Here is a 60,948-nt window from a genome sequence, read left to right as displayed (position 1 = left end):
TGAGATCCACACCTGACTTAAGATCAAGACTCTGACGCTCAACCAATCATGTCACCCAGGTGCCCTTACATTTATTTTTAAAGTAATTTAAATTTGTGTTTAGTTATCAAATGCATGTTCATTGTAGGAAAACATTTCATGGAAAATGTAGAGGAATAGAAGGGAAAACCACCAAAACACCGTCACATGGATAGAGCTGCTGTAATTCCCATAATTTTATACACACACATTGTTCAACATTACAGATCATACATGTCAGCCCATATTTCATATTTCCCTAACGTCAGGTTTAGTGGCTGCCTACATTTCAGTTTAAAGGAAACTATCATATTAATATTAATGTCATCTGTGAGCTTCTGATATTCAGGTCTTTTCTTCTTTAAAAATTTTTTTTAAAAGATTTTATTTATTTATTCATGAGAGACACAGAGAGAGGCAGAGACACAGGCTGAAGGAGAAGCAGGCTCTCTGCAGGGAACCCAATGCGGGAACTCAATCCCAGGACTCCAGGATCACAACCTGAGCCAAAGGCAGACACTCAACTGCTGAGCCACTCAGGTGTCCCTGTCTTTTTTTTTTTTTAATTTTTAAAAAGTGATCTCTATACCCAGTGTGGGGCTCGAACTCATGACCATGAGATCAAGCTTTGTGTGTTCTGCTGTCTTTTCTTAATTCTTGCTTCTGTTGGTTCCACTCTGGTCTTCAGATCCAAGGACATTGAGGTCACACGATTCTAGAGTTGAGGGACATGTGTGTCCCCTGCGCATGTGGGGACCGTCCTGTGTCGCGTGTGGGAGTGCTGTCAGCAGCAGCGGTTGAGGCAGCTGTGCGCTGGGGCCAGACCTCATGGTTTGGCAGCACCCTGGCTGGCTCCATCAATCCCTCACTGTCCATGAAGCCCAGGAATCTGCTGTGTCAAAGCCAAGAAAGTCAGGTAAGGATGGAGACAAGAGAGCAAACAGCAAGTCAGAGCCTGGGTGGACGGGTGGGGGGTGAGGAGGAGCCAAGCATGAGAGAGGAAGGACCCATGGAAACAGTCCTGCCTATGAGCTTGGTCCTGCTGAGCGGTGACATCCTGACAACACATGGCCCTGCCCAGATGAGGTGCCTTAGGGACCAGGTGGTGTCTGGAGGGCTACGCTGCTGCCCGGCTCCCCAACCAGGTGGTCTTCAGTTGTGTTCTCAGAGCTTCAGGTTGGGAAGTTTGGGGCCTCGCATAGCCAGCGTGGCTAACCCTGTGCCCTCTCCTCCCCTGTCCTAGGTCAGTGACCCATGAGGCCTGGCCCTTGTGCTCCTGCTGTTCTTAGCCACCTGCCCCAGCCCGACTGAGCCTGCTTCCAGGAGGGCAGCTCACCAGGTGCAGGACAGACAGCATTACTTGCTTCTGGTGCGACATGTTGCAGACTTTTCCAAAGCGAGTTTTCCAAAACGGTGGTGTCAGGACAGCAGGATACTGCTTCTTGGAGGGTAGCTCTGGGCCCAGCACAGGACCCAGAGAGTCAGAATGTTTGGTTGTAAACTGACATTCCCCGTAAGCTGGGCAGGTGTTTCCTGCACACATCAGGGTTGGAGCATCACAGGAGGGGTGGTCCCCGCCCCAGCCTCCCCCAGGAATTCGGGGGACTATGCTTCACCATGGTGTGAATTTCTGTCTGCTTCCCTTTTATCACTATTCTTTCCCTCTGAAAGGGAAAGAATACACATGTGTCCTACACATAATAAACCCACAACAGCTGCTGAATGAATGAATGAATTGATTAATTAATGAGTGAATGAATATAATGTAAAGTTAACAGATTACAATATAAAATTGCACCTGCAGGAGCTCCTGGCCAGCTCTGTCCATGGAGCCTGTGACTCTTGATCTCCTGGATGTAAGTTCAAGCCCTGTGTAGGGTGCAGAGATCCCTTAAAAATAAAATCATTAAAAAATAAAAATAAATAAAAGCAAAATAGCCCCTGTAATATAATTGCAGTTTTATAAAAAAATGCATGTAAAATATTCATAGTTTTTTCCCTAAAAGCTGTTACAAGACAGGCATTTGCATGTATTATTTTTCCTCCCTTGCATGTGAAGGAGTCTTCTGCTTCCCCCCCCCCGACCTCTAGGGGAAGGAAGGAGTCCACATGCCTGGACTCTCCCCAGGGAACTGAGCATCAGTTCCAACATCAAGAGAAAGGAGAAGCTACAGGGTGTGAAGCAAGGCCACCTAATCTAATGTTGAGAAGGGATCAGAGGCTCTCAGATGAGAAAGAGAGCCTTGGGGCACCTTCTATCGGGGTTGACAGGCCACTGGCAGTGGCTTGCAGAGGGACCAAGAGCACTTTGGGGCAGCCACAGGTGTGCAGGTGCACAGGTGTGCAGGTGGGCAGGTGCGTAGGTATGCAGGCACGCACGCAGGTGTGCAGGTAAGTAGGTGTGCAAGTGTGCAAGTGTGCAGGTGCGCAGGTGTGTCGGTGTGCAGGTATGTAGGTGTGCAGGTGAACAGGTGTGCAGGTGTGTAGGTGTCCAGAGGCTGGAATGGGAAGGAATGTTTAAGAAGTGCATCTGTGGATTATGAATTGGATTCCCTTTGATTTTCTTTGAAGATCTCCAGTGAAGATCCCAGTTGCTTTTGATTGCTCTTAGGAAGTGGTTTTTCAACACACATAACCGGGCTGGGGCTGGACTGCGTGGACTCCTGGCTTTTGCAGGAAGGAAACACATGGCAATATTACAGATGGTTTGTTCAAGGCAGTGGCGTCACGTGGGGGTTTAACTTTATTCTTTATCTGCTTCGGTGCCTTTCACATTTCCTCACCATAAATGTATTCCCTTTATAATAAAGAAAAACAAGCTTTCATAGTTTTCTTTCCCTTGATCCCTTAGGGAGTGTCTGTGTAGCAGCGAGGAGCTGCCTGGGACATCGGCCCCCTGCCTGCCTGTGCCGCAGCCCTGGGTAGGTGTCCCCGTGGCCCTCGCTAGGTCCCTCTTCTGACTCCCAAGCGACTCCCTCTCTGGCTGGCTCTGCTTGGGCTGTAACCCAGGGGTCCAAGTAGCCGACGGCTCTAGGGGGGGGCCTTGCATCTTTACCCCGGGATCTACTGTGTCTCTCCCCAAAATGAGGGTTTTGTTAATGGCTGTACCAGTCTGACTCATGTACATGAAACTCTGTTTGTTTATCTGTTTTAATTTCAAGTTTTATAAAATTCCATCATGATACTCAGCAGAGGCTACTTTTCCAGATCATAGGAGAGGTGGCTTTGGGCTGCCACCCAGGGTGACCAGTAGTTCTGCTTTGCCCATGACCGAAAGGGGTTTTGGGACACGGACCTTTTCGGTGTGGAAACAGAAACTCCCTGACACATCAGGACGAGCCAGACACTGCTGCCACCATCAGGCACCCACCTGGACTTCAATGCTACCTTAGTCCTCGGCTGCTTCTGGTGGTGTCAGGGACACTTGTCCCCCTGGAACGACAGATGTGAAAAATGCCCCTTCTTCTCCTGGATCACTGCAGGAATCAGATTAAAATGAAGGAACTTCCCTCTGTATATGTTGGCCTAAAGGAAGTGACCAACTGTTGGAGCCAGACAAGGGGTCTTGGAAGAAAGGGGGACATCACACCTGCCCACCGCACCAGCAGAGACACCGCCCAAAGGAAACATCTCCGAGAAGTTCCAGCATCTTCTGCTCAGGGGCTGCCCCTGCTGCAAGCCCATACGCTGCTCCCATGGGCTCTGCAAACAGGGGCTGTGTCCCCACGACAGGTGGGCCACGGGCCCCTGTCCTGGATCCTGGAACCCTGCACATGGTGAAGCTCCTCCGGGGGATGAGAAGCGTTTGGAGACGAAGAATCACAAGACACTCACAGGACCCAAAGCACAAGCTGACAGCTTCTAACTAGGTTAGCTAAACAAGGCTGCTCCTCGGAGGGAAGTGCCAGCACGGACTCTATTTTGGGCATTTCAGAGGAACATTGGTGATCATGACTTACACTGGATAGAGTGCCTATTTAGGGACATTCGTTTCACTGAAATATTTGCTGAGTATTTTTATAAAGCACTTCAAATCCGAAAAGATAAAAACAATCTCCGCAGGAGCCCTCAGAAGAGGGTGGTGAGGACACCGGCGATCACAATGCTGTAGCGTTTATGGTGCAACGACACTTTGAATACCACCTCTTCAGAGCCAAGTGAGAAAGAGCAGAGCAGAGGTGGCAGCAGAAATTGGGCATCAAACGAGTGTTGTGAGCTCAGTACCTCTGCTGATTTTCCCATAGCTCCCACTTTCCCCAGAGGATGGGAGAGTGCTAGGAAGTTCCAAGGGGTCCTCACTCCTTCCCTTGGCAGAAGGAGGGTGAGCTTGGGGAACTGTGGATGTGCTCACTTCCAGCCACCCGCAGGTGTAGACAGCTTCACCTTCACCCTGCTTCCAGAAAGACTCGGTGTCAGCAGCCTCGGGTGTCCACAGTGACATTCTGGCAAGGACAGTGTACCTGAAATTCTTAACCCCGGGCATTAAATCACCTGGAGTTTATTTTCCTGAGTCAGCAAGTCTGGAAGAGGCCTGAGATTTTGTGTCTTGAACATGCTCCCAAGTAATTCTGCTGCTGCTGGCACCACACTTGGAGAGCAGGATGCAGAGCCAAACATGCTGGCCCAGTTGCTGGGAAACGGAGAGTTTCTTTGATGGTCACTAGCTCTGGTCTCGGGTAACCCTAAGACTGCTGCTTCTCCAACCACATAGGATGTGCGTGGACAGTGTGTCATGGCTAACACCTTTCCAGCCCAGCCGTTCCACGATCACAGGGGTGTGGGGCAGCAGAGCTGGAGTCAGCTCACGAGAACTGGTAGTTGCAGTTCCTGGAATTTTTTGAGCCTTTGTCAAACATAAACATTATTAAAAATTAATATATAAACTTACAATTAAATTCCATTAAGAAACAAAGGGGATAAATACTCAAAATTTATCCCTTCCTAATTATTTAATACCTCTTACTATATTATCTGTGCTCTTGAGGTTCTTTAGCTTTGCTGTGTCGGTATGCTGGGAATACTATATAGAGGTTTGTCTCTCTTCCCAACTCTGCATTCGGTGATAGCCCAATGGCAGCTTGGAATAGGCCACATGGAAGAATTGGCACAACCCAACTGGCAGGTGCGACAAACCTTATTTATTGATTTATTGCTTGACTGATTGTCTACACCAAAGAAAGTACCTAACAGGAAAAACTTATAATAATGCAGATCAAACATAAAGTTAGTGTGGAAACTGAAGCAGATTTCCGTTTCACGAATGTAATTTGTATGCGGTGAGAAACAGTTGAAGAGTAGATCCCATGTCTGACGGGATGACAGTACATTTTGGGGGGAAGGAGTAGGTGGGCTGGGATGCAGCTCCATTTGTGAAATTGTAGTTGGCTTGCATTCATAAACTGGGGATATAAAAGTTTGTTAAAAATCGATGAACCTGTTCTATGAAAAACAATTGATTGTATGGAATTTACAAAAAATAGATTGTATATTTTACTATTATTTGTAAATACCATGCTACATGCCACTTATATTAATCAGGTTTATTTATTTATTTTTTTTGACAAGCTTTTGTAAAGATTTTTTTTTGAGAGAAAACACAAGTGGGGGAGGGGCAAAAGGAGAGGGAGAAGAAGACTCCCCACTGAGCAGGGAGCCCAACACAGGCTCTATCCCAGGACCCTGAGATCATGAATGACCTGAGCCGAAAGCAGACACTCAATGGACCGAGCCACCCAGGTACCCCATTAATCAGGTTAGGAATAAACTTTTATATGTATGTCTGTGTATATGTACATATATACATATATATACATACATTTATACAGATGTATATATTTACAGATATGTACATCCATTTTCCCAGCAGAAAACCAGCTTCCTTTGCCAGCACACAACTACATGCAAAGATGCCAGTGTTCCAAAATATCTTCCCAAGTTGCTTCCCAGGTGACAATAACTTGGAAGTCACAATTAGAGATAAGTTTTGGAAAAAAAAAAAAAAAAGTTTTGAGAGGCACAAGTTCCTTAGAGTCTTGTCCCAAATTTCCACTGAGGTGTTTAGAGTTGATGCCAGAGCCTTTGTGACGATATACACTATACATAGATGTGTGACACATATATAGATTGAGTGTATATATATATATGCACATGTACACATATACACATGTACATACACTTAGACATATATAAATCTATGAGTCCTCATTGAGTACTAACTTACATCAATATTAGTGCTTTACATAGGCTGGTGCCCAAAGTTTTGAGGGGTTTTGGGAGGGTCTCACTGCCTAGGAAGTCCATGCCCTGATGCTACCCCATGATGGTTGCTTTGAAGTATAATGTCCCTTAGGAGGCGTATTGCCATCACCAGAGTGCGTAATCCAACCAATCTTGCTAAATGTTTCTATGCTTATAACACAGACTTGAAGAAATAAGAACATGTCTGGGAGTTACAGTCAGAAAATACCTCTGGTTTTTCTAGGAATCTTATCCAAAGAAATAAACTATGAGTCTTGTGGGGAGAGAATCATCAATGAACAGACTCAGATGATTGAACTCAGCATATGGCCAAATTCATGTAGATTCTCTTGTTCTTGGGCTGCCATAACAAGATACCATAGATGGTGTGGCTCAAATCACAAACATTTATTTCTCACAGTTCTGGAGTCTGGGAGGTCCATGACCAAGGCGCTGGCTGTTTCAGTTCCTAGTGAGGGCCCCTTATCTTCCTGCTGTGTCCTGATATGGTGGAAAGAGAGGAAGCAAGGTCTCTGTCACTTCTTATAAGGGCTTTAAGCCCATCATAAAGGCTTCATCCTCATGGCCTCATCTTACCCTAACTACCTCCCAAAGGCCCACCTCCAAATACCATCACACTGGGGGTTAGGCATCAACCTATGAATACTGGGGAGAGGGGAGACACAATTCAGTCCATTGCATATAGCAGCCTGGAGGCTTTTGGGCTTCTCTGTGGAGGTCTTCAGGGCAGTTCTACACGAGACTGTGGCTGAGGACCCCAAGAAAAAATGTGAGCTTTTCCCCTGGAAATATGGAGCTCATGCTTATTTTCAGCAATAAGAAGATGGTTCAGTAGTGTCATAATGATTAGAAAAAAGACACTATTTGATCAAAAATGTATTTTTTAGAATCTAAGATGATTCCAAAATTAATCTGAAAGGGTAAATCTGTGGTAAAAATCAGGAAGTTTGGGAGAAGTAGTTTAAAGAGAAATCTACACCATTACATCCAACACTGTAACATAAGCTTATAATAACCAGAAAGAAGGGGCATAAATAGAGGAAGAGGTACATCAATTAACTAGAATGGGAAGTTCACAAATAAATTCAAGTTTTTATAGCAATGTAGCCTGTGATAAAAACACCATTCAAGAGCAGAGGGGGGAAAGAAAGATTCTTCAAAAATTTCACTGGGGTAATTAGTTTGTCATTGGAAACACAATTAATCTCAATGCACATCAAGTTAACTGCATGAACTACAGATGAGGAGAAGCAAACATCTGACTGTGAAATATCAAACCCGAAGAGCATCAGTAGGAAGCTGGTTTTTTGTGTGTTTTTGTTTTTTTAATTTTTTTGTTTTTAATTTAATTTATTTATTTGAGAGAGAGAGCAAGAGCACGAGTGGGGGGGGGCAGGAGAAGCAGACCCCCCACTGAGCAGGGAGCCCCATGCAGGACTTGATCCCAGGATCCTGAGATCATGATCTGAGCTGATGGCAGACGTGTCACCAACTGAGCCACCTGGGTGCACCAAGGCAGGGTTTGCATCTTCTAAACATGATGCCTTAAAGGCAAGAAATTTAAAGGAAAATAAAGATAGATTTAGACAATTTAGAAGTTAAAGACTCATTTATGACACAAACAACACAATAAAACTAAGATGCAAATAAAACACTGGAAAATATTTGTAATATGTGTGACAGAGTAAGAACATAAACATAATATATAGAGAAAGTTTCAAAAATTAATAAGACAAGTCAAATAGAAGAATGGGAAAGGATGCCAGCAATCAACTCACACACATGCACATGCACAAAACATAACATAACATGCACAACACAACATAACAAGTGAATCAAGGTGATTAGTAGCTAAAGAAATGCAAAAAGAAGTTTTGTTTTGTTTTTTTTTTTTGCTTATTAGATTGTAGGGATTAAGATGATTGATGCTATCCAGAACCCATGAGGGTGTAAGACAATGGTTAGTCTCATACTCTGTTTAGGGAGTGTAAATTTTTATAATCTTTCTGGAAGATTGTCTAGAAATATTTATTAAAACTTTTAATATTTTCTCCATATCATATATATATATATATATATATCCATCTCAGCGATTTATTTTGTAGGTATTTAAGAGGATGGCTGGGCAAATATACTAAGGTATGATAGTTATTTATCACAGTGAAAAATTAGAAAGACTTATGATGTGCATCTCCTATAGGTTGGTTAGATAAATGACAATGTATTTTTTTAAAGATTTATTTGTATTTATTTGTGGTGGGGGCAGAGGCAGAGGGAGAGAGAATCCCAAGCAGACTCCCTGCTGAGCACAGAGTAAGAACAGGGGCTCAGTCTCACAACACGGAGATCATGAACTGAGTCGAAATCAAGAGTCAGATGCTCAACTACTGAACCAAGCAGGTACCCCAATAATATCTGTATACAGTGGACTCATTGAAAGTTATTGTGTGTGTTGCATTCACTAAGAGAAAAACATTTTCATTATACAGTATATTGTTAAAAGAATGGTAAGACACCATTTGCACAAAATTTGTATGTACATTTATAAGACAAAATTCTGGAAAGATGTTCCCTGAAATGTTAACAATAGTTAACTCAAAGTTGTGGACTTTCAAACGATTTTCTGGTTTTTGTGTGAGTGTGTGCTTTTCTGTCTTCTTTAAAATTTCTGATATTACTAAAGTGTCATTTTTTTTCAAAAAGTTATTTTCAGTTTGAAGACAACAAAAGAGAAAGGGATTGGCAAAATTGTGCCCTGAGGATAATTTATATCCTTAAAGGAATTCAATTGAGTGCAAAGGAGAGTAAGAATTAACCATGAATTCAACTCAAAAAAACAAAATCAGGAAAACAAGAGTAAGGAATTAATAGGAATTAAAGGAAAACAGTAGTAAATTAGAAAAATACTACAATTAGCAAATGTCAAAGATTTGTGTGTGGAAGACAAATGAAGAAGTAGATCAGGTCTGATCGGGTCTTAGGAAGGAAGAAGAGAAAAGAGGCCCCAAATAGCCAACCCTGGGAATACCAAAGAAAGCTAGAATCACAGAAAAGACTTACAATCTTGCCTCTCCAGTGGCACGTATTTTTTAAAAATAACATTATTGTAGGTAGGGCCCATGAGGGTGTATCATGAATTTGATATATTATTACCACATTTCAGAGAACAATTTGACAATTATTCGAAGCCTAAACATTTTTGCTATCTATGGACTCAGAAATCTGACTTTTGGCCATTTATTCAAAGGAAATAATCATAAGATATTTAAGTAGATAGATGTGAGACGTGAGAGAGACAGAGACAGACAGAGATAGAAACAGAGAGATACAGAGACAGAGAGAGACAGAGACAAAGAGACAGAGAGATAGAGACAGAAACCGAAAAAGAGAAACAGAAACAGAGAGAGAAGAATATATAACCCACATGAACCTGCATGAGCAATGAGTAATAGTGATCATCTCTGGGAAATAATGAACAATCTTCTTTGCTTTATTCCATTTTCTATTCAAGTGTGAATCACGAACACCAAGACAAAATTTAGAAGATATAAATGAGCAATTTACAGAAAAATCAGCAATAAACATTTTTTAAAAATTCAACCTGACTGGTAATAAAAGAAATACAACTGAAAACAATGACCTGATACATTTTTAATTATCACATCAGCAAATTTCCTTAATGATAAGATCTCACGTGGTTGAGGATGCACTTAAATATGACCAAGGGGTGATGAAAAATGGTGCAATCTTCATGGAGGATGCATTTGAAATATGTATAAAAATGATAAAATTTTGCATACCTTTTAGTCAAAAACCTCAGGTATTTTGCTCTAAGGAAATAATTCTGAAATTTGAAGATTAACTAGAGGCTCTTCACTGCAGTGTGATTTACAACAGAGAGAAACCATGTGAAACCTTTACATCTTCAACAGAGAATTGGCTCATGCATGTACTTCAATATACTGTAGCCATTAACAACGAAGCAGAAGAGTTGCATGCAACCATGTGGAAATAAGTCATAGAGCAAAAAATTATCTGACTTGATAGCTTTATAGCAGATTTCTTAAGGAAAAAAGAAGAGATACAAGATTAATACAATGTACTTTATTGTTTAATTCTAGTTTTATAAATTATACCTATATATTATGAATATTATTGATTGCCTCTTTTTCTTGCTCCTCTGCATTTCCCAAGGGCTTAATAACAAGCACTGTGACACTCACATCATTCACTTCCTATTTGTTTTCTTGCTAAAAGAATTCTATTTCATTTGGACTGCCATTAGACCAGACCAAGGAAAGGACTGGTTGTGGTCTGAACCAATCACAGCACTCTGGCTTTCCATTTTCCTAGTATCCCTCACATGTGCCCCATTTTGAATAACAAGATTCGAGGAGAACCTGGCTGTGTGGTGTATTTACTGCTGGGGCAGGTTTACTCCCCCAATAAGAGGGACCCATGTGATTGGCTGTACTCCTTCCTCAACATTTGTCTGGGATGTGATGTTATGGCTTGAGCTGATGGCAGCCTTCTGGTAAACTCCAGGGAGATGCCACAAGCACCACTGCTGGCCCTGGAAGTCTGGAGCCTCTGATCCATCATCATTCTGTTATGTAAGAAGAGAAGTCCTTCTTTGTCCATTTAAGATGGATTTTATGATACTTGCAGCAAAAACTTCTCTGATTTAATTGTGGAGTTTATAAAAGCATTTGAAAGAAACCATTACTTAATATTAAAAGCCAGAATGTCCATATCTTATCCATGTTTTCTAGGTGATACCTATAACATACTTGTAATAACAATCTAGTAAAAGTTATTTAAACATTTATAACAGTCTGGAACACATCCAGTCCCACGAAGCTGATCCCAAGAGGCCAGGTAGCCTAGAACTAATGTGCTGTGTGATCTCAGGAAAGCACCTCATGGCTCTTGAACATAGCTTCCCAGAGTGTGGAAAGACTGTGACTCAAATGACTTTCGGCTTCTTGCTAAGAGCACTAGCTAAGCCACTCAGTAGTGACCTCTGAGTCTGTCTTCCCTAAGGACAATGACTGGCTGGAAATATGCTCTGTGCAGGGAAACTGCTCAGGAACAAGAGACAAGCACTATCCCTCCCCTGGCTTAGAGCAGGGTGTGTATTGGGTGGGCACTGAGAAGAGATGGGTGGTTACCGGAGGCGGATGGAGAGGCAGGCAAGACGGAAGAAGGGTAAGTAAATAAGCCATGGGAATGTAAGGTATAGCATGATGACTATGGTTAAGAATAGGTACTATATTGTATATTTGAAAGTTGCAAAGAGAGTAGATCTTAAAGGTTGTCATCACAAGAACAAAATTCTAACCTGACGGTGATGGATGTTAACCAGACTTACCATGGTGATCATTTTACAATATATACATACAAATACTGAATCATTATGTTGTATATCTGAAACTAATAGGTTATATGCCAACTGCCTCTAAAAAAATAGAAAAACAAAAACAGAGTGCACGAGAAGCAGGGCACCAAGGGTCACTTCATAATTTTCTTCGTGGTGTTAGAATACCATCTGATGTGATTCTCCTCTGTTACGAGTGGAGCGAACCCTTCCCCAAATCTCCCAACCAGAGCCTTAACTCTAACACATTCTAACACCTTCTTACTGAGGTGCCTACTATTTCCCATGGTGTGCATTCTCCCTTGCTGCAACAAGTAATAATAATAATAATGATAATATAATAATTGGTGTGTTCCTCGAGGTCTATGGCTAGAAGGTATTGACAACAGTAAGGATTTAAAACTCCTTATTGCTACTATTAGTCATGATTATTTTTGAAAAATATAGTTGTTATTAATCAAATGGGTCTAGCATATGGGTCCATCTCTGGGGAAGGGACTGAGATTCTACTGGAAGGCAGATTTGGAAGAGGCTGTAAAATATTTACCCATGTTCTCTTGCATGAAACAGGTAGGATGCAACAGCAGAACACTGATTCACACGTACGCTAACACACCCAAAGAGATGCTGACAAATATAGATGTTCAGAAGGTCCCACCATGAAAGCAGAGAACTTGTCTTTCTTGTTCACAGCTGAATCTCCAGCACATCCCCCAAAAATGCAGATCTGGTCACACAGCCCAAACTCAATAAATTTTTCTTGAATAAATGAATCCGAGCATCCTGAAACACTTTAACAGCTTACTTTGGATATTAATGGACCAGATAGATGCACATAGCTAAGACTTATACAGTGCTTGCCCTGACCAGGCAGTGGCACTAACACTGCACATGTGTTAACCCAGTTCCCTTCTCTCTGGTCCCAGGAAACAGATCCTACCTGACACGCAATGTTACATTAGCTTCAAGTGTATGACACGATTCAACAAGTTTATAGTTACCTTATGCTATGCTCACCGTAAATGTAGCTACTATCTGCAATAGATGCTATTATTCATTCCATTTTATGGAGGTGGAAACTGAGGTACCGGCCAGTTTAGTGACTCACCAGAAATCTGTGGCTGGTAAGTGGCTGATTAGAATTTAAATGCATGCAGACTCTGCTCTTAACCAATACACTAGTGAAGATACAGATGGTAACAACATGCAACTAACTTTACAGGTGTATTTGTATGTTTATACCCCAAAACACAGAATGTTCATTTTTTTCTTTCATTGAGTAAGAGGAAAAATGGTTTTTGAGTTTAAATTGGTCATTTAACAGGCAACAAAATAGAAATTACATAGATCATATAATTTGATGATGGCAAAGTAACGTTACACATAAACACCAAAAATAAGAGGAGGGAAATGCAACAATATCAGGAATGAAAAGGGAATGTAAGAACAGATTAGAGGAGATGAAAAATTAAAAGCTAATGCTCATTGTAATCTTGTGCCTGTGAATTCGAAATTCTAAATGAGATGGACAATTTTGTAGGAAAACCTAAATAATTAAAATTGATCTTAGAAGTAGGAGTCAATTCTTTCTTAGGAAAAAGGACCCCGTGTGCATGTTTACCTGGACGGGCTATACAGCAGGGCAGTGGTTGGTATATGCTGGGCTCCCCGGGGTGGGGGGCTGGAAGGTTCCCCCCACCTGGAGGGTCTGTACAGTAGGACAGTGGTTTGTACATGCAGGGCCCCGGGTGGGGGGCGGCTGGAAGGTCTCCTGCCCTGCCCTCCTCCACCCTTCCTCTCCCTTCCACGCTGTGGACGAACATTCTGGATTGGGGGAGTTTGGCGGAGGAGGAAACCCGAGCAAGGCAGGGCCACGTGGACAGCAGAGGAGACGCAAGTTCGAATCCTGAGTTGCGTCCGCACGTGTGGCGTAGACTGGGGGGGCAGGGGGGGGCGCCGGCCCTGCTCCTGCCCCGGGGCGCCGCGCCCACCCTTGGCCCCCCACCCTCACCGCCAGCTCAGGCTGGGTTGTGTGGCCAGGCTGACCCTGCTCTGGGGTGCGGGTGCGGGTGCGGGCGGGGCGCGGACGCCTCTCCCCGCCCCCGCTGCCCCCGCGGTGCTCGCTCCTCCCAGGCACACACCCCACGCAGCCTGCCAGCCAGTGCCGCGGCTGGAGACCTGGAGCCGCCAGTCAGCCCTCGGCCCGGCCCGGGACCGAGCAGAGCGCGGAGCGCGGGGCGCAGGAGACCTGCAAGACTGAACTGCGCGCAGCTCTCCTCTTCCACGCCTCCTTGTTTCCCTTAAAAAAAAAGAGAGAGAGAACTCTCTTGTTCTCACTCGAACTTGGCGGAGCCAGGGAGGGATCAGAAAGGCACTGACGCAGAGGTTTTATTTGACCAAGTTCTGGGCAAGTCACAGGACCCACGAGGCCGGAGTCATCCCAGCTCCCGGCGCTTTCAGCCTGGCAGTGCCCTTGGGGAACCAGCTTGAAGCCGAGGGCGGGAATGCCAGGTGACCCTGGACTTTGCTTTTGGAGTAATGACCCTACCGGTGGTCTGCGCTCAGGTGGCCTGGTTCGGTGAGCGTCTCCGCCAGGTAAGAGCACCCCAAGGGTCTCCCCCCCGCTGCAGCCGGTGGGAGGGATCTTGAGCTCCCGAGAAGTAAGTCCACGATGTTTAGCCCAGGCAGGAGTGGGAGGCTGGGAGAGGCTGCTTTTATCACAGGAAATTGTGGGTGAAGGGTGTGGAAGATAGATTTACATTTTTTCTCATTTTTGCACTGACGCGTGGGGGTGAGATGCGTAGGGGCCTGGGTTTTTGTAGGAAATGGTTGCGGAGTGGTGCTGGGTGATAGGCGTCTGAATTCCTGCAAGGACTGAAGGGGGAGCAAAGCCTACATTTTTGCAGAAACCTGTGAGGATCGGGTTATGAGAGGTTATGATCCGGAACACGTTTGAGAAATCGTAAAGAGTTTGAATGTGAGCGTTTCAAAGCAGTGATGGAGAAGCACTTACCGCGCTGCTTGCACCTGACGCCACGCTTGGCCTTCGCGGAGATGCCCGCGGACAGCGGCGGCCCCGGAGCGCTCACCGCCGGCGTCCAGCACCTCGGACAGCGCCAGCATCGCGCTGAGCCCCGGGCTCCCCGCGCCCCGCGCCCTGCGCCCCGCTCCCCGCCGCCGGGACCCGCTGCGCATCGCCGCCCGAAGGCCCCGGAGAAGGGACTCCTCCTGAATCGCTAACGCTAACGTGGAGCTCAGCTTCTGATCCGCCTCTGACTGCTTCCCGTGGCTGCGGAAGGAAGAGGCGGAGTATAAAACATCCCCACGCTTCCGCGAATGCTACTCCGGAACGGTGTGGCCTCCTGCATTTTGAAAGGCGTACCCAAACTCCTCCAAAATCTAGTATTTTTTGAGCGCTCCTCTGCGCCAGGGCCCTGTGCTAAGCGCTCTCCATGCGTTCTGCTCTTGTTACGCACAGCCCGCGGCGAGCTTGGGTGCTATTATCTTCCATCGATCGATCGATGGAAAACCGCAGCAAGAGAGGCTCAGTAGCCCTTCCCATTCTATACAACCGGCTAGTGCTGTCCCGCACCTGTAAACCCCACCAGGGGCTGCGGTCCTGGGGAGGTGTGCCTGAGTGGGTGAAATTCCCTCCTGAAAGCTCCGGGCTTGGGTTCAGAGGAGCAGAGTTTGAACCAAAGCTGTACCACTTACGAACGTGTGCTCTTGGGCAAAATCACCCAACCTGTCTGAACTTCAGGCTCAGTGCCTGTAAAATTAGGATAATAATGCTTCCTTTGCAAGAGTGCTGAGGAAGATGATCGAAGAGATCATGGATGTGGGAAAACTCTGCAAACTGCAGACTGTGGTTGGGAAGTGGAGGCCAGAAAGGGAGGAGCAGGTGATTGGAAGAGGAAGAGGGTGGGTGATGAATGGCAGTGGCACTGGGGTGGGTGCTGGGCACCCCAGTGGGAGGGTTCAGAGGGAGGATCCTGGATGAGTTTAATTCAACATAATAATTCCTTATTTACAGGACTTTGTAGGGAGTGTTCACATATTGCCTACATTTGACCCTCATAACAATCTTATAAGGCAAAACTGAAGTTCTTTGGCAAAATGATGCTTGCCAGCAGCTCCACAGCTACCTAGTAGCTGGGGGCTGAGATTAGAATCCAGGTCACCTGCCTCTCTACTCTGGAATCTTTCTGCCACAGTTGTCCATCCTTGGGAGCTCAGACTGTGGAACAATTACAGAACTAGGGTCCATTTAGAGAAACACATAAATATCAGGACAAACCATGTGAAAGAAAAGTGATTTTTAAACCACTGTTTGACCTACAGAAACAGCAAATTCATATAGATTAACCGAATGCATGCTCATTGAGTCCATTTTATTTTGTTCCACAAAGACTTGTTTTAAAGATTTTATTTATTTATTTGAGAGAGAGAGAGAGAGAGAGCAAGTGACCACAAGCAGGGGGAACAGCAGACAGAGGCAGAAGGAGAAACAAACTCCCCGCCGAGCAGGGAACCCAATGTAGGGCTCCATCCCAGGACCCTGGGACCATGACCCCAGCCGAAGGCAGATGCTTAACTGACTGAGCTACCCAAATGCCCCTCTACAAAGACTTTAAAGCAATTTATAAAGATCCACAAGGTGTTAGGTTGACACATATCAGAAGTAGTTGAGATTCATTAAGATTTAATTGTGTGCAAACTTATGTGTGCAAACATAAGAACAGCCATATGCTTATCTCCCTGAGACTACCACTGCATTGAACTCGTCCTTCAGCAACAACAGAAGAGGAAGAAGAGGGGGGGAAGGATAAAGGGGAGAAGGAGGAGGGGGAGGGAGAGGAAGAGGAGGAAAGGAGGAGGAGGAAGTTGAGAAAGTAGGCAAGCAACAAGATTAAGGCCATAACCAGAAGTAAGATGAATACAAAGCATGTGCATTAGAAAGTCCTAGAGACTTGCTCTGGGGCACTGAGTACAGTTCTGTGTATTTCCAGTCCCTTTCTTGGGAACATGAGGCACTATGTAGACGTTTGCAGGACTCAGTTGGCCTTCCTCCTTTTGCATCATTTTTCCACTGGGGTCAAACACAAATGAATGCAATGCCTCAAGCCTCTGATTTATCTTGGTGCCAAACAGGGAGTTTAACTGGAAATCTGATGCCCCATGACTCAAGGAAGAAGAGATTAAGCAGATGGTATTTTATTTGCACTGAAGTAATTTTTTTTAAAGATTTTATTTATTTATTCATGAGAGACACAGAGAGAGCGAGAGGCAGAGACACAGGCAGAGGGAGAAGCAGGCTCCATGCAGGGAGCCTGATGTGGGACTCAGTCTCGGGTCTCCAGAATCATGCCCTGGGCCGAAGGCAGGCGCTGAACCTCTGAGCCACCCAGGGATCCCCGCACTGAAGTAATTGTTGATTACCTAGTTTATAATGGCTCACAGAAGCAAACCATACTTTAAAGTTTATGAAAAGGGCTTTTGCATCTATTAGCTCACTGGATCCTCCTAACAAACCTCTAGACAGAAGAATCTAGGAAGTGATGGGAAAAATGAAGCATCATGACTTGTATTCCAAGTATTTTACTTAAAAAAAAAAACTATTTTATTTATTTATTTGAGAGAGGGGGTGGGTGGAGAGAGCACAAGCAGGGGGAGCTGCAGACTCCCCGCAGAGCAGGGAGCCCGATGTAGGACTCTATCCCAAGACCTTGGAATCATGACCTGAGCCAAAGGCAGACACTTCACAGACGGAGCCCCCCAGGCACCCTCAAGTATTTGACTTTATATCTAGTGTCATAAAACCACATCTCTGCAGAGGTAAATGGCCTGAATGTGTGAATCAGGCCAGTGGTAAGACTACAGAGAATGGCAGGGCCTTTGCCAAACTGAACAATGAATGATGCATCTTAAAACCTTCAAATTAAAAAAATTAAAACATGGTGCCAGTCAAGCAAGATGTCCCTGGGGGCCACACTTGGCCCCCAGCCCTTTATTGTACAGCCTTGATCTACGCTGCTCAGGCTAAAGATGTGCAGAGGCGCAAGAGCTTGCATTCAGCAAGATAAAAGACTCTGTCTTTAAATTCCCTATTTCTAAACTGGGAACAATTGAACAAGATGGCTCCTCGCAGCTTCAAAAGTCTTAGACTTTCACAATTTTGTGGACAGTAAAATAATGCAAGGGTATCTGGACAAAACAGGCAACTGCTTCCACCCACCCACTTCATCAGGGAAAGCATTGATTTGTTTTTTTTTGGTGTTGGTGATGTTTTAGTTTTCAGTGTTTCTCTTACAGTCCCTGGGCTTCTGGGAGGTGTGTTCGGTCCATTGTGCTGTGGTTGAGGGAGGGAGGAAACTACCCTGAGCGGAGGGGTGGCGGGGGGGCAGGGAGCAGGGAAGGAACCCAGAAAGTTTTGCTCACTTTTTTAAGATTGTACTTATTTATTCATGGGAGACACACAAGAGAGGCAGAGACACAGGCAGAGGGAGAAGCAGGCTCCCTGTGGGGAGCCCTATGCAGGACTTGATCTTAGGACCCCAGGATCATGCCCTGAGCCAAAGGCAGACGCTCAACCACTGAGCCACCCAGGCGCCCCAAATTTTGCTTACTTCTCACTTAACTCTGTTTCTGAAACATGTGAAAAAAACCCACTTTGGGGTTGCTAATTTTAAAACATGATGCCTAGCAGTTGAAACGCTTGGGGTTTCAAAATTCTGGGCACATGTCAGCTCTGTCCAGTCAGAATTGCTTCCTTCCGCCGGTGATCTGAGGAACCATGAAGGCATCTGATCTTTCCTGTGTCCGGTGCTCCTCACATTCTTTCTCTACTGTGCACAATGGGAGATAAATTCCCAAATCAACATACATTTGATCTTGGTTGACCCACCATCCAGCGGCTCACTATTCAAATCTACCTTTAGAATTCCTCTCCCGCGCGATGCTTCCTTGACCTCCTTGAACTGGTGCCTCTGACCCTCTTCATCCCTCAGAGGCTCCTAGTGACCTCCAGCCTCTGGCCAGACTCTTCCAAATCTGACTTCTACACATTCCTTTGTCCTTAATGTTGAGCATGTATACTGACACCCAGTATATATTTGATGGTGAATGGATGAATGGATGGATGGATGGATGAGCAAGTAATGCCAGGGTGTCAGTCATGGTTTGCTTTATTATAAGTGATAGAAATTAATTCAAGTTTCCTAAATAAAAACATGCCAGTTTATCAGCTCTTTATGGGGATATCAAACCCTGGGGAGTAGGAGTGAGGAGAATGAAAAGTAGAGTGAAGAGGGAGGAGGAGCCAATAGAAGGGGGACATGGAGCCAGCCGCGCCCGACAACAAGCTCACTGAGAGCTCAGTCTTGTGGAAATCAGATCCTCTACCACATCCCGCCCAAATCCTTGAAACCCACTGCCCACAGGCTCTGGGGGGAAGAAAGGGAGAGGAGACTGCCTGACATCTCCTTCCTACCCTGCCCCCTACTAGTCAATGTCTGCTCTAGAAAAGGTTAACTTGCCCCCACTTCTGTGCCCAGTGGCCTCACTGGGGAAACCATGGCTCCTGATCAGTTGAAACCAGGGGCTCGGGCCACCTGCCCCCTGTAGCACTGATCTGAGGCCATGACGATGGGAAAGCCAGGTGAGTGGCCACCACTCTGAGATGGATAGGTCAACGTGACCTTGTCGGTCTGGGGGAGGCAGAAAAGTGAATGGCAGGACTCCAGTCAGCTGGCCTCGGATCAGTGCTGCAAGGGTCAGCTCAGGGTCCAACTCTGTCCTCACTCAAAGCTCTTGCATTTTTGTCATTCAGGAATGCCAGTTGCAAGGCTCACAGTGGAAAAATGGTTGTGGACAAAGAGAAAAATCCTCCCTGCACACAGAGGGTGTTGTGCCCATGGATGGGCTGGGAAACAACCCAATGCTTTGTCTGCATTCTGTTATCTCCTTAGGAGCTAGGATTTGGGACGAGGCCCTAGCTCAGGACAGCAGGTGACCCCTCATTCCAAGTGAAGGAAGAGCTAGATATCCCGTCCTGTTCCCTCTCGCCCTTCCTCCTTCCTTCCCTACCCTGGACTTTGGAGTACTCTGGAAGGTTGGGATTGCCCCGAGCATGTGCCACAGAGGGATCACTCGACTCCATCCTCATGTCCTCTCCACCCTCCGTTTCCTGTCTCTTCCTCCTTCCCTTTGACTTTTCCTTTATTCTTCTTTCAACTGTGGCACAACTGATGAGGGAGAGAAGACCTCATTTCTCCCTTGGGGGCTCGGAGGGGGCAAGGGGCTCAGTGCTCTGGGGAGGACATTGCCCAGGAGATTAACAAGCCAATGCTCAGCAAAGAAGCTTGCGAAGTATCTAGGAGCCCATGCAGCATCCAGCTTTTCTTGTGTTGTGTTGTGAGTGTGGGCTGTGTGTCTCTGTTGTGTGTGTGGGTAAGAGTCTGCGTGCTGTGTGTGAGTGTGAGAAAGAGCGAGAATGCAAAGATGTAGTAAAGCACTCCAGCGTGTGAATATACTACCGTTTCTTCATTTTCTTCTTGGGGGGCTGTTTCTAGGTTTTATTTTTTATGAATAGCGCTGCTGGGAACATTTTCATATATGTGTGGCTATACAGATTTATTGGTAATTTGCTGATATGAACAAACCTTCCCAAAATGAAAGGCTTAAAACAATAACCATTTATTCATGCATATTTCTGCAGTTTGGACTAGGTTCTGGAAACTTCTACTGCCCCCACCTGGGTTCCCTCCCGCAGCTGTAACTAGCTGGGGGCTGGCTGGTGGGTCACAGGGTGGTGGTCAGCCGGGGTGGTCAGCTGGGGCTCCCTGTGTCCTTTCTGCAGGACAGCTGACACATCTGTCTGAGGCAGCTTGGCTCCAGACAGCACACTGGAAGCTGTCAGATCCACAGAGGCCTTGCCTGAAAGTCACTCTGGCTGCATTTTATTGGTCGAAGCAGGTCACACGCCGACTCCTCCTCTTGACGGGAGGAGGGCCAGTATCTCCTTGCACACGGGGTACAGGCAGGGGTGGGGGGACTCTGTGGCCAAGCTTTTCAATCTACCAGAAGTGGAAGTGCAGGCAGGGAATTACAGGGGTTGGAGGGCTGGTCTGTGCCCCGGCTGCGGGCTCCTGTTGCCTTCTACCCTCGTCCATCCCTGGTCTGGTTTTCGGCCCCGCTGAGTTAGACACCAGGTGTGGTGCTATCTCATTGTGCTTTAATTTGATTTTCTTTGACTACTAATGAGGCTGAGCACCTTTTTATGTGCTTACTGGCCATTTGTGCATCCTCTTTTGGAGGAAGTGATTTGTGGGAGTTGTTTCCATAGCCTGGGTGTGAGTCAGTGGTAATCTCATGCCGCCCTCCCGCTTCCATCTCCACCTAGTCTCCTCCTGATTAAAAAGGAAGTAACATTTGAGCTGAGGTTTGCAGGCTGATGAATAATTAAAGGTCAGGGAGGCCTTACATTTAGAAACATGAAGAGGGCTACAAGGGACAAAGTCGGGCATGTGAGAAGCAGCCAGATTTGAGGTCCACAGTGTGTGTGTTGGGGGGGCAGGAGCCGCAGTGGGTGGTGCCAGGGAGGCTGGGCCACAGACAGGGGGCAGGAGACAGAGCAGAGGCGACCTGCTCCTGGCTGCTTCCGCTCCTTCGCCTACGTGTGGAAACCCTGCTTCAGGTGTCCAGAGTGCAGGGAGGGCACCCCTAACACGGAAGACCTCAGGAAAGTGATCTGTTTGTGTGGGACCAGAGAGGAATGGTGATGGTGGAAACAGAAGAGAGGCCATGCCTCATGGGCACACACACCCACGCTCATACCCTCCATATCCACACGTGCGCACACACCCACATGAACACACTCCCACACCCACATGTGCACACACATCCACATGTGAGCACACATGCACACATGAGCACACACACCCATACCCACATGTGTGCACACTCATGTGCACACACCCTCAGAATCCACACATGAGCACATATCCACATGTGTGCATACCCCCACATCCATTTACACTCACACACGCGTGCACCCCCACATGATACCCACATCCACATGTGCACACACACTCCCACACACATGCACCCCACGTGTGCACATACATGTACACACTCACATGTGCACACACATCCACACCCCCCACATGCATGCACATCCACATGCACACCCCTCACATCCATGTGTGTGCATACCCACATGAACGCACACTGCATATCCACACACACCCCACATTTGTGCACACACACACACGGGAGCACATGCACAACCACTCACATATGTGCACACCCAAATGCGTGTACACACCCATGTAATCCACATGAGAGCACACATGCATGTATACACATGCACACACCCACATGTGTGCAGACACCCACACTCACATGTGCACATACCCCACATGCACACGCACACACATACATGTGTACACACACACATGTGCACACACTCACATACGCACATATGTGTGCACACTCACACTGCACACACATCCACAGGTCAGCAGGAACCTTTAGAAGGAGGAAGCAGAGAGATAGGAAGACATAGACTTGCACACATAATTAACAGCATGTGGTCCCTGGGTGGAAACATTTCCAGAAAAGATCTCCTGGGAACACAAACAGAACTGCAACAAGATCCTGCTGAGATGTAGCTCTTAGAACAATGCTTCCTTAGACCTTTAGACATAGTCGCTTCTGAAGACAGTGGCTTCAAGGAGGCAAGTGTGTGTGTGTGTGTGTGTGTGTGTGTGGCATGTGTGTGTGTGTTCACACGCAAGCATAAGGAGAGCTCTTCTTCACATAATTATTATTTTTTAAATGTTTTATTTATTTATTCATGAGAGACGAGGAGAGTAAGAGAGGCAGAGACACAGGCAGAGGGAGAAGCGGGCTCCATGCAGGGAGCCTGACAGACTCGATCCCGGGTCTCCAGGATCACGCCCTGGACCAAAGGCAGGTGTTAAACCACTGAACCACCCAGGGATCTCCATTCTTCACATAATTAAATGTGGTTTGGGCTTTTAAAAAATAGCAAGTATCTATTAATGCATTACAAATGTATAAAGGCTATGTATCCATCTCTCAGCTTCAGCCAGGAAAGGCTCCTGACTTCCAATTTAATAGAGGATCATAAACTGATCAGTAATGCTTGGGGTGGTAAGGTGGGGGGCAGAGCTGTGGCTGTTTGCTCAGCAGGACCCAGGGGGCACAGGGTCCACGGGGAGGGGCTGTGATGGCACAGGTAGGGGCCAGGGAGGGACCCATGGGCTGGCAGGGGTGCCAGTGCCCGGGCCCCCACCTCTACTTATCTGTGGGAGTCCTCTCGAGTAACACCCAGTTTGGAGGCTCCAGGTGCAGGAAGTGGGTGATGGACATGGGGACAGCCAGACCAGAAAACCTAGCTTTGACAGGCTAGGTTGAGGAAGTTCCTGTGCAGGCAGGCGTGCAATCCATTGGTCCTCTGCTCTATACCTGTTTATGGGAAGGATGTGGTGTGGCATCATTCTGGAAGACTGGGAGGAGGATGAGGAGGATTCTGACATCTGCTGGAAGAGCAGAGACTACTACCCAGATAGGGGTAGCTCTGTAATGATTTTTTTTTTCTGATTTTGCCTTATAATGATTTTTTTTTCCTGATTTCTCCCCTGTTACAGTGGTAATGCACACTTATTTTAGGAAGTACAGCAAAAAGAAGATGAAGGCTGCCCATAATTCCATTACCATTCTGGTGTGTTTCCTGCTGGAAGAACAATGCAGTAGACAATCATTTACGAGGTGACATGATGTGCAAATCGCTGCTAGATGTTGGGGCTGCAGAGCAAACAAGGGAGACACACACCTTTCCTTGTGGGACTTGATGCCAGTGGTGCCTACGGGCACGAAGCAAAGTTTCCTATACGACAACTGAGGTAAGTATGGAGTAGATAGCCCAGTGACGGCAGCTTGTCCTGGTTACTAGGTGTAGCATTGTGTCAGCTGCTTTACTGTGCTTAAGGGTTTTCTGTGTGTGCTCTCATTTGATATCCATGCTGGCTCTATAGCACCTGCCACCCTTCCAGCCCTCACGCAGTACAGATGAAGAAAAGGATGCAGACAAGCCAGGTCACCTGGCCAAGGTAGCATCACTCAGGATCAGCTGGGGTTTGACCGCATCCAGCCCTGTAATAGCCGCACCACTCAGATCACCTCCAGAACACACGACACTCTTTCTCTCTTCTTCCCTCGCTAGGTCTGATCGCCACGGTGGCCCCAAGGCGCTGGCGCCAGTAGGATGGATGACGACACAGAGCTGAGGACTGATGGAAACTCGCTTCTAAAGGCTGTGTGGCTGGGGAGGCTCAGGCTGACCAGGCTCCTCCTGGAGGGGGGCGCTTATATCAACGAAAGCAATGACAAAGGGGAGACGGCTCTCATGGTGGCCTGCATCACCAAACATGTGGACCAGCAGAGCATCAGCAAGTCCAAGATGGTGAAGTACCTGCTGGACCAGAGGGCTGACCCCAATATCCAGGATAAGTCTGGCAAGACAGCTCTTATCCATGCCTGCATCAGGGGGGCTGGCGGAGAAGTGGTCTCCTTGCTCCTGGAGAACGGAGCTGATCCCAGCCTTGAGGACCGCACTGGGGCTTCAGCGCTGGTCTACGCCATAAATGCAGATGACAAAGACGCCCTGAAACACCTGCTCGACGCCTGCAAAGCCAAAGGGAAGGAGGTGATTATTATAACGACAGATAAATCATCATCAGGCACGAAAACCACCAAACAGTATCTCAATGTCCCTCCTTCACCCAAAGTGGAAGACCGACAGCCACCTCCACTGTGCATGTCGCCCTCGGATATTGAACTGAAAGCCCCAGGCCTGGGCTCTCCACCCAGTGAGAGGGAAGATGATTTCTTCAGCCTCCAAACAGGGCATCTGAGTAGTTGCAACACTGCCAAGGCTCTGAATGAGCCTGGGTCACCCACCAGGAAAGCAGGGAACCCCAAGAGGGCCCGCCTGCCCCAACTGAAGAGGCTCCAGTCTGAACCCTGGGGTCTGATCGCGCCGTCCGTGCTGGCTGCCAACACGCGTCAGGATGAGACCTACGGTGCTAGCGCAGATGGTGAGGTCATCAAGAGCATTAGTGATATGTCCTTCCCCAAAAGGGGGCCGCTCTCCAGAACCAACAGTATCGATGGCAAAGACCCCACCCTCTTTCCCACAGTCACAGAGCAGGTTCTCAAGATCCCAGCCTCCCCGGCACCAGCATCCTGGAAGGCAGTCTATGAGAAGGGCCAGGCTTCCCACCCTCGCCTGGCCCGAAGAGGAACTCTCCCCATCGACCAGGAGAAGGCTGGTGTCAGTGCCACAGGGTCCCCCGCTCTCAAAGATTCAGTGTCCCTCAAATGGCTAGAGAATGACCTGCATGACTTAGATTTACAGGCAGCAGCGGAGCAGCTCAGCTCTGTGTCCCTAGAGCCAAGCAAAGGACCCTTGGACAGGAAGAGGCTCAACGGCTCCCACCTGGCCCTCTTCCATGGCTCAAGGGAGTCCCTGGACGCTGCACCCAGCACGTCCCCCAGCTCAGCACGCCGCAGACCACCGCATCTTCTGGAGAGGCGAGGTTCTGGAACTCTGCTGCTGGATCGAATTTCGCACACCAGGCCCGGCTTCCTCCCGCCTTTAAATGTAAATCTGAACCCACCCATCCCAGATATCAGATCTAGCAGCAAACCTCCTTCTCCACTTGCTGGCGGCTTAAAATCCATGGTTCCTGTTGCGCCAAGTTCACCAAAGAGAGTTGACTTGAGAAGTAAAAAGAAGCTCCTCAGGAGGCACTCTATGCAAGTGGAGCAGATGAAGCAGCTATCTGACTTTGAAGAAATCATGACCTAGAAGCTTTCAGAGGGGTTTTGAAAAAAGACTGTAGTTAATGAAAGGCTCTGTAATCTTGGCCAACAGAGCCATGCAGACCCTGTGCATCCCGTTCATCCCTTAGGGCTGGTGGAAGATGTGGAACAAAGTGCTGTTTCCTTTCTGAAATGGTCTCTGGGTTTTTACGGGCTTACTTGAAGAGAGCTTGGAATAATTGGGTTCTAGACAGGAAATCATCACAAAAAAAAAAAAAAAAATTCTCCAAAGGAAGAAAGCCTCCGGGGTTTGGAAGGAGCACAGCAAGCACAATGATCTAGGCTCAGTTCTCCTCTGCCAGACAGACAAGAACTTAGAGCCTACAACAATATTCAAAGTATGCCCTTTGTAATAAATCTATAAAGTGCCTACAAAGAAGATGAGGCTTTCACATTTGTCGGGATGTGCGAAAGCTCCAAACCAACCCTGAAGCCAGGAAATCTGGTAGCTGTGCTCTGTTGGAAGGAGAAGTGAGCTCCCCTGTCAGGGGGCTCTAGCAGGTAGGGCACCATCCAGCACGGCACACTTGAGATCTTTCCAAACCCCAGTTACACACTGTGTTCGCACGCATATCTGGATGTGCTTCCCCAACTATCATAACATGTCCCCCAAATTCTGATGTGCCACACTCGTTGATGCCTCCGAGAGACAGTCCTGCCTCCCTCCCGCCCCGAAGCAAGCTCTGCGTTGAAAGCTTGTGAAAAAACAGTCAGGGTCTGTTCATTAATTTGGAATGTGTTGAATGTGATACAATTTCCAGAATAGACCTGTTTCATGCTTGTTCTTAAGAAAACTTGATGAGAGATCCCCAAAGCCAGAGCGGTAACTAATGATGGGGTATATACAGATGAAAAGCACAAGTGGGTGGTTCTCAGGCCAGAAGCAGTGGGGACTGGACTGAATTATATAGCCTGAAAATGCTAAGGGGTGCAGACTGTCATTTCAGCTACTCTTGTAGAGGTAATTCAAGAAAAATCCAGTTTCTGCTTTGCCTGAATTTTCCACGTGATAGGGGATTTGTAAAAATAACCTCCCTGAATGACCCTCTCCAGCCACGTTGCACTCACCCCAGGAGGGAAGCAGAGACTTGGTACATTTGGAGGATTGTAGCTGTGTTTCAGATGAAGGTGTTCCTGGTTATCTCCCATCTACTTTTCTTTTCCTGCTGCCCAGACACATTTGCTCTAGGGTTAGAAGAATTTGGTGATCCCTGGGCATCTCATCCCAGGAGGAATGAGTAAAGGCTCTGAGATTTGGGTTTGTATCCTTGTTTCATCATTCACCAGCTTTGTGATTTTCCTAAGCCTCCACTTCCTCATCACAAAAGGGGGTTGACAGTGTTTCACCTTGAAAGGGCAAGGGAGAGTGAAGTGCAGTGTGCCCGAGAGAGCCTGCTGCCGTGCCTGGCACGGATAAGTAAGTGGATGGGAGGTAGCTAATTCTGATTCACATCTTCAGACCTCTGAGGCTTCCCCATCTCACATGATGCATGATATCCTACACAAAATGGACTAAAGTCCAGCTGAAAAATTCAAGTGTCTCCTTGAGACTCCCAGTGATTCCATAATACTGAGCTCTCAGTATGTTGGCAAAGTAGAATATATTTGGCCACATCTGCCAGACATTTATCCCAAACAAAAATGCTGATGATGTTTACAAATAAATCAAATATTTATTTTTTAATCATTCCGTTGGGGCAGGCCCATACTCAACCTTGGCACTACTGAAATTTTAGGCTGGATAATCCTTTGTTATGGGAGACTGTCCTGTGCATTGTAGGAGGTTCTGCAGCAGCCCTGGCCTGACACCCACCAGACACGGGTAGCATCTTCCTCCTACATGTGACAACCAAATACGTCTCCAGACATGATCAGACATGTCCTGGGGGCACCATCACCTCGGCTGATCACCACTGCTCTGGGAGGCTGACAGTGCATCTGGCAGAAATATGTGGAGACCAACAAAGCTGCATGGAGGTGTGGGTCTGGCTGGGTCAGCCCTCGCATGGACTTGAAGCCAATTGAATTGTGCTTTTGTAGGATGATTAATCGATTCATAACTTGGGCCCTTAGGATTCTTGGCAAAATACAAATGGGTTGCTAGTGGCCTCTTGTACTTTGCAGGGGGGAAGAAAAGCATGTAAACTAGTGAAAACAGAGCTCAGGAACCTGGTTTAGCGTGGACAATCCATATGCTTCTCGGGACCACTGAGTCACGAAAAGTCCTTACCAAATGGACATGATTACAGGCAAAGAAACAACTCTCCAATGCATTAGAGAGAATCACACAGACAACCATTGTTCTCAGCAGCTCATTAAATACCCATACACACTCATGTGCACACACATGCTACACACATACACTCCAATTGTCGTTAGTGCCAGGGAAAACTAACGTCTGCTAGTAGATCTAGTCGTGGGGATCTCATAGACCTACTAGATCTCTGCTAGTAGATCTACCACTGCACATGTCCATTTCCCCAAACCTTTAGCTAAGACTTGAAAGCCTAATTTATCCTAAATAGTGAGTGAGGCACATTCATAACAATTAGCTTACATGAGACATGAAACGTGATAGCTATTTATCCAGAATAACCTGTCTGTCCCACGAATGCCTACAGCAGGTGCTCTCAGGGCACTCACAGCCTGCCTCCATCAGTTATGACCTGTCCATTGGCCTTTCTCTGGACAGTCTCCAGGAGAGAACCTTCTTTCATCCCTGTTTAATGATGCATTAGCTGGATTAGACTGTTCCAAACCAGTGCGACCAAAACTCTTTATCACGGTTAGTGCGTAAGTAGGTGATTTTGTCCACGTTGACAGACCTCACAAGGATGCTTCTTAAAAGTGTACTTTAGATTCAACTATGTTTTCTAGACCAGAGATTAGCTTTTCTTTTGGAAAACTACTATCACTACAGAAGTTAGCTGCAAACTGTAGTTGTAATTACCCATCCACTTAACTTTCTGGAATATTTATCAAAATATATTATAGAACAGGAGCCTAAAGTTTCAAAGTCTGGAAATTCAGTTTAGTTTCTAGACACTCCAAAGCCAGTTTTTGTTTGTTTGTTCAAACCCATTGTCAATTATTCTAGAATTTCATCAGGTAAACAGTATCTTGCAAAATGCAGGCTGTGTCTGACCTTCCTCCTTTGTGTGTGTTGGTGCTTTGGACATATCGTGTGTTGCTTGAATCGGTTCTCTGTGGCATTATACTCTAGTCTCAAGCTGACAATGTGCTCAAAGATATTTCAAAATGCAAGTAATGGAGCTTTTTAGGTACCTCTAACATGTCAATAAAAGATATATTGCAATCCTTCCATAGCCTGCCCCATTTTTTGTAGTGAAATCTCAAGGACAGATATTAACTTTTCCTTACAATGGGGTTGACATGACTGCTTAGGAACATTAACCTCAGCAGACACCCAGTATTTTATGCATGCATAACTTTATTTTATTTTTTATTTTAAAGATTTTATTTATTTATTTATTTATTTATTTATTTATTTATTTATTCATGAGAGACAAAGAGAGAGAAGCAGAGACATAGACAGAGGGAGAAGCAGGCTCCCGGTGGGGAGCCCAATGTGGGACTGGATTCCAGACCCTGGTTTCACAGCCTGAGCCGAAGGCATATGCTCAACCACTGAGCCACCCAGGTGCTCTGCACGCATAATTTTAAAAATTAATTTTTTTTTACTTACCCAAGTATTATAGTTTCTCTCTTGGTTAAACAAAAGGCAAAGGACAAGAAGGTGCACTTCATGGTGAGAGCTGGTGTCTGCTCTGCCCCCACTGCTTGGGTTTCCTGGGGCTGCACCTGTCACCCAATGCAGCCACTGGCTCTCCCTCCTTGAGGCCTGTGTCTAATGTCAACCAGTGTTAACATAAACTCCCACTTGAGGGCAGAGCATCAAGAGGACAAGCCCTCGTCTCTTAAAGTACAGGGCTCTGTGATTCACGTTGCACCCACAATCCCTGATTCTCTGAACATTTCAAACCTTTCCTTAGGTTCTCCCCTAGACTACTGAAATGAATTATGTCAACACAAAGGGAAAGAAAGGGGGCAAAAGACATGAACAGAAATCTCACAGAGGAAGACATAAACATGGCCAACATGCACATGAGAAAATGCTCTGCATCACTTGCCATCAGGGAAATACAAATCAAAACCACAATGAGTTGCCACCTCACACCAATGAGAATGGGGAAAATTAACAAGGCAGGAAACCACAAATGTTGGAGAGGATGTGGAGAAAAGGGAACCCTCTTACACTGTTGGTGGGAATGTGAAATGGTGCAGCCACTCTGGAAAACTGTGTGGAGGTTCCTCAAAGAGTTAAAAATAGACCTGCCCTACGACCCAGCAATTGCACTGTTGGGGATTTACCCCAAAGATACGGATGCAATGAAACACTAGGACACCTGCACCCCGATGTTTCTAGCAGCAATGGCCACAATAGCCAAACTGTGGAAGGAGCCTCGGTGTCCATCGAAAGATGAGTGGATAAAGAAGATGTGGTCTATGTATACAATGGAATATTACTCAGCCATTAGAAACGACAAATACCCACCATTTGCTTCAACGTGGATGGAACTGGAGGGTATTATGCTGAGTGAAATGAGTCAATCGGAGAAGGACAAACATTATATGTTCTCATTCATTTGGGGAATATAAATAATAGTGAAAGGGAATATAAGGGAAGGGAGGAGAAATGTGTGGGAAATATCAGAAAGGGAGACAGAACATGAAGACTCCTAACTCTTTGAACTAGGGGTGGTGGAAGGGGAGGAGGGCGGGGGGGTGGGGGTGAATGGGTGACCAGCACTGAGGGGGCACTTGACGGGATGAGCACTGGGTGTTATTCTGTATTTGGCAAATTGAACACCAATAAAAAACAAATTTATTATAAAAAAAAAGGGAAAGAAAGGAATAGGTTCTGTATATCTGTTCCCCACTTCTATCTTCGGGAAAGGCGGGCCCAGGTCATCTCCAAATCCCTGAGGGAGCCTACAGGGGTAAGGGAGAGAAACTGATGGGAGTGATGGGGGAAAGGTGATGAGGGGCAAGGCCACAGTGGCCCACCAGAGGGAGAGGATGCATTCCCAAGATTGATAGAAGGCTTAGAAGTTTGGGGTCCCTTGAGTAGAACTTGTTCCCTTCCAGAGCAAAACCGTAGAGGGGAGAGGCTACGTGGTGCATCCTGGGAGGCGGGTGGGGGTCAGGCTGGGCAGGAAGGACTCTAAGCCACTTGCCCTGACGGAACATTCCAGCTTGGACAGTGTATACCTCAGCATGGCTGGTGAGCAGGAGGAGGAAAGGCACCCAGAGCCTGAATGCTGTGCACTGTTGAAGACTGCCACGGAATGGGGCCAGGGGGCACCTGGGAGTATCTGGTGGGCTCAGCCCGTGAAGCATCTGCCTTCGGCTCAGGTCATGATCCCGGGGTCCTGGGATGGAGCTGTGTCAGGCTCCCTGCTCAGTGGGGAGTCTGCTTCTCCCTCTCCTTCTGCCCCTCCCCCCACTTGTGCTTTCTCTCCCTCCCTTCAAAATAAATAAATAAATTCTTAAAAAAAAAAAAAAAAAAGGAATGAGGCCAGGAGAGCTCTTCCATGATTGAGATGAACATTCTTATCGTCTTTGTTAAGGTCGGGGGTGGGGGACCAGATCCATTTTAATTTGATTTAAGAAAGTGAAGAAGTGTGATGTTTCTTATATCCAAAGGTCATGAAATTTGTAGCAATCCTTGCTCTATAGCACAGTGTCAGAAGGAAGACACCTACATCACACCTGGAACTTGCCTGGGGGAGGTGGTCAAAGGCGAGGAAAACCTCAGGCAAGACAAGGGAGGTGGCTACTGTCCAGCTGTAAGGATGCCAGGTAGGGTCCCAGGGAGGAGGGTTCCGAAAGTTCTCCGTGGGAATCCTCCGCTGACAGTGCTTCCCTGATCTGACGCTAGTCGCTAACGATGGATGTGGGGTTTGAAATCATACAGTAAAAATGTAGCGCCACCCGCTGGAGAAAAGAAAGGGTCAGCATTGTGAGGAAGGACAAGGAAGGAAGAGGAACAGAGGGGATGAGAAGGAAAGGGCAGAGAGGTCGAGGTCCTGCAGGTGGGTGGGAGCCGACATGGAGAAACATCTCCTGGATCTCCATCCGGGAGTCCTCAGCCTCCCTTGGGGTGATGGACCCAGGAAGCACAGACACCCTTGATCTACAGCAAAAAGGATTTCTCATATGGGGAGAGCTAAGGGAGCTGAATTGATTTTGTAATTATCCCATTAGAATTTAATAAGTATTTAACCCCCCCCCCCCCACCGCCCCGGCCTCCACCTTTTGCAACTGTATGCACTGTTGGTTGCCTGTCTGGTTCGATTTCTCCCTTCTTGTTTTAACAAACCTTATTGTGTTCGTGTAGTTGCTGTATATCCCTGCCTCTCTTTTGACTGAAGCAAATTTGCTCCACCCCTAGTCACCCCTAGGGAAGGCCTGATTGGTCACAGTTAATCAGAACAAGTCCATTCTCCTTATCAGTCCTTGGCTAAAGGATCCAATCTAAACCAATCTCCATGGGGCTTCCCTCGCGTCAGTGCCTTAGGTCCAGAGACAGATAGGTTGCCTAATTGGACCAGTTGGGCTGAAGGTAAGGACATATGTCCCATGGTTGAAAGATTTGCTGTTCCTTCCATTAGACATGACCAAATAAACATGTTGTTTCAAAGCTTATTTGTTCAGTTTGATGACTCTCTTTTGAGCATAGAGTCTAAAGATGAAGCCAACATGCAGAGGAGGGTAGCACTGGGAGGAAAGTGGAGCCTTGATCCACTTTGATCATGCTATGTCTGCAGCCACTCACCTCTGAATTTTCTGCTACATGAAAGAAGATATCCTTGTATCCTTTAATCTAATTAAAGTTGGTTTTTCATTTCCTTTGGACACTATGTGAATTGCTTGCTTATCTAGTCTCTACTTGAATATTTTAATGATGAAAAAAACCAGTATCCCTGTTCATTAAGCTTTGGAAAGCCCTACTTGTCAGAAGTCCTTTCTTATATTGAGTTAAAGTGCACCTCACTGTCAGACTCATGCTTTGTTCCAGGTTACACAAGATGGAACACGCAGGATAGAAATGTCCTGAGGTACAGGTGGACACAGTGTGTTTGGGAGGCATGTTGCCTTTAGAATCAGGCGCATCGAGTTCAATTGCTGGCTTAGCCATGAATAAGCTGAGTGAGTTTGGGTGCTATGGCCGCTTGTTCAGTGGCCACAAATTCCTGCCGTTCCAGTATGCTCCTCCTCTGAATGGGACTTAGAGCTGCTCCCATCCAGAGATGGAGTCTAATTCTTCACCTTGAATCTGGGCTGGACTTGGGACTTGCTTTGGCAAAAGAGACACTGGGGTGTTGTTTTTTTTTTTTTTTTTTGAGGGGGGGCTTGCTGTTTCTGCCCTGGCCTCTGGGATGCTACCCTGAGCCTGCTATATAAGGAAGTCATGTAATTGCAAGAGGTGACAGGATGCATGAGGGCTGAGCCTTCTATATAGGAAGTCACATAATTGCAAGAGGTGACAGGATGCATGAGGGCTGAACTGCTGTAGCCAACAGTCCACATCAGCTGGTGCACACGTGAGTGGGACCATCTTGGACTTCCAGCTCAGAGGTCCTCCAGCTGAAGGCAGGTGCATGAATAAGTCCAAGCCAGCCAGCTGAAGAACCATCCAGCCAACTGATGCTGTCTCGGAGAAATTGTAAATCATTGTTGGCTTCAGCCATGGGTAGTGTGTTACACAGCAAAGGCCGACAGAAGCAGAAATGTGATTTCTTTACACATCCTGAGCTGCTGTTTCTTAATCATCAAAGGGGGAAGATAATATTTTTTGCACGATTGCTAGTGAGGATTAATTAATGCAAAATATGCAAAGTGCATACGTAGCTAGCACTGCAGGAAGTGCACTGTATTTGCTAAGTAAATGGTAGCTGTTATGCAAACTTATTTTTTTTTAAAGATTTTATTTATTTATTCATGAGATACAGAGAGAGAGAGAGAGAGAGAGAGAGAGAGAGGCAGAGACACAGGCTGAGGGAGAAGCAAGCTCCATGCAGAGAGCCTGACATGGGACTTGATCCTGGGTCTCCAGGATCAGGCCCTGGGCTGAAGGCGGTGCTAAACTGCTGAGCCACCGGGGCTACCCCTGTTATGCAAACTTTTAAAGTTATCACTTTCCTCATTCTTAGATTTTATTCTCTGAGGTTAAATCCTGTTTCCTCGGACTTCATCTGGTTTGAGAAGCGTTCCTGGCAATTTACTATATATACTAGCCCCCTCCTAAAGTAGTATGACACATGTACTCTGATCATTGCCTGGGACCAGGCAACAGTGGCCTCCAGGAATAGCTGCTTGCTCGCTGCAGGTGCTGAAACAGCTCTGCTCTTGATTCACAGGCGCAAGTCAAGGCTCCTTTTCCAGTTCATCCATTTCTGCTGACTGACGTTCTGCTACCTGTTGATGATCAGTCTCCCAGTGCTCTGACTTGAGCGGCTGCCAAGTCAGGCATTCCGTCTCTGATCCTATGCAGGTGTTTTCTTGGAACTTACACCTGGACTTCACATTAAACCCGGTGAAATTCCATTTTGTTAGCCCGCCAGCTGGCCAAGCTCATCTTGCTCTTACACCTGTCATTTGTTTCTTCCCTGGCTGTGTCCATATGAAATGGTTATTTCTTACATTTTTTAAAAAAATGGGTAACAAAAAAATAATGTTCAGCAGTACAGAGCCAGGGCAAGAGTCCCATGGCACAGTCCTCCATAACTTCTCTGAGTCTGGTACAGAGTCAGTAAATATTAACAACAGCATTATGCGTGATTGCTTTCACATCTGTCTGCGTGTTAATGCACCGCCCAGCGAGCCTGGTGGCAGTTCTTCCGTCATCTGAGTAGACATCTATATGGGCAGCTAAAATCTTTGCTGAAATCAAGATGCACATCTGATAATGCTGGCCTGAAAAAAACCCTTTACTGAGTAGCCAGACCACAATCAGTGTCTTTTTCTCTTTGTTTTATCTGATCATAGACTATAAAACCTGTAGTAATGATTATACAAAATATCTTTTGGAGCCAATGGTAGTGGATAAGGCAGTAAATCAACTGATCAGCTTCGGGGCATTTGAGACGTCAAAGGGAAAGAGGGAGGGTGTGATGCCAGGACAACCTTCACCTTGTGATGGCCGGGACTTCTGCGTTGCCCAGCCAGAGAGACCCGAGTTCCGCCTCCGTGTGAGCGCAGGTGTGCAAGCGCAGGTCGCCTCCCCGCGTCGCTGCAGCCTCTCCACCGGGAGGCGGAGGTGGCGTCCTCTGTGTTCCCAGGCCTTGTTTCTGCAGCCCCCCAGCTGCGGTGCGGGCGGGGGCGCCTACTGCTGCACCCGGAGGCTGGTCCTCCAGGGAGGGGCGGTGTGGGCCACCGTGCTTCGTGCAGCCGCTGCGACGGGTGGGGGGTGGGGGGTGGGGGGAGGCGTGCGGGCCTGGGCCGACCCGGGTGGACCGTGCACCCCGCCGCGTCTGGAGGTGCAGACAGCACCTGCGGGGCCCGCACCGTGCCTCGTGCAGCCTCCGTGGCTGGGTGCGGACCTGGGGCGCCCCGGGGGCGCGCGGCAGCCGGCGGGCCAGAGCCGGGAGCGCCCGGCCGCCCAGGGCAGGGCGTGGCAGGGGCGTGGCAGGGGCGTGGCAGGGGCGTGGCCCGCCCGCGGAGCCGGCGCGCACGCGCAGCGGGGAAGGCTCGGCGCCCCGCCGGAGCGCTCGGGTCTGCGCCTGCGCACCCGGCCGTCCGCCCCCGGAAGCGCCGCCGCGCCACGTCCGCGCCCCGCTCGCAGCACAGCGCAGCCGCCGCGGGTCCGGGACCCGGCGGAGCCCCCGAGCAGCATGGGCCGCGGGGCCGCGCCGTCCGCCTCCGCCTCCGCCTCCGCCTCCACCTCCGCCTCGGCCGCGCTGCTGCTGCTGCTGCTGCTGCTCCGGGCCGGGCGGCCGCGGGGCGCCGAGCTGACCTTCGAGCTGCCCGACAGCGCCCGCCAGTGTTTCCACGAGGACGTGGACCGGGGCGTCCGGTTCTCCCTGGACTACCAGGTGGGGCGGCCCGGGGAGCCCCCCGCTGCCGGGATGGGGGGCCGCGCGGCAGGTGCGCTGGGGCCGGGCTGCGTGGGGCGGATCCCTCGCGGCTGCCCGCGCGGCGCGTCCTCCGGGCCTCCCGGCCTCCCTGCGAGGCGGGCCCCTCCCCGGTCCTGGCCGGCGCCGCCGCTGCGACAGGCTTGTGCCGCGGGGGGGCGGGGGGCTCGGGTCGCTGATGCGGCTTCAGCTCTGTGCGCAGCGTGAAACCGTGGCTGGGTTGCGGGGGTCCCCCAGGCGCTGTCGCTGCAGAGCGCTCATTAGGAGGCTGGAGGGGCCTGGGAGGTCACTGCAGGGTCAGGAATCCCCTGCCAAGGGCCGGTCAGCTTAGTCCAAACCCCTCCAGCCGCAGGGCGCTCACCACTCCGCAAAGTAAATTCTCCCACCTGTGCAGAGGAACTCTGGAAGTTTGGAGGCAGATGGAGGCAGTTGATACGTCCCGTGGCGGACCTGGGTTGTAGCTGTTGACCGCCTGTGTGACTTTGCCGGGTGCCCATCTTCCTAGGTTTATAAAGAGAATTTGAACTTCCGAATTTCCCGGGACCCTCTTACCTCCGACGGCCACTTTAATCTGCACTTGCCTTCTCGCACTCCCATCAGTAAGGATACTGTTTCCTAGACCCGCTCTGCAATCCACTTGAGCTTGGTGCCATAGTGTCCTCTCTGTAAAATGGAGAGGATCAAGCTCAGTGCACACTTGCAGACAGGGATTCAGATCTCAGTCCTGTCACCTTTAAGTAGTGTGACCATGACCCATTTCTCTCTCAGCTTGAGTGTAGTCCCCAGTAAAACAGAGTGTCCTGGCACCTACTTTAGAACGTTGTGAAGATTACCTGAAAACAAAAACATTCCTAAAGTCTGATGGTGGTGCCTGGTCGGCATGTATTACTGGGTGGTTGCCCCGCTGGTCACAGCGCACTGTGGGTGTCTTTGTGGTTGTCAGGTCATCACTGGAGGCCACTACGACGTGGACTGCTACGTGGAGGACCCGCTGGGGAACACAATCTACCGAGAGACCAAGAAGCAGTATGACAGCTTCACGCACCGGGCTGAAGTCAAGGGCGTTTATCAGTTTTGCTTCAGTAACGAGTTTTCCACTTTCTCTCATAAGACCGTCTACTTTGACTTTCAAGTTGGTGACGAGCCCCCCATTCTCCCAGACATGGGGAACAGGGTCACAGCTCTCACGCAGGTGAGTGGACGTTGGAGGGCATAGGCCGGCTCAGCCTTCAGCCTGTCCCTCTTCCGCTCCTGTCATGGCTGTTGCTCTGCGTCACCACCCCATCCAGCTGCAGGGCTGGAAGGCTCAGGGTGGGCTTCATTCCTCCCCACATTCAGTCCTCGAGGACACTGTTCCCCTCTGGCCCCCCTGCATTGTTTAGCGGGATCCCTGGGGTACTCTCCTCTGGAATTCCTCGGTTCCCACCCAGGCTTGCAAGCAGCACTGCTTTAGAAGTGCTGTGCTCCCCTCTCCTTACACTGTGTGTCTGCATCAGAGGCCGGGGGCCTGCTTGTGTGGTGTGTTAGTTACGGTAACAGGAGCCACTGTAGCAGGGGTGCCCCAGGTGTCGATGGCCTAACACTGTGGAAGATTTTTCCTCATTCAAGTGATAATCTAGGTTGGTGGAGAGCTTTCCTCCAGGGACTGACTCAAGAACCTGGGGTTTCTCTTTCCTGTCATCTCTCTGCTGCCCTTCAGGACTCCAGGCCCCTCTATCCCTGACCACAGAAGAAGGGGGCATGAGAAAGCCCCACCTGTTTCTTAAAGCCCCTGCCCAGAAGTGACATACAGCATGTGCGTTCCTGCCGCTCACAGTCATGTGGTGCATCTGTGTGCAGGGCAGGCTGGTAGATATGTCCCACTGGGCGGTGCACTCCTAGCAGGGGCCCTATACTCTGGAATCGGGGCAGATAGTCCTCTCCCATGTGCATGGCTCTCGGGGTCAGTGATAATCTGATCCCAGGCTCCTTCATCTGTTTCCCCCCACCCCTGCTGGTAAAGCTCCTCTCACGTGGAGGCCCCCAGCTTCCCGAGGCCAGCGCTCCATGTCATTTACCTTGCTATCCCCTGCATCCCAGTGCCTGGAGCTTGGCAAGGAGTATTTGTCCAGTCACTGAGTGACAGGGCCCAGGGAACCCTGCAAGACAGGAATGGATCATTGTGGCCACTGTTCTTGGACCAGAGCCAGAGCATCTGAGTCTCCACCAGGGCCAGGTCATGTTCTGGGCTGCCTCTAGGTGGCCCCTGCTCCTCCGTGGCTCTGCCCATGGGCTCCTCTGCCCTCTCCGAGTGGTGGAAGGCTAGTGGTGCGCTGTCCAGCATACTGGCCAGGCTACACATGGCTGTAACAATTTAAATGTGTTAAAATTAAATTTAAAAACCCCTTCCTTGTTGGCTCTCTAGCAGCATTTCTGGTGCTCAGCATCACAGGTGGCTAGTGGCCACGTATGGAGAGGTGTGCTGGCAGCACTGGCTTTGAGCCTGGCTGTATGACTCTGGTAGAAGATGCAGCCTGGGCAGGTTCTGTGTGGGAGCCTGCACAACCTGTCAGCTATGTTAGCAAAGGAATCCATACTAGGATGAAAGAGCAGGATCCAGAGTGACCGAGGTCCAGGCCAGGGCTGGAGGCCACGGGGACTTGGTCAGAGGCCTGGGGCTGCCTCACTGGTGGTCTGGGAGGATTAAATGTTTTCCTTTGCCTGCTCTGAGGTCAGCTCGTGCTTCCCCATCTTTGAGTTCTTGAAGTCTGTAAAGAACCAAGTAGTCCTGCCAGTGGAGGACTTCTGGAGGCGAGGCCTGGGGGAATGTGCTGGTGGTCACAGGCTGAAGGCCTGAGCACCACCAGGTGGTCAAGACAGGATGACAGTGGGCAGTGGAGGAAGGGGATGGTCCTGGGTAGGGGACAGGTCAGGGTGTCTCCAGGGACCAACTGTCACGATGGAGCAGCGACCAGGATCCTCGTCGGGGGGCTCTCAGACCCTGGAAAGCAGTTAGGGCTGGTGGTCTTGGCAGAGCAGAAGGCTGCACTCCACCCTGCAGGCCGCATGGCTCTGGGAAGACAGAATGGATTCTGCGGGCAGCTGGACGGATTGCCCAACTGAAATTTTGTGGTACCAGGCCGAGGAGGTGCCTCTTAAACCAGCACCGGTGGAAGGTCCCTGTGGATGGGATGGAGTGTGCTCTTGTGGGAGGTTGACGCTTCCGGGTATGTGCCATCGGGTCTCCTGTGGGGCTGTGCCAGGTCCTAACTAGATGCCAGGAAAGCTGTGTTAGCACCTGCTGTGGCTTACCCTCTGGGACCTGGCCCCCTTCCCTGTCACCAGTTGGATCTGAGACTTTGCAGTTGCCTCGGCTCTCTGCCCAGAACTGTCTCTGGCCGGTATCTGGCCCGTGGCCTCTGACCCAGGGCTCAGGTGGTGCCTCTCATGGCATATCTCTGATGTGTCCTCTACACCCATGACTTCTGAGTCCTTCCTCTTCCTCCCTCCGTCTGCCCCTTGGGCACTCCTGTGGGAAGGGTGCCTCCACCTCCCCCTGTAGGACCAGCCCTGGGTGGTCCCACCATGCTACACCCCCCTGGCCAGCCCCATTCAGGGTGCATCCAGTCTTCTCTATTGTCCTTTAGTCTGTGAACTTGTGGCATCCAGGACTGGCCTGAGCCTGCTCTGTGTTTGATCCCTGGGGCCTAGCACAGTGCCCGGAAGCTGGTGAGGCATGAATCGCCGTACACGTGAGTGAATGTGTTAGTGGAAGTCCAGACTGTGAGAGAACAGCCAGCACCATTGAAGTTCTTGTCTCATTCCTACAGGTGCTCATCTGCAGCCCTCACCCCCTGGCAGTGATTCGGGTCTTGCAGGGATGGGCAGGGCAGTGTGAACGCAGACCCTGTTGACTTTTCACATCTTCCTGCATAACAGGGAGTGACCAGAAGTGAGCACTAGGGAGGCTCCTGGAAATGCCATGTCTTGACTTGACCTGGACGCAGGCTCCCAGAGCATAAGCCTGACTGTGCTGCTGCCCCTTCCCTGGTCCTTCCCAGATTGGTACCCTGTTCCCTCTGTGACGGTGGCTGTGCTTTCATGAGCTCTAGAGGCATCGCCAGAGGCCTGGGGGGCAGAGGGGAACGTGCCTGCAGAGGCTACCATCACCTCCAGCACAGAGGTCTGTGCCCAGAGTGGTCCTGCTGAAGGCTGTCATTGAAGCCAGTTGGCATTGAAAGTCCCCTTGGGGACCAGCTTCTTGACATCAGGATCCCTTCTAGGATCAGCTGGCTGTTTCTCAACATCAAGCAACAGTAGGTACGAGCTATCTACCCAGTGCCGACTACTTTGGCCTAGAGATTATGACCCAAGATGGCAGGGCCTGCAGGATGCCACCCAGAAAGCAGTATAGAGGTACCCCTTGGGCAGCCCATTGGAGGCCACACAGGCTGTCCTTTATTATGGAGTCTGCCCACAGGGTTCTGTGAATTCCATCTGATGCTTGGTGACCTTGTCACTACTCCATCTGTGTGGCTCTTCCCACCTCTTACCCACAGGCCAGAGGAGAGGGCCAGCCATGTGCATGGAGGAGACCCGTGGCCCTGGGAGGTAGGCTGGTTGTCAGGCGGACCCAGGACACAGCCTCCTGAATACAAGGCTGAGGGGACGCCCTTGTCTTTCCTCATGTGGCCCAGAGTCAGGAGTTCCCAGCCAGAGGAATAAGCCAATGGCACTTTTTGGCTGGAGTCTCCCATTTGTCTCCTGGGGACGGTTTAGTTTGTGAGAGAGAGGAGGGTCTTGGGGGTCAGTGAGGTGGTGGCGCAGTGACTCGGTCTCCCCTCCTTATGCTCACTGTGTGGATGGTTCACCTCTGCAGTCTGGGGACCGAAGCAGGTGAATGTTGGATGCTTTGCAACTGCTGCAGCCCGAGAACGTGTTGTTGGGATAGAACTTACTAGGTCTTGGATGAACTCACATGTTAGAGATTGCCTGTGAGAACTCATGACCACAGATGTATGTACATGAGTTCTGATCACCATGCACCTGATGGCCTCAAACCACACCCTTTTATTACCTCCACCCCGCAGGTGGGAAGTCCGGCCACTCGGCTGGGTCTGGCTGGGGTCCTCCCAGGCTGGGTCAGGGCGTGGCTGGTGGGACCTCATCACGGGGCTCTGGGAGGCTGTCGGTGGATTCAGTTCCTTGCAGCTGAAGGACCGTGGCCTGATTTCCTTGGCTTCGTGCACCAGCCCCAGGCCTTCCTCTGGTCCCTGCATGCGTCTCTCCATCCTCAGGGCCAGCGGTGGCACACCTGATCTACTCCTTGGGAGGGCTTATGGGATCAGGTCGGGCACCCTGGGTGGTTGCCACATCGAGGAAGGCTGTGCTATCCAGAAGGAGAGCTCATCCTGTCACAGGCGCTGCCATCAGGGCCGGGCGTCCTAGTGCTGCTGGGACGGTTTCAGGATTCTTTATGGCAGGTATAGTAAACCCGTGTGTGTGATGTATATGAGAGGCACGTGTTCCTGTGTGTGTGTGTACAGGACACTATGCAGAGATTGTGTTCAGCAGCGGAGCCCCACACGGTTGTCATTTACTTCCCTGCTGCTTGTTAGCTGTGTGACCTTGGGCACATCACATGGCGTCTCTGAGCCTCTGTTCCCTCATCGGCACCCAGCGTGGTAAGGGCCATGGGCCCTGCCTGTCGGGTGTCAGGAGTGTGAAGAGAACACTCTTGAAAGCGTTTGGCTCGGGACTCAGGTGGTGAGTGCAGGCCTGACTGCCACATGCCAACCTGCAAGGGTGGCCCAGGTCCTTACCCTCCCTGAGCCCGTTAGCTCACCTGAAGATGGAAGTGAGGTGCAGATGCCCTTCGCACAGACACGTGCTGCCAGGGTGTGGGCCGCCTTCCTCTCTTGGGGGGAGTGTGACTGCCTCTTTCTTCCTGCGCAGATGGAGTCCGCCTGTGTGACCATCCACGAGGCCCTGAAGACCGTGATTGACTCCCAGACACATTACCGGCTCCGCGAGGCCCAGGACCGGGCGCGGGCAGAAGACCTCAACAGCCGGGTGTCTTATTGGTCTGTTGGTGAGACGGTTGCCCTGTTCGTGGTCAGCTTCAGCCAGGTGCTGCTGCTGAAGAGCTTCTTCACGGAGAAGCGAGCCAGCCCCCGGGCGGTGCACTCCTAGGTCTGCGTCCTGCCCCGGGCCCTGCCGCCAAGCTGCAGCGGCTCCCCCAGGGCGGCCCTGGGGCTCCCCGAGGGCAGGGAACACAGGTGGCCCCCCAGCAGCCAGTGCCTGCAGAGCCCAGCAGCCCGTGTGGCCCCAAGGAGGGCATTCGGTAGGGCAGGGCCCATGGTCTGGCTGTATGAGGACCCCCAGTGCCCAGTCTTCCTGGGGGCGGCTCAGGGCGCTTACTGTGCTCCACAGAGTGTGGATCGCTGGGCTTGTGTGTGTCCTGTCCTCCATGGAGGGGAAGGGCTATCCATGTGGCTGGGCTCCATGGAGAGCAGAGGAGACCTCTGAGTAAGCAGCAAGGGCCTGTGGCTGGGTGCTGCCTGAGGTGAGTTGCGTGCCTCCCAGAGGCAGCACTCTGCCTAATAAAAACTAAGCAGGAGCCCCATGGACCCTAGTGCTTGTATTTCTTTGCCCTGACAGAGCGTGCAGTGTCCTGGGAACGTGGGCGTGCAGGGTGGGGGACACCTGCTGCCCATGAGGCGTGTGCGAGGTGCTGCTTGCTGGGGAGCAGAGCCTGGGGTCATTTGCCCTCCTCCCATGGATGAAAGCAGTGAAGTGGGAGCTGGTTATCCTCTAGGGTCAGACTCCGAAGGTCACTGTGGAGGCATCTGATCGTTGTCCCAGCACAGGGGCTGAGGACAGGAGGGGACAGAGCAGAGCAGTCAGTGGCTGTGCTGCGTGCCATTTCCACAGCAGCCACGCTGGTCTCTCTCTGTAAACCTTAGGTCAGACCATGTCTTCCCTGGTCGACACCCTCCGTGGCTCCTCGTGTCCCTCAGGCCATGGGGGCCTGTGAAGTCTCGCCTCTTTGGGTACTGGCTGCTCGACCCCGTGTCGTCATTCACCCCTCCCAGGTCTCCTTGCTTTTCCTACCACGCACCAGGCTATGCCTCTGCCCTGGGGCCTTTGCACACGCAGTGTCCCATGAGAACACCTCTCCCTGATACCTGTGTGATCGTATCATGGTTAGATGTTATGTTACCCGCAGGTCGACCCTCACCACTCCGTTCAAGATGGGGTCGCCCCACCTGCCCCTGCCTCCTGCCTCCCCACCCCTGCTTCACTTCTCAGCTATGTGTCACCACTGACACAGATGTTCACTTGTGCATGTACTGTCCCTCGTGCCTCGTGGGATGTAAGGTCCACCATGGGGTTGTGGGGCAGGGGGATGGCTTTGCTCGCTGCTGCAAGGCCTCCTGCAGACTCAGATCTTAACATGTACCAGTTGCTGAGCAGATGGCCTCGCCTGTTGGAAGTTAGTGCGTCTGACCGAGTGTCTCTGAAGTAGGTCTCCATGGAAGATCTGAGGTCTACCCTAAAGGCATCTTCCGAGCAATCCGAAAGCCAGCTGCCTGGCTGGTGCTCTTCCTGCCTTGTAGGCACAGAGGCACGGTTTGCATCGTGCAGCAGAGAAGGTCCATGGGGCCTGCCTAGCTTGGTTCAGTGAAGGATGCTGCTTGTCTGTTCATAACTGTTTGATACTATTTCTTCTCCCTTATTTAAAAAAATAATACCTTCCTGGGGCTCCTGGGCAGCTCTGTTGGTGAAGCATCTGCCTTCAGCTCAGGTCATGATCTCGGTCCTGGGGTCGAGCCCCTTGTTGGGCTCCCTGCTCAGCAGGGAGGCTGCTTTTCCTTCTGCCCCTGCCCCTTCTTGCAAGCTCTCCTCCTCTCTCAAATCAATCACTTTAAAAAAAATTGATATCCTCCTCAGACTGGGAAGGAGGGAGGGAGGGATGGATGGTCAGTTGCTGCAGGTTCTGGGAAGCCAGCGTTAGCGGAGGGTCGTGACCTTGGGCCCCTGGGAGAGCAGCCCCCAGAAAGGCCGGGCTCCTGTGATTGTACCTTGTGCTTGCACTCTGCTCCTTCTGGCCCTGCTGCGGGACTGCGTCTGTCTGTGAATGTGCCCCGCGTGCTGCTGATGGGACACCTGCTAGTTCTAGCTCTTTCCTCAGAATGTCCAAGAAAACATGAGTAAATAAACCAGATGTGATGGTGCCTAAGAGCTCGAACATCTACCTGTAAACATGAAACCTGCAGCCTGACGTTCTGCTGCTCCCTGTGGGGATGGGCAGTCCAACCACTCCCCTGCGCTGTGCCCACTTTGGGGCTTTCTCATTTTGCCTTATCCCAAAACAAGCCGTGCAAAATACAATAGAAGGCAGTTGCTGCCCTGAGGTTAATGAGGGTGGCAGACGACAGCCATACTTTCCTAAGAAGATGCCATGTGTTTGGGGGCTTATGTGGAGAACTGGGAGCTGGAGAAGGAAATGCCATGGTCTGGGCTGCTGGAGCCTGTCATGCCACCCCTAGGAGATGACCCTGCTACTGCTCAGCCCTCCGTGGATGCCACTTGGCACATCCATACTTCCTTGTGGAACATGACTCAATATTCACTTTAAAACATCACCTTTCAGGGCGCCTGGGGGCTCAGTCAGTGAAACATCTGCCTCCAGCTCAGGTCATGATCCTGGGGTCCTGGGGTCCAGCCCTGCATCAGGCTTCTTACTCCTCACATCCCTCCCCCTCACGTGTGCTCTCTCGTTCTCTCAAATAAATAGATCTTAAATAAAGTCTCCTTTCTTATTAGGAGTGCCCGTTGCCAAAGGAGGGGAGGCACAGGTGGGTCAGGTGGCTGTGGGATCTGGGGAGGAAGACAGAGTCAAGGCTTTGCCTCTTGGATGGCCAGTCATCTGACTCCTTATATGGTTTGCCTTCAAGGGGAGGGTGTGTTTGAGTTGCATTTTTAATTGCAAAGTAGTAAAAGCCACATTCTCATTTTTGATTTATAAAATTGTATTTCAGGCAATTTTTTTTTTAATTTCAGGCAATTAAAGTATTAAGTGGAATCTATTCTTCCATACGCCAAGCAGGGCAACTCATCTTTTTTTTTTTTTTTTTTTTTTTTATTTTAAATTCAATTTAGTTAACATGTAGTGTATTAGTTTCAGAGGTAGAGGTCAGTGATTCATCAGTTGTATACAACACCCAGTGTTCATTACATCATGTGCCCTCCTAAATGCCCATCACCCAGTGACCCCAACCCCCACCCCCTTCCTTCCAGCAACCCTCAGTTTGTTTCCTGAGTCTCTTATGGTTTGTCTCCCTCTCTGATTTCATCTTGTTTTATTTTTCCTCTCTTTCCCTATGATCCTGTTTTGTTTCTTAAATTCTACATATGAATGAAACCATATGATAATTGTCTTTCTCTGACTTATTTCTGTTAGCATGACCCTCCAGTTCCATCAACATCGATGTAAATGGTAGATATTCATCCTTTCTGATGGCTGAGTAATATTCCGTCATACGTATAGACCATGTTTTTATCCAGTCATCTGTCGAAGAACATCATGGCTCCTCTCACAGTTTGGCTATCGTGGACATTGCTGCTATGAACATTGGGGTGCAGGTGTCCCGATGTTTCACTACATCAGTATCTTTGGGGTAAATACCCAGTAGTGCAATTGCTGGGTCGTAGGGTAGCTCTATTTTTAACTTCTTGAGGAACCTCCACACTTTTGCAGAGTGGCTGTACCAGTTTGCATTCCCACCACCACATGCAAGAGGGTTTCCCCTTCTCCACATCCTCTCCAATATTTGTTGTTTCCTGTCTTAATAATTTTAACCATTCTGATTGGTGTGAGGTGGTATCTCATTATAGTTTTTTGATTTGTATTTTCCTGATGGCAAGTGATGTGGAGCATGTTTTCCTATATCTGTTGGCCATGAGTATGTCTTCTTTAGATAATTGTCTGTTTATGTCTTCTGATGAAAGGGCAGCTCAGCAGGACTGGTCCTCAGGTCTGAAGCCCAGGTGGACCACACATGTGAAGTGACCCTTGGTTTATATGTGGTCCAGCCAGCGCTGCAGAATGTGCTGAGTTTGTACTGGACCTGGTGGATGGGCAGCAAGGGGCATGCATGTGTGTGGGCGTGTGTGTGTGTGTGTGTGCTCATGAAGGGATGTGTATGGAGACCCCAGGTCATCTTCAGGCTGGTGGCCCAGCAAGCACCCATCCTCCACACCCAGCCTGGAGAAACCACAGAAGCAGGGGAAGCCTGCACCTGAGGACTTCCCTACATACCCGACCACGGAGCGGCATGTGGAAAGGTGGGGGTTGCTGAGAGTGAGGCTGGAAGAGGAGCTCTTGGGCTCTGACTCACCAGTCCCCTGTTGTCCTGAGGCTGCCAACGCCTTTCCCTCCTCATAGAGTCAGGGCAGCAGTTCACACTGCTGTGTCTGGGGGACAATGAGTGCAGATCACAGGCCCTGTCCGAGGTCGGCAGGCATGGCTGGCAAGAATAGGTGCAAGCTGACCAGCTGTCCTAGGGTGCCCGCTCAGCCCTGTTCTGTCCCTGACAGTCACAGGCACTCGATTGAACAGATTGTTGCACACCACGACCCCCCATCCTGGGCTCCATCCTCCTGTCCTAAACTCCCTGGAAAGAATCCAGCTAGGGCCTGGCCTGGGTTCTGGTCCATATGCATTCCTGGGCCTGGGGGCACATGAACTCCCAGGCCAGGCAACAAGGCCCCAGAGGACAGCGTGACAGCAACACTACACACTGATCACTATGTGTCATTAGAAGGAAAACCGTTGGGACACATGGGCCAGAACCTTTAAGTCATGTGATAACGATGCTGTGAGATTTTAATGACAGTTTGCTGTTACAAAAGTCTAAAGAGAAGTGGGTGCAGAGGTTGTGCACGAGGAACGCTAACCTGGCAGTGAAGGTGACCACAGAGGGGCTGAGGTGCCCAAAAGTTTGCCATCCCGCCCTGAGGAGCTGGGTAATAAGAAGGTGAAGCCAAGGGAGGTGGGAGGAGGTGGGGGTGCATGCAGTGCAAGGAAGAAAAACATGCATGAGGTAGTGAAATACCTCGAGTGAAGGGGAGATGGGAGGTCCCAGGACAGAGCCCACAGAGGGACACGCTCAGCACCCGCGTGGACACACAATGACCGGCAGGAATACAGAAGGCCAAGGGGAGGCCCCATGCACCTCCAGAGATGAGGAGCCAGTCCTCTGCCCGTCAGACTGAGTCAGATTTCCCGCCAGAAAATGGGGTGATAGTGTCCAACAGAAAAGGCAAAACCAAACTATGGATTTAGAAATCCACCTGCAGCCAAATCATCAATAGGAAAGCTGCTCGGGGGCCCTGGCAGGGCAGAGGAGGAGAGATGAGGTGGGCTGTCACCTGCCTCAGTCCCGGGGACTGTTGTCTGGACGGTCTGAGGCCGGAGGAAAGGAAGAGACCCGTGACAGCCAAGCACCCACGTCCTGATCCAGGGCAGCTGTGTTTGCAGCTGCCGTTGGAGATGCCACAGGGCGGGTTCCTGACTAACCTGGGAGGAATCCTGCTGCTGATGAGTTGAAGAAGGCTGCAGGGCTACATGGGTGTGTGCTTGGGCCTTAAGTGAAGAGCAACCACCATAGGAACAAAATCAGAAATGACAACTTTGAGGTCAGGAAAAGAACGCGGGATCTGTCCAATGAGAAGCTGGAAAGCAGAGAATACAGTGTGGGAAATGAAAACAGGGATGAAGATAGACACACATCTGCATTTTTAAAAAAAGATTTTATTTATTTATTCATGAGAGACACAGAGAGAAGCAGAGACACAGGCAGAGGGAGAAGCAGGCTCCATGCAGGGAGCCCGACGTGGGACTCGATCTTGAGTCCCCAGGATCATGCCCCGGGCTGAAGGTGGCTCTAAACTGCTAAGCCACCAGGGCTGCCCACATCTGCATTTTTCTAAATGAGGAATGGTGACAGTGTAACCAATGAGAAAAACTCTCACATAAACACCTAAGATCCAAACGCGGCATGCTGCTCATGACTTAGGAAGAAACGCTTGGACACATCTATCCCCTGGCACTGGCTTGGCTCCTGAAACTCTTAGAGTTTCCTAGGTAATAGGAGCACCAGAGGCATCTATTGTCCTAATGAGGTGACACTGGGAGGCTCCCAAGTGGGGGGCCAGTCGTGGGAAAGACCTGGTCACACTCAGAACTTCAGAATTTTCAGCCCCACGCCCCATTCTCCAGAGAGGAGAGTGGAAGAGACTGCAATGAAGGATCACGCCTACGTGGTGAAGCCTCCATACAACTCCCAGCAGTGGAGGGTGCGGGGAGCTTCCGGGCTGGTGAACACATGGGGGTGTTGGGAGGGGTCCCCTGGAGGGCACAGAAGCTCCTCACCCCTCCCCATACCTCGCCTGAGGCCTCTCCCATCTGGCTGTTCACCTGCCTCCTTTATCATATTCTTTTATAATAAACTGTGAGCAGTAACTAAACTGCTTTCCTGAGCTCCAAGAGCCACTCTAGCAAATTAATGGAACTTGAGAAGGGAACATGAGAACCTCCGATCTGTGGCCGGTGGGTCAGGAACACAGGTGACAGGCTGACCTCGTAACTGGCGATTGATGTAGGGACAGCTGGGCAGGACTGGGCCCTTGGCTGGCGGGATGTGACACCGTCTCCTGGTAGATGACAGAGGCAAGTGACATGAGGACACCCCGTGGGTGCCGCAGAGCTGCTCGGTGTGGGGAACCACCTGCTATCAGAAGCACTGTGAGTGTCTTGTGTGTGTGTGAGGAGACTCGAGAGGAAGTCAGAATTTCCATCATCCACGGGTGGAGTGGATAGCATGCAAGCACGTCCTGCAGTGGACCCTTGAGGACTCCCCTGGTTCAGAAGATCCAGACCTTTCCCGCCAGGGCACCCAGAGAGCACCAGGCCTCGCACACTCCAGAGCGGCTTCCACTGAAGCAACAGGGATGAGCTAGGTGTGGTGGGCGGAGTGGGGAGTACTTAGGGCAACCTGAAGCCCCTGTTTTACTAGAACCTTCCTCCCTTTAAGACACTTGCAAAGGAGTGAGTTTCTCTTAAGGACAATGCTCATCTTTTATGCCCAGATACAGACAGTGATAGTTCGATAGTTGATTATCATCAGGAACGCACTGCCTTTGAGAGGCTTGGCCACTGTCCTGAGGCAGGATGGGCAACTCCTCAGACAAGTCAAAGCCTGCAGCCTGCCCCCAGCCTCACTGAGCTGTGAGGGGCTAACGATTGCCTCCTTCAGGCTCCAGGATCTGGGTGCAGTTTCCCAGAGATTATATCTCTGTGTTGCGCGAGGTTCTGAACAAAAGCATCTGGTCTACTGTTTATGGTGTTTTATTCTAGACGCAGAGTGGGGAGAAGCTTAATTTCCTCACTGTCAGAGTTTCAGGTGCATCTTCCGGCTGTAGACACAACTGTGGCCCAGGTAAAGCCCACGCTGAGAGGACCGCCCCCGGTCCACACTGAGAGGAGTAGCTGCTGCCCGCCCAGCTTCCACTGGACCTTGATCTGCTCCTTCTCCAATTTAACCCCTGTGAAGCTCCATCTCCCATATTCTAGGAGAAGACTCATCTCTGGAGAGCCACGGGCCAGGGTGCATGCCTGCAAGAACTTCACCTGGAGCAGATCCCCGGGGATGACCACTCCCCTGTGACATGTCCTCAGGCAAAAATTGTAAGAATGCAGACAGAGCATCTTGGCCAAACACACACAAGCATGATCTAACACAGCTGGCTGACAGGCTATGGGGCAACTTTGGGAAGCACCTGCTTTTCCACTCTGGTGGCAGTAACAGGTCAGGCAGGTCTTCCCTGCTCACCTGGCACCAGCCTGCTTGGACCTTGTGAGTTGCATGGAAAGCAACCATTTTTCGCTCCATGTAACTCTGAAAAAAGTCTTTTTTACCCTCAGAACTACTGAGCTGTTATGGTTCTGGATTCTGACATAGCTTTGTCCTATTTTGCTCCTGCTGGTTTATGTTTCTGAGTCCAATATTTGGCCACAGGAGACAACAGGCTTCACATATGGCTTGCTTCTCCACATTTCCTGTCCCATCCTGGAGAACCCCTCCAAGAACCTGATCAGACTGTTTTAATCATTTGTAGGTCTATTTTCGGCTTTCAGTGGTGCGCAGGAACCAGTTCTGGCTCAGCTGAGTGTGTTCAAGCCAGACTTCTGGTTCCTGAGGCTCCCAAACCCTTGTGTTTGAGACCACAGTGACCATAAACAACGGCAGTAGAACATTCTCAAACAAAGTAAAACAGGGTGGTATCCAGGCAGCTTCTCCCTTGAGCATGGTTTGTTCTGAAATCAGTGTGGTTAACTGATAGGCACTCACCTGAGTGGTAAGAAACTGGAGAAAATATGTCGCCCTAAGCACTGGTGTTTCCAGGCAGTTACCGAGAATCAGGAGCAGACTTGTAGACGACCCCTGAGTCTCTGGAGTCAGCTCTTAAAGGAGATCATGGCACAATAGTAACTATGCTAAGAGAACAGTCTTGGACTCTGATGTAGGAAGCAGACTCCTTCCTCCTCCCCATCCCACTGCTGTTCCATGAGGTCAACCCAAGCTAATCAGAGAATTTAGAATTTAAATCCCTAAAACCACAGAAGGTCACAGTCCCAAATACCTAGCTATGAGGAGTGGCTGTCAAATTCGGCGATGCTTAAAAGGGCGGGGGAGATGCCTAGAGTGATTCTAGTGGGTTGAGACTGTCCTAAGAGAAGGAGGTGTTGTCCTGGATGGCCGAGCAGCAGGGTTGGAAATGGTGTCTCTAGAGGCTGCGTGGGAGTGGCAGAGGTGGCCCCTGCTCCAGTCCTCTCCTCCTAGTGGGAAGGCATGGGGGGTTGGAAGACAGGCTTGTCAGATGGGTGGGCAGGAGAGTGGCAGGTGTGTAGCCACCCTCACACAACTGCCTCCAGCAGACCTGTGGTTGGTTGGGTGTCGCTGGAAACTGCCATCTCCTTGGTGGTGCCGAAGATGGAGAGATTGCCCAGCAGAAGCCTGTCCTGGGAAGCCCCGAGGAGCCAGCAAGCAGGCATCTGAGGCCAGGCTCTCCACGCCAGCTTCCCTGCACACTTTTCCTGAAGGCCAGTGGCCAAGATGTCAGAAGCAGGAGTGACAGCCCCAGACCAGGCATAAGAGTGAGGCAACAGATGAGAGGCACACAAAGGACAGATTTGAGGGAGAGTTACCCCAAGAGGCAGAGCAGTACAAACACATTTTCCCCCCCATATTCTTAAAGAAAGAAAAATAGCAATGCAGCTTCAGAGAAGAGTCACAAGAAATTGTAGAAGAGCTGATACTATAATGGAAGACATGAGAAAGTACTCTCTCGTCTCAGGAAACACGTGCAAGAAGGAAGGACCATCCCAGAAGGGATCCTCAGTTTGAAGACACCAAATAGAACAGGTGCCTCCCGGTCATAGGTAGAGAGTCTGGAGAAGAGCCCAAGACAGGTGCTCGAAACAGACACAGAGCACCAAGCTGAAAGTTACTGGGGACAGACTGAGGGATTTGCATAAGGGAGCGTGCCCTGTGCAGGTCATCCGTGTCCCTGGAGGAGGAAATGCAACCACAACAGCAAGTTCCCAGCTTTTTTTTTTTTTAAGATTTTATTTATTTATTCATGAGAGACACACAGAGAGAGGCAGAGACACAGGCAGAGGGAGAAGCAGGCTCCATGCAGGGAGCCCGATGTAGGACTCGATTCCGGGACCCCAGGATCAGGCCCTGAGCCAAAGGCAGACACTCAACCACTGAGCTACTCAGGCATCCCACAAGTTCCTGGCTTTTTAAAAAACCTAACGCTTTAAAACATAAACGAAGATGTAAATTCTCAGCTTAAAAGGGTGCCTTGCACTTCAGGAAACGTGCAGCAGAACCATAGACATCCTGGCCAGGTCCTTGGCTTCCAGGAAACTAAACCATCCACGTGTGACTTGTGGTTATAAACACAGAGACCAAAGAGCAGATGGTCCACATGGGGGAGACATCATGTGATTTCCAGATTTTCCGGGACATTTCCCAGAGGAGACAGCAACACCGTGTCTGCAGGGAACTCCAGATACAGAGGGAACGGGGCAAGGACAGTCCCAGGAAGAGCTGTCATCCAGATGCAGGGGAACAGGGGACGAGGGTAGAATCTAGAACTCAGGGGATGGAGCACCCATTCTGGAAGAAGTCGCCAAGGTGGAGCCCCAGGGAACCAGGAAAAATCTGCTTAGAATACATTCTATCAGTCCTGATCATTGGACAGTGATTTAATAGTAAGCAAGCTGAACTTGAGAATTAGGGAGTGCGGAGAGATGGGGGGCAAGGTGTAGATGCTTACCTCCTTATTTTTCCTCCTGGGAATTTAAGAAGTCACCCTAATTATGACAACCACAGAAGAATCACACTCTACTCTTACTGTGGGCCGACCACCGTTTGAAGTGCTTTATGTGCATCCTTTCACTTAGCGCTCCAAACAGCTTTATGACATGGGGCCCACTGACGTTCCTGTTTTATAAGGAGGAAACCAAGTCATGGAGAATGATTCAACTTTCCCCAAGGCCATATAGCTTGTAAGAGTAGACTGAGGGATGCTCTTTGGCCCTCTCAAGAGGCTCTGAAAAATAAATTGGATTAATAAATGGATTAATAAGATCCATTCCTTTTTTTAATTTTTAAATTTTTTTTTTTAGAGAGAGCTACTGATTCTGTCCTTGTGACTCTGGTGCATGGAGGTGGAATATTCTTCCAGACTGGTGTATGAGATACAGAGAAATGGAAGCCATAGGATTTATGACAGGACATTTCCTGTAGGAATTGGCTCACATGGTCCTGGAGGCTGAGAAGTCCCTGGGTCTGCCAAATGCAGGCTGCAGAACCAGGAGAGCCAGGGCTCTTAGTCTGAGGCCAAGGGGTCCATGGTATGGATCCTGATGTGAGTCTAGAAGCCCGAGGACAAGGAGCACCATGTGGGGAATGGAGTGTCCTCCCAGCGCAATCAGAGAGGAGATCCCCCTCCACCACAGCAGGGGTGAGGGCAGTAAGTGTCGGACTCCTGACCCAGCCCTGCCTGTGCGGCCGCAGACCCTCATACACCTCTGGGCTGAGTGTCTTACTTCGCGGTGAGAATAGATTCTCCAAAATTTATTCTCCAAAATTATTTATCTGCAAAAATGCATATTTCCACTGCTCCCAGTAAACACTGTCCAAAGTACCATATTTAATACCTTAGTTTTTTCCATGAAAACAAAGTGAATTTCATCTTTATCTTAGAACTGCAGCAATGTGAGAAATGACCACAAGAGGACAGCATGGAAACACCGATGAAGCTCTGTTTTGCTTTAAGGGTTGGGCTGGTAAAAAGCAGTTGGCTTCTGAGCAGAGAAATGTGTCTCTGCAGAGAAATCCGGTGGATGGGGATTATTCACAGAGTATCAGGGGCTTTAAGATTGTTGAGCACTGCTGCATTCATGCTTCTCAGTTCCAGCCAACATCTTGGCTGCAATTTCATGGTTCTTCATGAGCCAGAACCTCCTGGTTAAGTCAGCCCTGAACTCCTGACCCCTTGAAACTGGTAAATGGTGATTGTGGTTATGACCTGCTGAATTGGAGAGTAGTTTGTTATGCAGCAGTAGGTAACCGATACACCTGGCATGCCGTAAACAATGAGTCAGCTGTAATTGTTGTTCTCATGCTGCTAAATACAAACAGTCATTTTCCCAGGTTTTTCCTCATTAAATGTATCATTGTTCTCTATCTCGATTTGACATAACTTGGAAATGACATCCTTCACTTATTTTTCAATAAGCCAAACTGCTGGCAAGAATGAAATCAGTAAGAAAAGCAAATCATTCATTCATGCATCCACCCACTAATTCATGCACCCATGGATTCATCGAGGTCCAGGCTTGAGGCAGGGCAGGACCAGAGAACCTTGTTGGGGGAGGCAGCTCCGGGATGGGGCTTGAAAGCCAGTGGGGAAGAAGGAGAACGGGTGGCGGGGTGGGGGGGGGGTGGGAAGCAAAGGCACAGGGGTGTCCTGCAGCTTGAGTGCTTTGGGAAGCCAGGACTCTGGCTGGCTGGGCCATGGGAGGAGAGGGGGATGAGTGTGTGAGCAGTAGTGGAGATGAGGAGGCCAGTGAATAGTCTGAATTACCATAAGAGGAGTTGGGCTTCATCCTTGGAGAGATTTTAGGGGTAGGCTTTGGGCTACCCTTGGCAAGGCTGGTAGAGGGGAGAGACACACCATGAGGAGAGCAACAGCTGCCAGGCCTGTAGGTCGGAGAAGCAGAGGGCATGGGCACTTGTTCACCCCCTCACCCTGTGTCTCAGGGGAGATTCATGCCTGACCTGAGCAGGGGTCATCATCATACATGGGGAAAATCCTTTCTCAGAGGTAAGCAACCAAAGGTAGGAGCTCCTGATCTATGCAGGGGTTCTCAACAGGGAGTGACTTTGCCCCCAGGGGACATTTGGCAATGTCTGGAGATATTTTTGGTTGTCACAACTGGAGAAGAGGCATCTAGGGGGTGGGGTCCTGGGATGCCTCTGAACATCTGCACAGCAAATCCGTGGATGACCCAAAATGCCAGGGTGCCTAGGTTGAGAAGCCCTGGTCTATCCAAACATATAACAAGATAAAAGGAAGAAAGACCTGGGAAAACACATTGAAAATGGAAAACAGAAATGTTGGCATGGGGCAGATAAAAGTTATGGCCAAATATGTCATTATCAATTAAAAAATAATGAAGCAATTGCCTTTATAAAAGAAGAGTTTGAAGCAGAGATACAAGCTATAAGAATAGCATAAAAGAACTAACATCACATATATCTGACATACAGACAAAGGTAAATGGCCTAACTCACCTATTTGAAGAAAAGGTTTGGCTCACAAAGCAGAACTCCTACAAATCTATATTGTAGACAACATTTACAAGACATTGTGTGCTAGAAACACAGCTGGAACAAAGTTATTCTGCAAAATTGAGAATAGAAGAGTTACCAGAGGTGTACCAGGCAAATAAAAACAAACAGGAAAACAAAGTGATGGTCACAAGTTCAAGGTCAGAAAAATTAAATATCTATTTCCTACTTTATTCCAAACAACTTTAAAATAAGCTTGGCCTGGGGGAGATACTTCTAAACATGACACAGTATCCAGAAGGAGAGAGAAGTGAGTCCAACCACTCAGAATTTTAGATTGTCGATACTAGAACCTGCATGTGCACACGCTATAAACAAAACCAAAGACTGAGAAATACTCCTGTTGTAACTCATGACAAAAAAGGCCAATAGTCCTGATTAAGTAGTTGGTTCAATGACCACTTACTAGATGTCTGCTATGTTCTGGGCACTGTTAAGCACTGGAAAGAGAATAATGAATAAATAAAATTCCTGCCCTGCAAGACTTACATTATATGGAACAGTCACAATAAATAACCCAGTAAATGTGTGATGTTAGGTCATGATAGTGCAGTGAAGACAGACAATGCTGGGCCTGGGGTAGAGATGGAGACAGAGTCAGAAAGGTATTAGTGAGATTGGGGGGAAGGATGGGATCACTGAGATGGTGTCTGAGCAGGAATGGTCCAAATGGAAGGAAGAGCAAGTGCAAGGCCCCAAGGCAGGAAATTCAGGGCATATTTGGGGAACTTCAGGAATACAGGAATAGGTGTGGCAGTGAGCAATGGGGCTACTGGTAAGAAATGAATTTTGAGAGGTAGCTATGGGCCAGCTCATGAAGAGTTTCTGGGCCACGGTAAGACTATATGCTTAATTTTATGCAAAGTTGAGATGGGAAGCCACCAAAAAGATAGGATGGGCAAATTGTTCTTCTAAAGCTTTGCTTTTTAAAATTTTTTATTTTGAAATAATCATAAGTTCACAGGAGGTTTCAAAAGTGGTACAGAACACCCATTAGAATGGCTCAATCTAGAACTCTGACGACACACACTGGTGAAGATGTGGAGCAGCAGAAATGCTCATTCATGGCAACAGATGCACCCTGTCCTCCAGGGTGGTGCTTTCCTACAGAACTACACACAGCATCTTCATTCCTTGGCATTTACTCAAGGGAATTGAAAACTTAGGTCCACACAAAAACCTGCACATGAACATCTACAACCACTTTATTCATAATTGCCAAAATTTGGGAGCAGCCAAGATGTCCTTCGTGGTCATGTAGAGACAAACATAGTATATCCAGAGAGTGGACTATCCTTCAGCACCAAAGGAAATGATCTATGAGACCCTAAAATCATATCGCTAGGTGAGAGAAGCCAATCTGAAAAGGTTACATGTTATATGACTGCAACCATATGGCATTCTGGGAAAGCCAAAACTGGAATCAATAAAAAGACAAGTAGTTGCTGGGCTAGGAGGGGATGAATAGGCAGGGGAAATATGATTTTTTCAGGGCAGTGAGATGTGGTCTTATAATGATGGATATAGGCCATTAACCATTTAGATAAACTCATAGAACAACACCAAGAGTGAACCCTAAGGTAAAATATGGATTTGGGGTGATTACAGAGTGTCAACATAGGTTCATCCTTGGTAAAAATGTAATCATTCTGGTGAGTGACATGATATGGAGGCTGCACATATGTAGAGGTGGGGGGGATGGGGGAAATCTCTGGGTTACCCTCTCGATTTTGTTGTGAGCCTAAAATTGCTCTAAAAATAAAGTCCTAAGATAGAGTTTTAGGAGAGATATGACATCCCCTTCACTCGGATTCTATCAGTGGTCATGTCTCGTGTAACTAGGGGAGGGTTTCAAAACCAGGCATTGACTTTGGTGCCACGGGTGGTGCTGCATGTGCAGACCCGACTCTTCTGTCTTGCATGCAGGTCCGTGGAGCCACCACCACCAGATCCAGAACCGTGCCCTCACTACAAAGATCTGGCCCATGGTTCTACCCACTGCCCTCTGCCCACCATCCCTGAGCCCTGGCAACCACTTATCTGCTCTCCATCTCTGTAGTTGTGTCATTTTGAAGATGTTGTACAAATGAAATTGTGTGCCCTTGAGACCATCGAGGTTGCTATGTGTCTTTTAGCACATTCCATCTGATTCTGTGTAGTAAGTATCCTGTGGTGTGTGTGTGTGCCACAACTCAACAACTCATACACTGAGGGACATGTTGGGCTTTTCCCGATAGAACTGCTACAAACATTCCCATGGGTTGGATTATATTTCACAGGATCCCACGGGCTGCTGTGTGGGTGGATGTGGGTGTGAAGCCACCATAACAGTCCGGGCAGAGATGACCGTGGCTTCAGCAGGTGGAATGGTGAGGATGGGGGTGAGGGGTGGGCACTTGGGCTGGAAGTACAAAAGAAAGAAGAGTCAAGGACAACTTGATGACTTGTGCTGGGTGCAAGATGGCCCCATTTGCTGAGGTGGGTCTGCCTGTGGGAAGGAGAATTTTCATGTGAGGGTAGTGGGGGCAGACCCAGGGCTCTTTACTGGCCATGTGAAGTCTGGGGAACCCATGAGCTATCCCATGAGATGTCAACTTGACAGCTGGATGCAGGACTCGTAGATGTGTAGATGACCGTGTGCCAATACAGTCATCACGGGTGAGTGTGGATAGAAAAGCAGGTCTGTATCCTACAGCCCTTTGACTTACAGGATCAGCTGGAGGGAGGACACCCCAGAGAAGTGCCTTTTCAGTTCACACACAAATCCATGACAAGTGCAGTTTTAGGATTGGTGGTCAATTGTGTATCTACTTATTGAAAAGATGGAAAAAGCCTGTAATAACTAGGGCTTCAGAATAGATTACTTCTCCTCTGTTCCCCTGAAAAAATACTTCATAAAGTGAACTGGGGAAATTGATTTAAAAATAAAACCAACCTCTTTGACACAGTTATGTGGCACAGACTATTGGTTCCACTCTCTACGATCAGCAGACCTTCCCTTGACTTGGCTTCACCCCCATTTCCTCTCCAGAGGACTCCCCACTCAAAGGGTGTCACTCCCCTCATGCTCTGCTCCCCAGTGAACGGTCCAGCCTTGGTGCTCACCTGCCACGAGTCTACGTCCATTTTTTTTTTTTTTAAGAGACAGACTCTGCCCAGTGCCAGAATGTAGGATGTCCTGTAGTCTGTCCCAAATCAATACAGTACTCAGATAAGCTGGGGAATGCTTAAGACCTTTACTAGTGGGTCACATTCCTTTCAAGAACTGATTTTTCTTTCTGCACTTAAGCCTTCTAAAGGAAAGAAAATAAAAGTCATGATTTTAAGAGGAACAATCTTTATTTGTAGCTGAGATGATTCTCAATGTGGAAAACCCACGGCAATGAGCTAAAAATCTATTAGAACTAACAAGAATAAAGAGGCTGTTTAAAAATATATACAAGATCAATATTTTTTTTTACATACCAAGGATAGCTGGTTAGAAAATTTAATGTTAAAAAAAAAACCCTGTTACTGTAATGACAAAATTTATATTTTACCATTAGAGGAAAAAGGTTTTTAAAATGTGCAGGAAACTTTTGAAGAAAATAATTTTCTTGAGAGCCAAAAAGAAGGCTATAAAACATGGTCCAGAGTGTGGTCCCATTTGGAGTTCAGAGTGCCCCCACACACATTTTTGCATAGACTAAAGTCCCCACAGAATATCCTCAGGACAGCACCAAATCTTGATTCTCAACGACAGATCACATGTGATTTGCAGATTTTGTTGTGTTCTGGTCATCTACATTTTCTACCTTTTATAAAGTGAACATGTTATTGTGCAATATAATGAAATCTTAAAAAGGAAGAAATAAAATCAGTGCCTTCAGCACAACCCAATGATGCCGCTGCCTCACTTTGCCTGCCCCCCAGTCCACATGTTGTCACCTGCTTCTTCGGCTCATGGAATAGCTGTTGACCTCTCAGGGAGAAGCCAGTGGCCCCAGCTTTCCCATGGATCCTTGCCTAGATGATCATGACTAAGGCTTGGAGGCTTGTGTTTGGGATCAGAGATGGTGGGTGGCCCCTACATTTCCCTTGCATAAGCCTGAAGTGACAGTGAAGAGCCCAAGTGCAGGAAAAAGAGCTCCTGTGTGCAGCTGGGCTGTGTCTTCTGACATTTTGAGGATTGGGCTCGTAACTCCTGGGACAGTAGGAATGTGTCAAACTCTTCTTTGGCCTGATATAAAGGCCCCAGTGTTGCCATTCATCTCTGTCCAGAAGATGAAAGTAATGGTTTGGTGGTTCTTGGTTCGAGCAGGATGGAAGAGGGGAAAAGGACAGAGAGAGAGGGGGAGAGAAAAATGACCAGAAGACCTTGTCCTCCTGACCAACAGGCTCCTCGAGTACAGTGACTCCAGCTAGACAGAGCCAGGGAAGGTGTCTGCACTGAGGGCAAGCCCTGGATGTACCCTTCCCCCATACCCAAGGACCATGGGACTCTCCCCACGGGAGCTCCTGCAGCCCACGGCAGGCCCTTGGCCTTTGCTAAGAGCAAGCGGGCTGAACTCTCAGCCTCCTACACCTGGCTTCACATTCCTGTAAAACCACGCCAGTGGTAGGAAGCGAAAAGTACTCAGGGAAAGTGCACGAAGGGAAGGAGCCTCTCTGAGCAGCTACAGGGAGCTCCAGGCCCATCCCACCGCCCCCTGCCCACCACAGGGAGCAGGACTGAGGCAGAGAAACTGCTGACAGCGTCACCCTGTGGAGGCCAGAGTGTTGTATGTGTCAGCCAGCCCCCTTGAGCTCTGCTCCCTAGCTTCATTTTTGGCTTGTTCTGATCTATCTTTGGGCATTACCTCCATTGGGGTGGAGAGGCAAACAGACATTTCATAAGTGTCCTCCGTGAGTTATTTTTCTTACATAAACAGCAAAGGCTCTGATGGATCAGGAGGGGGACCAGGACGGTGTGGCTTCCTGTGTGATCTCTGCCCCTGGGCCTGCATCCCTTCCTCGTATCAGTGACACAGGAAGTGAGCCTGTGCCACTATCCCATTGCTGAGCACCCCAGGGTCTTCAGGAATGAGCCAGAATATTCTATCAATTATGTCGATATTGTACATGAGACCAGGAAGTCAGATGTGGCCTCCAGAAGCCCACCTGGTGGGATAATTTGGCTACTCTGTGATGACACAGCTCACTGGTATGATGACAGCTGCTTCCAGGGACCTCTGGACTTACTACCAAATCCAGAGGTGGTGGGGGTGGCCAGCACCAGGGTGTCCAGGTAGATGGTCACCTGCAGCCCAGGATCCAGGTGGTAGGTTAGGTGGCTGGCCTGGTTGGGGACATGGGCTTCTGTCCAGAAGAATGCCACGCCAGCTAACCCGAGTGACGCCAGCCAGAAAGAAGGTTTTCAGAGTCCCAGAAAACCAGTTTGCCATCAAAAGCAGGACTCTGGTCCCGGGGGTGCTGGAAGTTCAAGCCAGACATCTGCCACAACCAGACACTGGTTTGGAACCACACTTTGGTCTTTGCCCAACAGACAGCCAGGTTTGAGGAGGGGAGAGGAGAGGCTGGTCATTGCCCCTCGGTGCGGGGCTCGCCCAGGGTCTGGGTGGGGGAACCGGCAGATGTGTGCCATCGAGAGAGTCTCCCCAGGGTGCCGCCTGACCCTCAGCCGCCTGGCTTGTCCGCCCCTTCCCTGAGTCCATCCTTTACCTTTTCCAACTGTGGTTTTCAGGATGGCAGCTACTGCCCACATCACAGCAGGATTTTTTACTGATTAACTAGATGTTTGAGAAAATGCTATTTACTTTTTATATTTTAAGTGTGAGGTTCAGTTTTAGCTGTTCTGGCTCAAGTAAACATCATTATCATGAATTAAATGTCAGAGATGTCAGCAATGTACAGTCTTTTCAGCCAGCTCTTCCCTGTTGTTGGGAGAGGTGGCCCTGATGGAACATTCTGGTGACCTGTGTGCTCATCCCCAGCACATGTCCTGTGTGGCGAGGTGTGTGTGGAGAGACCACCTGATGGCCGGGGGTCGGTATGGGTCTGTATGATGCTTTCCTCCAGGGATGGGGCAGCTCAGCAGTTTTGTTAGATCGGAGAGGAAACACAGCCCCTGTCTCAGAGTCCCCACTGGGATGAGTCTCATTCGCTCAATGGGGTGGGATTTCCATCTGTTTTCATTAGAGCCATGCTCCCTGTGCAGAGAATGGCACAGGCACAAAACAGGTGCTCGGTGTGTATTTGGCGAATGAATGAAGGAATG

General features: G+C 49.1%; 2 protein-coding genes and 1 long non-coding RNA gene across 4 annotated transcripts; 2 read left to right on the top strand and 1 right to left on the bottom strand.

The window, feature by feature from the left end:
• Positions 1–518: 518 nt before the first annotated feature.
• Positions 519–14,843, bottom strand: LOC102156518. 2 transcript variants are annotated; one of them, XR_005357136.1, is made up of 3 exons: positions 14,667–14,843; positions 1,817–1,908; positions 519–910 (listed from the first exon to the last, which is right to left on the bottom strand). It is a non-coding gene; the product is annotated as an uncharacterized LOC102156518 (long non-coding RNA). The 2 variants fall into 2 exon arrangements; XR_005357137.1 differs by having other exon boundaries at positions 519–907; positions 14,667–14,840.
• Positions 13,795–28,885, top strand: ANKRD34C (ankyrin repeat domain 34C). The gene is made up of 3 exons (XM_038533031.1): positions 13,795–14,248; positions 23,326–23,580; positions 23,901–28,885. Exon 3 carries the CDS (start codon positions 23,943–23,945, stop codon positions 25,545–25,547), a length of 1,605 nt encoding a protein of 534 aa, XP_038388959.1. The 5' UTR covers positions 13,795–14,248; positions 23,326–23,580; positions 23,901–23,942; the 3' UTR covers positions 25,548–28,885.
• A 6,563-nt stretch (positions 28,886–35,448) lies between these two features.
• TMED3 (transmembrane p24 trafficking protein 3) lies at positions 35,449–42,326 on the top strand. Its single transcript, XM_038533030.1, has 3 exons — positions 35,449–35,679; positions 36,662–36,910; positions 41,653–42,326. Exons 1-3 carry the CDS (start codon positions 35,479–35,481, stop codon positions 41,887–41,889), a joined length of 687 nt encoding a protein of 228 aa, XP_038388958.1. The 5' UTR covers positions 35,449–35,478; the 3' UTR covers positions 41,890–42,326.
• Positions 42,327–60,948: the final 18,622 nt, after the last annotated feature.

Source organism: Canis lupus, chromosome 3 (assembly GCF_011100685.1).
Source record: "Canis lupus familiaris isolate Mischka breed German Shepherd chromosome 3, alternate assembly UU_Cfam_GSD_1.0, whole genome shotgun sequence".
Lineage (NCBI taxonomy): Eukaryota > Metazoa > Chordata > Mammalia > Carnivora > Canidae > Canis > Canis lupus.
Note: the sequence above shows the minus strand (reverse complement) of the source record. Positions and strands in the feature narration are given on the sequence as shown.

What these genes read in the sequence shown, in the direction of transcription:
- ANKRD34C (XM_038533031.1), top strand. Translation starts at nt 23,943, where the DNA reads ATGGATGACGACACAGAGCTGAGGACTGATGGAAACTCGCTTCTAAAG.
- TMED3 (XM_038533030.1), top strand. Translation starts at nt 35,479, where the DNA reads ATGGGCCGCGGGGCCGCGCCGTCCGCCTCCGCCTCCGCCTCCGCCTCC. An exon ending in GGTTCTCCCTGGACTACCAG is followed by an intron (nt 35,680 to 36,661) that starts GTGGGGCGGCCC and finishes TGTGGTTGTCAG; the next exon opens with GTCATCACTGGAGGCCACTA. An exon ending in GGGTCACAGCTCTCACGCAG is followed by an intron (nt 36,911 to 41,652) that starts GTGAGTGGACGT and finishes CTTCCTGCGCAG; the next exon opens with ATGGAGTCCGCCTGTGTGAC.